General features: G+C 43.9%; 3 protein-coding genes, 1 long non-coding RNA gene and 1 pseudogene across 4 annotated transcripts; 4 read left to right on the top strand and 1 right to left on the bottom strand.

Annotated features, from left to right (window-relative positions):
• Nucleotides 1-19,052: 19,052 nt before the first annotated feature.
• Nucleotides 19,053-19,613, top strand: LOC136543454 (subtilisin-like protease SBT4.3). The gene has a single exon (XM_066535895.1). The coding sequence runs from the start codon at nucleotides 19,053-19,055 to the stop codon at nucleotides 19,611-19,613; it is 561 nt and encodes a 186-aa protein (XP_066391992.1).
• A 1,513-nt stretch (nucleotides 19,614-21,126) lies between these two features.
• On the top strand, nucleotides 21,127-31,988 carry LOC136545379 (uncharacterized). The gene is made up of 3 exons (XR_010781009.1): nucleotides 21,127-21,326; nucleotides 31,606-31,757; nucleotides 31,847-31,988. It is a non-coding gene; the product is annotated as an uncharacterized lncRNA (long non-coding RNA).
• A 5,246-nt stretch (nucleotides 31,989-37,234) lies between these two features.
• LOC136543452 (uncharacterized) lies at nucleotides 37,235-43,210 on the bottom strand (annotated as a pseudogene).
• Nucleotides 43,211-44,330: 1,120 nt separating this feature from the next.
• Nucleotides 44,331-45,555, top strand: LOC136543451 (receptor-like protein kinase FERONIA). Its single transcript, XM_066535894.1, has one exon. It carries the CDS (start codon nucleotides 44,473-44,475, stop codon nucleotides 45,553-45,555), a length of 1,083 nt encoding a protein of 360 aa, XP_066391991.1. The 5' UTR covers nucleotides 44,331-44,472.
• Nucleotides 45,556-57,081: 11,526 nt separating this feature from the next.
• Nucleotides 57,082-57,603, top strand: LOC136543450 (subtilisin-like protease SBT4.3). The gene has a single exon (XM_066535893.1). It carries the CDS (start codon nucleotides 57,082-57,084, stop codon nucleotides 57,601-57,603), a length of 522 nt encoding a protein of 173 aa, XP_066391990.1.
• The last annotated feature ends 14,486 nt before the right edge of the window (nucleotides 57,604-72,089 follow it).

Below are 72,089 nucleotides of genomic sequence, written 5' to 3'. Positions count from 1 at the left end.
TATGTTCACTAGCCTCTTTGGGTTCGCACAGTAGCCCATCGGGACTTTGAGTTCATTGAAGAAAGAAATAAGCGCACGCTTTTCTTCCTTCTTTAATGTCCATGGCGCAACAGGAAGTTTGAACTGGCCATTCTCTAGCTCCATGGGATGCAGCTCCTTCCTGATTCCCAAGTGTTGCATGTCCAAGCGTGTGGCTAGTGAATCCTTCGATGTCCCCCCGTGTCCATCAAGGTGTTAAGAGTCTTAGCGCACACGTTTTTAGTGATGTGCATGGGATCAAGACAGTGGCGTACACTTAGAAATGGCCAGTAAGGTAGTTTCTAGAAAACCGATTTTTTCTTCCAAACGCTCCCATCAGGCGCTGCTACTGCATTGTCCCCCTTCCCAAGGACAACTCCAGTTTGTTGAGTTCTCGAAGTATCGCAGGCCTGTCTTGATATTTTGGAGCTAAGTGTTTCTCAATAGTACCATTGAAATCTTTTCTGTTCCTGCGGTAAGGGTGATCCTTAGGTAGGAACCTATGGTGTCCCATATAAACTATCTTTGAGTTATTTGGCAGATTTACCGCATCGATGTCATCCAAGCACTCAACACATCTAGTATAGCCTTTTGTCTTCTCTTCGGACAATGAACCTCGACCTGGCAGGTTGGTGATTGTAGCAATAAGTACTCCCATGATCGTGACATGTTCCTTTTTGTACTCGTCCCAAACATCCGGCACACCCTTTTCAAACATCTCCACTAGTTCATCGATCACTGGTTCTAGAAACACATCGATGTCATTCTCAGGCTGTCTTGGCCCTTGGATCAGTAGTGGCATCTGGATGTACGGTCGCTTCATATAGACCTAAGGTGGAAGGTTGTATATACAGAGCGTCACTGGCCAGGTGCTATGATTGCTTCTAACCTGGTCGAAAGGATTCATCCCATCTGTGCTCAAAGCAAACCAAAGGTGCCTTACCTCTCCACCGATGTCCTTATAGAACATAGTATTGACAGTCCTCCAATCATGCCCATCGGCAGGGTGCCTCATCATTGTATCTTTCTTACGCTCTTCGCCATGCCAGCGTAACAACTTGGGTGACTTTGCACATGCAAACAGCCTATGCACCCAGGGAGCTATAAGGAAATACCAAACGACCTTTACGGGACCTCCTCTGGTCTTGGTACCCTCATCTGACGGCCCTTCCTTGTACCGTGGAGCTTCACACTTGGGGCACTTGTCCAAGTCTTTATATTTTTCTCCATGGTACAATATGCAATCATTGGAACACGCGTGGATTTTTTCAACCTCGAGGCTGATGGGGCAGATCATTTGCTTGGCCAAGTATGTCTTTTCTAGCAACTCATTTTTTTCTGGGAGCATTTTCCTTATTATACCTAAAAACTGATCGAAGCCTTTATCGCTCAATTCGTTTGTCGATTTGAACTCTAACAGCATGATGTCGGCTTCCAGTTTGCTCATTGGACAATTCCTATATAATGGTGTTTTGTCATCTTGTCTCATTTTCTCTAGCTTTCTCTGCTATCTTTCACTAAGACATCCGATCTCTACATTACGTAGCAGCTGAGAAATGCCATCGTTATCCTCGGTGTCGTTAGCTAGCGTGTTCCTAAACACATTATTAACTGTGGCCATAGGTTCCGTGTTGACACCAGGTTCCTCATCAGCATCATGGATGCCTACATCAGGCATGTCCACATCATCATCGTTTTCCTGTAGAACATTCACACCAACCTCGCCATGCATAGTCCATATCGTATAGTTTGGCATGAACCCCCTAATAATCAAGTGCGATCGTATAGACTCAATTTGATGAAAATTCCTATGATTCTTGCAATCTTTGCATGGGCAGAAGACAGGGTTAACAATTCCTAGCATGGGCTTTAGCATCGATGATAAACTGGCTTACGCCATGCATGTACCACTTGTCCGTTTGGGATAGATGCATCCACTCTCGATCCATCTCTGCACAAAAAAATATTGAGATAGTAATTACAAAGAATTAATAAGAAATTGAGCTTCATGAACAACAATTGTAGCTCGAAAGTACCATTTTTGGAAAACATTATTGTACACTAATTATTGAAAAATTGAAATTGGTAGCCCCGGCCCTGTAAATTGAAAATCGTAGTAAAAATAATTATTGCACAATATTGAAGAACAACTATTCTACTCTACTTCTAAGAACTAATTATAGCATCACATACTAACAATGATGATCTTGACCACCATGGAATAATTAGCTAGGAATTTAATGTGTTCATAGACACCAACCTTTTGGATGATGATGAATTCACCACAATTTGAGCCTTGCACAAATGTTCAATTGGAAAAGTGCTCCCTAGAATCGAGAAAGAACTAGAATGAGAATCAAGCAATGTAGCCATCAAAACAAAGCTAATTAAGCAACAAAATCAAAGGAGTGGATGTTTGTTACTAACCTTAAAGCAAAAAGATCAAGCCATTCTTCAAAATCCAAGCACTAGCTTCATGGTGAAGAGCAGCCACAACAATGGAGGGAAGGGTCCAAACACGCGCCTCTGTTCTCAGGATGGAAGAGAGGAAGGAGAGGGCGGCTGCAGCCTTTTTGTGTTGTAGGCTTATCACCATCGGTTCTTGGCTAGAACCGACAGTGATAGAGCCCAATCACTGTTGGCTCTTGGCTTAAACCGGCAGTGATAAGTGGCCGCCAAAACACTGCCGCTTCAAGCCACAAACCGGTAGTGATGTGGTCCTTCACTGCCGGTTTTAGCCCAGCCCCAATCATTTTTTCATTTTCAAGCTCATAACCGGTAGTGAAGGTACATCACTACCGGTTCTCACAAATCCGGTAGTGATGAGACCGACACTGATGTGCAAATCTAGCGTAGTGAGGGGAGGTTCCACAAGCAGGACTTCTGAGTCTAGGCATATTGCTCGCCATATCCGACAAAACCACCTTCTTGTTTATTGACCTCGAGAGCGTCTAAATGAGCACGAATCGCGGCTCCTGTCATCATCTGCGGTGCAGGGTCTTTAACTACGACATCTTTCGTAAAGTTCTTGATGTCTAGTCTGAATGGATGGTCAGGAGGGAGGAATTGTTGATGTTTGTCGAACGAATAATACTTGCCACCCTTCGTCAACCAAATGAACATCAGAGAAGCCTTGCATACCGGGCATGGGAACCTCCTGTGAACACACCAGCAGCAGAAGATCCCATATGCCGGCAAGTCATGCAGGGAGTACTGGTACCAAACATGCATCTTGAAGTTTGTCTTTGTAGCTCGGTCGTATGTCCATACCCCTTCCTCCCAAGCACGGACCAAATCATCAATCAGAGGCTCCATGTACACACCCATATTATTTCCCGGGTGTTCTAGAATTATCAACGACAAGAATATGTTCTGTCGTTGAAAGAGGATGCCAGGGGGAGATTAAGGGGGATAACGAACATGGGCCAACAGGTGTACGGGGCAGCCTCCATTCCATAAGGATTGAACCCATCTGTTGCCAGCGCAGCACGTACATTACAAGCGTCTAGAGATTCTCACGATGAATCTCATCATACCTTGTCCAGGCTTCACCATTGGATGGGTGTACCATCTTCTCAGGATTGTATCGACGTCCATTTTTGTACCATTGGATGGGTGTACCATTGGATGGGTGTACCAAGCTCAGTCATGTAAAGCCGTTGGATCCTCGGTATGAAAGGAAGGTACCGTAGGATCTTCACGGGGATTGCGAGCTGCCTCTTCTGACCATCACCAGAGTCTACCTCCAGGAACCTAGACGATTTGCACTTCACACAGTACTTTTCTTCCGCATACTCTTTCCTAAATAAGATGCACCCCTTCAGACAGGCATGTATCTGCTCGTATGGCATCTTAAGTGCACGAAGGAGTTTCTATGCCTTATACATGCTCTTTGGCAAGATGTGACCATCCGGGAGCAGGCTGTCAACAACTGTGAGCATAACATCAAAGGCGCCTCGACTCAAGCTAAACTGGGACTTCACGGCCATTAGGCGTGCAATGGCATCCAGTTGAGAAACCTTGGAATACCCATGAAGGGGTTGCTGTGCCGCAGACAACCTGTCGTAATACGCCGTTGCGGTAGCCTCTGGCTCCTCCTCCCTACGTCCTTCATCGGAGTGTGCTTCATGATAGTCATTTAACATGTCTCCTACCCCGGCATCCCCATCATATTCCTCGATGTGTTGTCTGACGACCTCGTCTCTCCCATGATCGGCTTCACCATGGTAGATCCACCTGGTATAGTCTGCCGTAAATCCATTCTTGCAATGATGTTTACCCATGACCAGCTTGGTTTGCCGACGCGTGTTTGCACATTTGCTGTAGGGACACCAAGTGACACTAGCTCCTTTAACCCTTGCAAATGCCCGTTCCAAGAAAGCATCGGTCTTGTCAATCCATTCTTCGGTCCACGAACTCTGACTAAAGCGGCCTGTGTATATCCACTCACGTTCATCCATCCTCTAGCATATCAGCGAGTAATATAAAAATCACGTTGCATCTACACGTTCCTATACTATCTAATAGGTGAAGATAGGTCCTAATCCCACCCGAGGATGTATAGATGGGGTTAGTTTCCATCTCTACTCCTATCCGAGACAGAATTTTGGCAGCACCTCCCCGCTGTTCTCCAAATACACGTCCTGGAAGGGAGATTGTGTATCCGGAGAACAACAGGGAGATACTGCCGAAACTCTATCACAGATTGGAGTAGAGCATGGAAACTAACCGCATCTACACATCCTCGGGCTGTCCAAAAAACGTGGACAATTCGAAATAGATACAGTTATAGATATGCAAAGATCTGCATATTTCTAACCGTATCTCTTTCGAACGGGAGACGCCTAGCTAGGTTACGTGATATACGAACATGATATGGAAAGAAGGGTCTTGTATGCCTCACCTTGCTGTCCTACAAAGTGACGAGTCGAGGATGTTGCAATAGCCTCTCCTGCAATAAAAGGAACGTAGTAGTGTCAAATCTAAATTTCGGCAGCACCTCCCCTGCACGGGGAGGTTTTCAAAACCTGCAACAAATACAACGGCACGATGACCGACAACCACATCCACAATAGTCATTCAAGATAATAAATTTTATAAATATTGCGAGCCAAATCTAAAAAATGTTTTGACTCAGGACAAACTTAGATCGACTTATATTTGATCAAACAAAGTGCTATTTATGTAGCAACTGGTAATTCCAACATCTCATTTGTGTTCTGAACTTCCACATGCCTCCGGGAAAGGATATATCACCTATCTAGTGTATCAGGCATGCAGTCATGCATCTCCACCAACTAGCTACATTAAATTTTTTTAACAAAAAAACTATTTAGACAACCCCCAGCAGCATGAGAAAGATGGGAAAGGAAAACACCGTACATGTGCACCATTGATCAAAGTAATTTTTCATCGTTCTCTAGTTACCAAACACTCCACAGAATGTAATTTTCTAATCTCCAAATAATTTTGTTGTTGGTTAGATAGAAAATATTACTAGCTTGATTCCCTTCGTCTGCGTGCATTTTTTTATGAAGTCAGTTGCTAAGAATAAACTAGCGGCTGCTGCGGCTGAACAGTCGTCATCGCGAAATAGAAACAGTACGTACATCAATTTCAAATACTACTAGGTTTATTTCGATGATCGAAGGAAGATTAGGCTCAGGCGCTGTCAGATGAGATGCTTGGTGGCTTTGGTTGCTTTCCTACCCAATACCCATACCAGAAAGGAGTGCTCAAGTTTTGATTTTGAATTGATTGAACTGCAGGAAGAAAAGGGAGAAGATGCATTTCCGCTCTGCTTTTGCCATGTCATCCTCCACGCTCAAAAATCACAACAGAATATGTAGGGGAAAGCTACTATACTACGGCCAGCGCCGAGAAGTACTGCGCGTTGGTGAGCACGATGAGGATGGCCAGCGCCGAGAAGTAGACCGGCACCGGCCCGAACAGGAACCACACCAACCAGTGGAGCTTCTTCATCCTCCATTGGTTATAGTAACATGAGAAAGATTCACAAGATTCATCTCTGTTCTATCCCTAATCTCCAAATAGTTATGGAAGAGAAGGAATGCAGTTATCAATCTAAAGCTAGACTAAATACTGTTAAATCCTTGGGTGCCTACAACTATATGGAGCATTTAGAAAATCTTACCGGGGCGGGCGGCGACGGTGGCGGGGCGGGGCGGGGCACTGAGGGCAGGCGGCGCCGGGGGCGGGGCAGCGATGCCGCGCCGGTGGCGGGGCACGGTGGGGCGGGGAGGCGGCGTGCGGTGCGGTGTGTGTGTGAAGGGCCGGGCGCGGCGAGGCGCGGTGGGGTGGGGGTTGGCGGCGTGAGGTGCGGTGCAGTGCGGCGTGTTGTGTGCGCGAGGGTCAGGGCCGGTGGTGCTAACCGCTGGGGGCATATGAAGGAGTATGCCGAGTGCCAAGATCTGGGGCACTCGGCATTATTTTTTTTAATTTTCATTACGGCCCGATACTATGCAGTGGGGCCGGTCGACGAATTTGCCAAGTGTCCCCTATATGACACTCGGCAACTATTCTTTTCGTCGAGTGTCGGCTACAAAACACTCGGCAAAATAAATCGATATTTCATGCTCCACCGTCCTCCTTCTTCAAAGCGTGTTCTACTTAATTTGTTACGATGTAATTTAAAAATACCTTGTCAAATTCACTCAGCAATGCATATTTGATTTTTCTACGAATATTAATCCATTACTTCAAGCAGTTATAGCTCAAATTCAATATATATCAATTAAAATTCTATAATTGCAGTTAATAAATTAAAATTATCAAACGGATCTGAAAAATTACCAAAATTTGACGTCAACCAATCTATGTTGTCTATTGCCTATACAAAAAGTTTTGAAGTCAAACCCCAATTCGCCCGTCACTTTGACTCCAAATCTTACCGGATCCTTCTAAACGGTACGATTCTTCTACGGAGATGCTTCTGTTTGTAAAGGTGACAAATTATGCAAAACCTCCTCAATTTTTTTTCACAGTCTTCATGTATGATATCAGGAGATCTTGACAAATCTCATCATTTTCAGACTTCGTTTGCTTTTTTTAGAATTTAAAAACCATTCGGCCGCACGTTCGTGGTCATGTTTCCTGAATAAAATGTTCGAAAATTCTTTTTATTTCCCGAGTAAGGCCCCAAAATGGACTCAATAACATGAATATGATTTCTCCACTCAATTTATTCCATTATTTGTATCACTTGCAGTTCAAATTTGACTTAAACCCAAAAATTCCTCTAAATGCAATAAATTACTTAAATATAGCAAACAGATGGAGAAATATACCAAATTTTAACATGTAGTACCACATGTTGTATGTGGAGAGTAGAAAAAGTTTGGATGGCTGGAGAGAAAAAAAATTTATTATTTTGCCGAGTGCCATTAAAAATACTCGGCAACAACATTACTTTGCCAAGTGTAAACAAAAAACACTCGGTAAAAATATTAGTTTGCCGAGTGTCAAGAAAAAACACATGACATACCTCGTCTTTGCCGAGTGTCTCTAATGGACACTCAGCAAAGTTCTAACGGCAGGGTGGTGCACCCAACAGCCGTCAGATGGCCGCCGCACGCTCAGCACACGTGACTCCATTTTGCCAAGTGTCCGTGTTTGCCGAGAGTTTTGTTTTATTTTGCCGAGTGTTTTATATTAGGCACTCGGCAAAGTTGGCTTTTGCCGAGTGCTATATGTTTGCTGAGTGTTTCATTAAATACACTCGGTAACTTGGATGTTTGTCGAGTGCCCGATGGAATGCACTTGGCAAACCCTCAGGCACCAAACAATTCTACTGTTTCCGGCAGTGGTGTACGTGGGTCACCTGCCCAGCTCGGAATCGGATACGTCGTCGGAGCCTGATGAAGGCTCATCTTCCTTAGAAGCTGCTCATCACGACCTGCTTAACCAGGTCCTTGACGACTGCAGGTCTGATAACATATAATCGCTTTTTAATTGGACCTGACCGGCCTATCTATACGGGCGTTTGGGGCGTTGTTTGTCATGGCGGATCACGTTCAAGGATTCTTTCTATAACAAAATAAAACCAAAGTTGAGTGTAAACCTTTGCTTTAATTTGTCTTTTTGCAGCTATGCTTCGGACAGGATCATCCGTAGTTACAAGAGAAGCTTAAATGGCTTCGCAACCAGGCTAACTGAACAACAGGCAAATAAACTAGCTGGTATGGATCCAATCCCACCACTCCCCAATTTTTTTGAAACAACAGTTTTTAAAATGCAAAAATCAACGGCACCAATCAGGTTAACTCACTGAAGAGGGAGCTAATAAACAGGTAATAAATTTCGGTGGGATATGCATATATCTGAGTATCACTAATTACAAACTCTTTTCAACCCTCCACATTAATCCTTGAAAAAAGCTAGATAGATGCTAAAAGATCTATAAAAAAAACAGGGACATCTCACCATCTGGTTCGTCGGCTCTAATCTCATCTAACAATAATAGTAATTGGATATATTCTATTATTTATTTAGAGAATTATCTACCTCTTCTATTATGAAAGTAGTATAAAGCAACTCCCTAAACATTTATCTAAACAACCCACGTCTGACATTATAATAATTTACATTACCCCCAATCTTCATCTAAATATGCACCAATGACATTATGAAAAATAATCTAAACTGATCCTTAAATTTTGCATATAAATTATCCGCCTTTGTCATTATTAACCTAAAGTAACCCAAAATCTATATATGAATTATATTACCCATTACTTTCAATATAAGAAATATCACAAAGTACTCCTACATCTATTTGGATATACATTTGCCGTTGTTAATGGTTGCACAAAACATAGTCATGCCAGCAAGAGTAACCCCAAAAGAAGAGACTTAAGCTTAGGGATGTACATGTGCAAGAACACGATGAGACATACCATTTTGAATGGAAAAAAGCACGATGAGGACATGCCCAAATAGGTTGTGGGTCCATCTAGTAGAGCTAGGCATGGTCCTAGCCTAGCATGGCCCGACGGAAAGAGCAAGTGTTGGCCTGGCCTGATGCATAGTATGGTGCTTCTGCCAGCCACCTGGCCCGTAGTGCTAGCACGAGAACGGCACAACCAATGGACCAGTCCGATCCCTCCTTAACTCTAGATATATATAAAACTAGTATAGTGCCCGTGCTAACGCTACGGCTTCATTTGAAAACAACCAAACAACGATATATATATGGTTTATGTAAATATGTTGATAATGAAGCTGGATTTCTGACATGACTATATACACGAGTTTCAATGGTAGTCTTTCTTAATTGTAGGCAGACGAGCACAAAGATTTTTTCCTATCCATACTGGCTTGATGAAGTTAACAGTGCACTTCACAGTACTCAATTTATTTGGTTTCTGTCTCTCTAAAAAATAAAATGGCCATGAGTTATATGACATTTTATGAAGATTACTTCATAAGAGCATAACTAAGCCGACTAACTATTGTACTATCAACTTACTTCATTATCAGTCTATCACATAAATCAGTGTATGACTGACCACACAGTAAAGAAAGTCTATCACATAAATCATTATATGATCTAAACACACAGTAAGGAATGTATTTGAAGTCACACCCTGAGACCCTAGCCTTTTGTCGTTAATTCTGCATTCCAAAGAATAAGAAGGAAAGAAGGATAATTAGTAGGATAACATACATAGTAATAATTCAATAGGATATTAGATTGTACGACAAGCTTGTAGAGACATTGAACTTCCGATCGGTTACGATCTTCCCTTTGACCAAGACATTGCATAATTAATTGCACAACTATGAGACTGACTGCCATTGTACCATAGCCTATATTTTACCTTGCAAAGACCACATAACTTCACACCTTGAAATGTTAACTTATTTATCTTTACTGATTTCACTCTTCTAATTATACTGTCAGAAGAAACTTTTCTTGTAAGAATTAAAGCAAGCACGGAATTGAAAAACCAAATGTGTGCATTAAGATAATTATGTTAGGATCGTGGTGTACCTTTCTGTGTAACCGTAGATCCGGGTAAGGCTCCTCGCCTTAGCGTAGTTGGGCCGCAGCAACGTAGACGCCAAGTTCGCCCTGGATGCCACCTCGCGGACGCCGGTGCTCGGCATGGTGGTGAGGAGGCGAGGTGGCGATCCAGTGGACCGGTGGAGACCCTGCAGAGGCGACGGCGGTGTGGTGGGGCATCCCATCACTGGCAGCACACTGTAGATCGGATTAGGGTTTCTATCGGTGGGATCATGGTGGCTCAGACCAACATCGTGACTCGAGCCGTGATCCCCACCTATCTTTATATGTGCTATACAACAGGGGCCCACCAACCTATTAGGGTTGGGCGCCCCCGATCAGGGCGCAGAGGCAAGGGCCCAATAGGTCGTTGGGCCTATTGGTGGAGATCAACTAACATTCTCCCCCTTGATCTTATTCCATCTTTCAATTTCATATCATTTACTTTTGTTCATTCCATTATAGATTAGCGCATAGAGCATGTCTCATCATCACGGTCCATTGCGGATAGATTTAACACCTACAACACACTACTCTGTTCTGAAATAGATACTTATCTTTGGGCCTTCTTTTGTCCAGGAATTTTAGGCTTTCCCTTAAACCCATGCTAGCTACATGTTCTCTAAACACCATGTTCTCTGAACACGTTGGGTGGTAAGCCTTTTGTAAGCGGATCCGCGAGCATCTTTTCTGTACTGATATGCTCAAGACTTATGACTTGATCTCATACTTTATCTATCACAACATAATACTCTACGTCAATGTGTTTGGCAGCACCACTTGACTTATGTTATGAGCATACTGTACTGCCAGATTATAATCGCAGTATAACTTAAGTGGTCTATAGATGTCGTCAACCACCTTCAAACCGGGTATGAACTTCTTTAGTCAGTCCACCTGCCCCGTTGCCTCATATCACGCTACAAACTGTCATACATTATGGATGATGTAGTGACGGTTTGCATTTGAGCTTTTCCATGAAATAGCTCCCCCTTTTTTCGAGAGTGAATACTATCCCGTCGTGGATTTTCTATCATCTCTCGCATAATCAGAATCTGAATTTCCCACTATGTGGAGTGAATAAGATATTCTATATGTCATCATGAGGCCTTTCGTTCCTTGCAAATAATGCAAGACTTTCTTTACTAATTTCATTGTTCTGTTCCAGAATTGCTCTAAAATCTGCCAAGTAAACCGGTAACAAATGCCAAGTCAGGGCGCGTACATACTTGAGCATATTGTAAGCTTCCGACAGCTGAAGCATATGGATCCACTTTCATTTGATTGAGCTCATATTGGTTCCTGTGGCATTGAAAATCCCCATATCTGTCGCCCTTGACTATAGGAGCAGGTGAGGGACTACATTTGTGCATACTGAATTTCTTTAAGATTCATTCTATGTATGCCTTTTGTGACAGTCCTAATACCCCTTTTCTTCTATCTCGGTGAATCTCGATCCCTAGAATGAATGAGACTTCACCAAGATCTTTCATATCAAGTTTTGAGGACAAAACTTCTTTGTCTCCTATAGTAGACTGACATCACTACTAGCAAGTAAGATATCATCCACATACAGGACAAGGAAGATAAACTTCCCATTCTTAAACTTTGCATAGACACAATTGTCCTCTACATTCTCTTTAAAACCCAAAATTCTTTATTGTCTGATCAAACTTCAAGTACCACTGTCTTGAAGCTTGTTTTAATCCATAAATGGATTTCTTTAGGCGGCATCACATTCGTTCTTTTCCTTCCATGACAAAACCTTTCGGTTGTGCCACGTAAACATTTTCCTCCAAGTTTTCGTTGAGAAATGCCGTATTTACATCCATCTGATGTAATTCTAAATCGTAATATGTCATTAATGCCATTATGATTCTGAAGGAATCCTTACATGAGACTGGAGAAAAGGTCTCATTGTAATTAATCCCTTCTCTTTGCGTAAAGCCTTTTGCCACAAGTCAGGCTTTATATCTCTATATTCCCTTGAGAGTCAAGCTTTATCTTGTAGACCTATTTACAGCCTACTGTTTTGGCTCCTTTAGGAATTATCTCTAAATCCCAAACTTTATTGGCATTCATTGATTTCATTTCATCTTCCATGGCCTCAAGCCACTTTGATGAATGATCACTTCTCATGGCTTCTTCAAATGAGGTGGGATCATCCTCCATTTGAAATTCCTCAGTGTTGTACACTTCATAATCAGCAGGAATAGCTAATTTTCTAACTCTTTGAGATCTTCTAGGGGCCTCCTCATTTGGCACATCTTCTGTTTGAGGCTGTTGTTGCTCCCCCTCATTTGTGACAATAGGTTCTATAGGATCCTGAAGAATAGGTCCCTCATCATTATTCATTGTTGCCACAGGCGAGATAACAACAGGTGCTGGCACCACAGTATCTTGCACTGTCGGTGCAGTGACAGCAGGTAGTGAGAAAAATGGCTCATGAATCATCAGAGTGGGCGCATACACCCGCTTCTCTTCAAGGTCAATTTCTCGAGCTACCATGCTCCCCCTCATCATTTCATCCTCTCGGAAGACAGCATGTCTCATTTTCACAAACTTTATATGTCTATCTAGACAGTAGAAACGAAAACCTTTTGACTTTTCTGGGTAGCCAATGAAATGGCAACTCACTATTTTGGGATCTAGTTTCCCAATGTTTGGGTTAAATACTTTAGCCTCAGCAGGGCTCCCCCACACACGCAAGTGGTTAAGTGAGGGTACTCTTCCTGTCCACAACTCATACGGTGTTTTGAGCACCGATTTACTTGGTACTCTATTGAGAATATGAATGTCGGTTTTTAACGCCTCCATTCACAGGCTCAACTGTAAGGTGGAGTAACTTATCATACTGCCCACCATATCCATCAAGGTACGATTGATTCTTTTAGCTACTCTATTCTGCTGTGGTTTGCCCGGTGTAGAATACTGGGCTACTATGCCATTCTTTTAGGGTACGCCGACCGTAGTACTCCCCCACGGTCAGACCTGACTATTTTAATCTTTAAATTGCGTTGAATTTCAACTTTTGCCTTTAAATATCTACATTTATCCAATGCTTCTGTTCTTTCTTTCATTGGATAAATGTAGCCATAACGAGAGTAATCATCTGTGAATGTTATGAATGAAACATAACCATCCATACTCTTTACAGGAAACGGACCACAGATATCTGTATCAATAATCTGTAGAATTCCTGCGCTTCGTTTGACATCTTTTCTTAACTTTCTTTACATACTTTTCTTTTATGCATTCTCTGCATTGTTCTAAATCTGAGAGCTCTAATGGAGAAAGAATATTATTCTTAACTGGTCTTTTATTCTCCCCCCTCAAAATATGGCCTAAACGATGGTGCCATAATTTCGACGACGCATCGTGAGCTCTCTTGTACCACAATTTCCAGATTAACTTTCTGTCACCAACTGCTTTATTAGCTGGGTAGCATATGTCTTTGAAGAGCCAGTGAACTGACTCTTTATTCTATCGAGGTATTCGGTGACCGTGTCACACTCTAGGATTGAGCCCACAATTACAGGCTCAATCATGTTCTTTATCATAGCCAAAAATTTCTTGTTGGCAGTGACCCTCTTCCTATGCTCAAAGTCATAGGACATCTTTTGGGATTCAAAATCTCTCCCTTTAGTTGCCCAAGCGGCATCAATCTCGTTTGTCTCCCTCACCAGTGCCACAGGATCAGTGGGACACGGTGAGGTGACTACCCAGTCGAACTCAAACAAGATGAAGGCCAGGTCAAAACTTTTCTTAACACAAAAATAATACCATTTGCATGCCTTGATTCCAACGTTGGTCAAAATTAAAACATACAACTGTTCGTATACACTAATTCTACATCACCGTTGGGCAGAAATAGAATTAATGTATAAATCATTAACTTTTACAACTGTTCTCATACACTAATTCTACATCACCGTTGGACAGAAGTAAAATTAATGCATAAATCATTAAAATTATGATATTGTTATTAACAACATTGGTCAGAAAATATCAACATCATAATCAAGTCAAAATCTCTTTTGCTCCAATTAAATATCACGTTGGTTCAAAATAACTGGAGAATAAACATTTCTTTAGCAGCGGAAAAACTTTCATTTTCTCCAATTAAATATCATGTTGGTACAAATTAACTGGAGAATAAACAATTTCTTTAGCAGCGGAAAAATAATTCAATTTAATGAATTTTGCCCACAGGACAAACTACTTTTTCTATTTTCTTTGAGCTATTTTTCATTTTCTAGAAATAAACAATTACTGGAAAATAAAAAAGGAAAAAACTGATCTTGATTCATTCACTGTTTTCGGCCCAACCGGCAAAGCGACCCACGGCCCACGCCCGCTCGCGCGCTGTCCCACGCGCTCCCCCGCGCCCAGGCCGCAACCTAGGCCTGGGCCGGGCATTCGGCCTCGCGCTCCCCCGCGCCCAGGACGCAACATGTGGAGATGTCTGGGTTTCAGGCATCCGACATCTCAACTCGTTCAAAACCTTCTCAATTTTTTACCACAGCCTACACATGCGATAACATGACATCTCGCCAAGTTTCATGATTTTGGGACTTCGTATGGATTTTATATAATTTTAAAACACTTTTCCGGCAAGTCGGTCGTCATGTTACGCGAAGAAGATGCGCGAAATTTAATGCGAGTTCGTGGATAGGGACTCAACATGCACCAATTAACATGAATAACATTTTTCGAAACACTACATTGCAATATTCCATGCACCTGCAGTTCAAATTTGACATATTCGAAAAAAATCAAAGAATCGAAATAAATTAAGGAAATATACAAAAAAAAGTCAAAATTGGCCCAAATTTTAAAATTGAGTTCAAAACAATGTATTGTAGCACCACAAAAAAACTGGGCTAAAAAAACCAAAAAAAATCTTTGCCGAGGGCCTAGCCTTGCCCTCGGCAAAGGGCTTCTTTGCCGAGGGCCTCGCCTCGGGCCCTCGGCAAAGATGATTTATAAAAAAAAATTTGGCTGAAAAACTGGTTCCAAAAAAAAATCTTTATCGAGGGCCTGGTCTAGGGCCCTCGGCAAAGACTTTTTAAAAAAAATTGCCGAAAAACTGGTTTCATAGAAAAAAAAACCTTTGCCGAGGGCGTAACGGGTGGCCCTCGGCAAAGCTTGACGGGAATGGCCGCCGTGACCCAACGGGCCTAATTTGCCGAGGGCCGCGGCCCTCGGCAAAGATTTGATTTGCCGTGGGCCTGTCTTTGCCGAGGGCCGGACCCTCGGCAAAGGCCTCTTTGCCGAGGGCCGTTCTTTGCCGAGGGCTCCTGTGGCTGGCCCTCGGCAAAGAGTGTCTTTGCTGAGTGCCCGAGATTTGGCCCTCGGCAAAGCACGCGTTTCCAGTAGTGACACTCTACAACATGACTATCATTTTTTGAATGGCAACATTTCATTATTTCATGCACCTGCAGTTCAAATTTACTTTTTCGAAAAAAATGCAAGTAAACAAAATTAATTCAAGAAATATAGCAAAAAGTTATAAAAAGGTCCCAAATTTTAACATGTGCTTGTAAACAATAGATAAGATCTACAAAAAAAAATTGAAATCAAAATTCAAGAAAAACAAAAATACTTTGCCAAGTGCCAGGCCGCAGCACTCGGCAAAGGGCCTTTTTGCCGAGTGTCAGGTTAAGCGCTCGGTAAACATTTTTTTTTAAAGATGGTAACGGCGTGGACGGGTAGCGGGCAACTGACGGGCATTTTGCCGAGTGCGCTCTTTGCCGAGTGTTGCGCTCGGCAAAGAGTGCCTTTGCCGAGTGGCGTGCTTTGCCGAGCGCCGGGCACGCTGCGGCACTCGGCAAAGCCACTCTTTGCCGAGTGCATTTCTTTGCCCAGTGCAACACTCGGCAAAGATTGGCTTTGCCGAGTGCCCTATTTTCGGCACTCGGCAAAGCATGCGGCACTCGACAAATTTTGCTTCTCCCGTAGTGCATCGGGTCGTTCCGCGCCTCGTCACGTCCGCATCAGCCGGCAACTCCGGGCTCAGCGGCGGCCGTGTCTGCAACGTCGCGCCGTGGATGCTGTCCGTCGCTGCCAGCAGCATCGACCGCCGGTTCGTCAACAGGGTCGTGCTAGGAAATGGCAAGACCATAGTGGTTAGCGTTCGAACCGAGCAGCAGTCTATAACATCCGAGTTTCCAAACCATGCATGCATGGCTGATGGCTCAACCACTAACACGTACACGAATTACTTTTCACGCAGGGATCATCTGTAAACACCTTCCCGCCGGTGAACAATGTGACACTGGCATTCCCCGTCGATGGGTAATACGAGGACAATGAACACTGCTATGTTGTTTGCGAGACACACATTTATACAACAAATATATACAGACCAGCACTCACGGTTTCTTTGATTTGAACTGCAGTTCTTGTGCTCCAGATGATCTCGTCGGAGATTCATACAAAGGGAAGATCCTACTCTGCCCAGTCGAGGGCAGCTTTCGAACCAATATATCTGCAGGTCCACTCTTGGCTGGCGTAGCAGGAGTCATTGCTGCGGGCATAGCACCAGATGCCGCTTTCATCTATCCATTACCCGCGCTCGTGGTATCTGAGAGCCAGTTCGATGAAATCTTAGCCTATGCCAACAGCACGAGGTGAGTTCTTTGGCCGCGCCATAGCTTGTTCTCTGATGAACTGCATGCTAGCAGTACCCACACATGACACATTGGCCTTATTAATTCTTTGGCCTGATTTTCAGCAACCGTGTGGGTACCATAGAAAGAACAGACACGACCGGGAATGGACAAGCTCCAATTGCCGCCTCGTTCTCTTCTCCTGGCCCAAACCTGGTCACTCCTGAGATCCTCGAGGTCATTCCATCAGCTCGTAATCTTTATGAAGTAACTAGTTGCATACTTGCATTAGCCCGTGTGCATTAATAATAATTTGTGAGCGCAGAGGGGCAGCGGAAACGTCAAAATTAGCAAGCTAATTACTTACAAACATTTCACCGAACACCTTCTATGCATATTAGAAAACAGACACATAGGATCAATTCTTCAAACATATTGTTGTTCAAACTTCACAGTAAGAAATATACATGCAAGGATCAGCTCACTAACACAAGCCTCATATGCCAACTCAACATACACCATAAACTTGGACAAAATGGCACCAATAGCAAGCAAGGTAGGAACCAATCAATAAGTATGGCAAGATAAATACTGATCATAAGTAGACACCAAGATTTACGTAGACACCCCTTGCGAAAAAAACTACGGGCGGCGACGCAATCCATTATGAAGATGAAGATACAAGAAGTGGGAGCCAACAAGATTGGTGGAGGCTCCGATCCAAATCACAACCGATTTCACTCTCTAATGGATGGATTTGGTAGATTAAAGCCTCACCCCTCAAATCTCCTCTCCCTTGACCCCCAAAGGGGAAGAACAAACACCACACAGAAAGAGGATCTCTGTAGCCATTTTAGGCTGAGGTGGGCAATTCCACTTTGTGGAAGGCCCCTCAAAGTTGCAGATTACCATAATTAAATCCCTAGACATCTAACCCAAAATATAAGCAACATTTGGCATAACGTAGTTTGGTCAAATGAGCCTCAGGATTGTGTCAATGGGAGCTGCAACATAATTTAAAGAGAGATATTGTTACAAATTTTCATGGATAGACTTAGATCCCATGGCAAACCAAAAATACATATCCCATACCTTTGATCTGTCTATATGCTATATTGTTCATTTCCTAACACGAGAGTAGTATGTGGTATGTGGTATCCATGATCCATCTACAGCCTGATCTATCAGCACCGGGAGTGGACATCATAGCCGTTTGGTCTCCACTGTCGCCGTCATCGGACGATCCCAAAGATCAAAGGAGGGTCCAGTACAGTATTAACACGGGCACACACTACGTAGAAAACCTTTTTTAGGCGCGGCTGGTAACCCTCTGTAGGGGCGGTTTTGCCAGCCGCCCCTATGAAAGGGTGGCTACAAATCGCTGATTTGTTGGGGCGGCTGGATATTGAGCTGCCCTTACAAATCAATTTTCAGAAAAAACAAAAAAAGGGGCAAAAAAATAGTAATTTTTTTTAATCCGAGGAGGTCTCCACCGGCAGCCACACGCTTAAACTTTTCTACCACTGCACCTCACGATCACTTGTGTCTACATTTCATTTTGGTTCCCCACGTATTATACAAAACTGAGCATAAATTGATTATTTGAGGCCCTAAACTAATTTCAATCAAAAAGTTGTCAACAACAAAGTTTTATAACTTTTCGAGATCTACAACTTTCATTTTGGTAGTTTCTCCATCCGAGGTCACTTATAAAATTTGAATTTCAAATTTAAGAAATTCGAACGTAGTTTTCCATGATAAGATGATTTTAAATGAGAAAGTTATCAACTACAAAGTTTCATAACTTTTCAAGATCTACAACTTTCATTTTTACTGTTTGTCCATCCGAGGTCGTTTAAAAAATTCAAATTTTAAATTTTTAGAAATTCAAACGTAGTTTTCCTTGACAAGATGATTTCAAATCAAAAAGTTGTCAACTACAAAGTTTCATAACTTTTCGAGATCTACAACTTTCATTTTAGTTGTTTCTCCATCCGAGGTCATTTACAAAATTTGAATTTTAGTGCTTAATTTTTAATACTCGGCGTCTATTTGTAGAAGCACTTCTATATTGAGCCGCCCCTACAAATCCAATTTGTAGGGGCGGCTGGATATAGAACCGCCCCTACAAATCGGACCATTTGTAGGGGCGGCTGATAACACCGGCCGCCCCTACAAATCCATTTGGAAGGGCGGTTCATTTGGCAACTATTTGTAGAGGCGGCTCAATATAGAGCCGCCCCTACAAAGAAAGGAAGGCGTTGCTACAAATCGTTTTTGTAGTAGTGACATCCATGTCGTGCCCACAAGCACGCGGTGCCGCAGCCTATGTCAAGTCCGTCCACCGCGACTGGTCTACGGCGATGATCATTTCGGCTCTCATCACTACAGCCACTCCGATGAACACGCCGGGCAATGCCGGAACAAACGACCTCAAGTACGGTGCCAGGCAGCTCAACCCAACCAAGGCACGTGACCCCGGGCTCATGTACGACGTGTCAGAAGGCGACTACATCGCCATGCTGTGCACGCAGGGGTACAACGCCACGCAGCTCGCGCTCATCATCGGCTCCAACACCACAGCCTGCTCCAATGGCTCCACATCGACAGCGGCCGCCTCCGCCGGTGATCTCAACTATCCGAGCATGGCTGCACGAGTGGATCCTTGGAAGAACTTCACCTTGGTCGTCCCACGGACCATCACTAACGTCGGAGCTTCAGGTGTGGCCGCCGTGTATGACATGAAGGTAATTTTTACCGATCCAGCGGATAACCTCGCAGTTGCCGTGGCGCCGAGCAGGCTGGAGTTCAACACGCAGACGCCGAAGGCCTCGTTTACTGTGACGGTGTCCGGCGTGGTGCCCGCGGCTGGCCAGGTCATCTCGGCAGCCGTCGTGTGGTCTAACAATGAGTACCAAGTGAGGAGCCCAGTGGTGGTGTACACAGACTCTGATGATTGATGAAGATGACAGGTTTAGACAGTGAAAGAGTCGTCCAACAAATGGCAGAGATGTCTAAGGGTTTAAGAGAATAAATTCTACTTGTTTCATGGAATTTGATTACAAATTCCTGCTGTTCATGAGTAAGCAGTGAAAAAATCATGTGAAAGCGTCATCAAAAGATGCACACCTGTGATAAATTTGATGTTCTTCTCGTTGAGAAAGTGAACTATTCAACTTTCTGGATAAGTTGGCATATGAGGATTATATTTTTCTCATTGCTCAATTAATATAAGAATTACATATCTAAACTTCGCATGATGCTTTGCTAAACTTTCTCTCTTTTTTTGAACGCAACCTCTAGTTGTAAACATTGTTCTCTGATAATACAGATTTGTCCTTCAGCAAGAATCATGAATAGAACTTTTTTTTGCGATAAAATCATGAATAGAGCTTGAAACATCATATTGCAGCCCGGTTGATGTTGCATTGTTCTTTAGTGTTTCCAATGTTTATTTTTTATGTCACAACTCACAACCAGTCTAGCAAAAAATATTAAATTTTACACACCTATAACTTTGAAATTCTCTTTTACTATATGTCAGGTGCGTAAATTTTACACACCTATAACTTACTATATGATTGTTTCAGGTAACATATTCAATGTGCAAGATACTTTTCTTTTGTGTTGCATATGTTGTTGTCCGATGTTGTACATATTTCTTTTGGATGTTGTAGGCAAAAAGATCGAGCATAAACATATGGAACTCCCATATTAATGTAGTAGATATTGCCCTTCGATGTTGCAGAAAAATGTGTAACATGATGCATATTCAGCTCCCACATTAATGTTGCAGATGTTTCTTGATGCTTTAGATATGGGGTTTTTATGTTGCAACCGCTCACCAGTCACCTGAAATATCCTTAAATTTTAGGCATCTAAAATATATCAACCACCAAATTTTACGAGACTCTCGATCTCACGGTCCTCAAATACAAAGGACTTTTAAATATCGCAAGTCAAACCTTTTCTAAGTTTAACTAAGGTTTTAGAGAAGAGTAGTAACATCTACCACAAAAAAATGGAAAATTATGAAAATACATTTCATAATATACCTAATGAAGCTCATTGGTATTATAAATGTTATTATTCCTTTTTACAAATTCAGTCAAACATAGAATGGATTGACTTAGCAACTAAAGGTTCATTCTATTTTAGAATGGAGGGAGTAAGACCGTGCACTCCCTATACACTAGGAGAAAGGTCTATGTGTGGGGATTCTTTGGTGGCAACATGCGTCAGTTCACTACCAGAACAGACTTTAAAACGATGTCCCAATTTGGCATTAGCCTCGACATTCTTTGCCCTCGGGACTAAAGGTTCCTTTAGTCCCGGTTGGTAAGGTTCCTGCCCAACGGTCGTCCGCGGGGCAGGGATCTTTAGTCCCGGCTGGTATTACCAACCGGGACTAAAGGTAAACATTTAGTCCCGGTTGGTAATACCAGCCGGGACTAAAGCTTTTAGTCCCGGTTTGGGTGATGTCCCGGGAATAAAGATTAATCTTTAGTCCCGGTTTGGCCCCCTAACCGGGACTAATTATCCCGGCCTATAGACCAGCTCATTTCTTCCTCCCCGAGCCCGAGCCATTCCATTCCAACTCACTGCCTCTGTTCTTCAGCTTGCTATTGTTTTGCTCTCTCCCCCTCCATTGGTGTTGCTCTTCGATTTTGGAGGTAACAAACTTAATCGTCTTATGTTTTATCAGTAGCTTATCTCATTTTGCGATGTAGATGCATGTGTAACTTTATATGTTGGACTGTATTATGATTTTATGTCATTTTTAGCTCAAAATCACATGATGATTTGCATATATGTTTGGATAAATAAAAGTTAAATTAGTTCATCAAAATCACTTGATAGTTTAGTATTGCTAGTATATGTAGTACATTTCATGGTTTAGTTAGATAAATAAATATTTTTTATTTTTTTTAATATATTACTTTAGAAATGAGAAATTTACAATAGTTTGCAAAAATAAGTATAGAAAGTAACTTGATACGGTGGATTTGATTATGATTTCTATGTCATTTTTAGCTCAAAATCACATGATGATTTACAATAGTAAAATCACTTGATAGTTTGGTATTTTACTATTATACATAGTACATATTTTATGGTTTAGTTAGATAAATAAATAATTTTAGTTTTGTTTAAATATATTATTTTAGAAAATGTGAAATTTACACTAGTTTGCAAAAATAAGTATAGAAAGTAGATGACAACTGGTACCGGATCCTTGGCCTCTCGTTCGGTTGCGAAACGACTGAGGCCAGAACTCCCTCTCATTATCTGCGGTAAGTGTAAGCAGAAGATTGTGATGGAGTACCGAGTCAAGAGACAGGGACCCAACAAGGGTCGTGCTTTCTACAAGTGCCCGGATCGTGATGTGAGTTTCTTACGCATTTGATTATTATGGCTAATTGACCTGCTTTTCTTGAATATTTTTGACTAAATATTTTTTGGCTTTAATTTCAGTGGGAGGACAATGGATGCGATGGTTGGTACTGGGAGAAAGATTATGCTACATACGTGCAGAATTCGGGTGCGCTTGAGGTAGCGGCTGCTGATGATGAGGCAGTGAGCCAACAGGAGAAGCTTATTGATATTCAACAGACGAATGATTTATCTGTTTTAGTTGCGTACGGTCACAAAATAATTATGTTACTGAAGTGCATTGTAGTTTTAGTTTGTTTAGTGATAGTTGGGATTGCTTACGTTGTAGCCAGGCTTAGTTAATTAATCAACCGTGTGTGTGTCATCTATGTTGTGTAATAAAATACTTAATTATGTTCAAGGTTTTCATAATTTGTCGTATAATGCAGATTATGTCACGCCATTGGATGTACAATGCCGATCGCCGCTCCCAAGACTTTATTGAGGGAATGCACTATTTCTTAGGTGTGGCCGAGGCAAATAAGCGGGATGGTTTCATGTGCTGTCCATGTGCCCTATGTAAGAATTTAAAGGAATATTCAAGCTCAATGAGTCTTCATTCACATTTGCTTAAGTCAGGTTTCATGTCAGACTATATATGTTGGACTAAGCATAGAGAAAGCGGGGTCATGATGGAAGAAGGTGAAGGAGAAGATTTAGATATTGATGACATTATTGCTTAGTATGGTGCCTTTGATGATACTACAATGGGGGAGATGAAGAAGAGGTAGCGGCAGAAGATGATCTCGGTGATGCTCTTGGCGATGCCATTCGTGATGCACAACAAGAATGCGAAATTGAAAAAGAGAAAGTCAAGTTCGAGCGCATGCTTGAGGATCATAGGAAGTTGCTATACCCGACGGCCAAAGAGGAGCAAAAAAAGCTAGGTACAACACTGGAATTGCTACAGTGGAAGGCAAAAAATGGTGTATCCGACAAGGCATTTGGGAATTTATTGAACCTCATAAAGAAGATGCTTCCGAAGCCAAATGAATTGCCCACCACTACGTACGAAGCAAAAAAGATTGTCTGCCCTTTGGGATTAAAAATCCAGAAGATACATGCATGTCCTAATGACTGCATCCTCTACCATGGCAATGAATACGAGAATTTGGATGAATGCTCGGTATGTAAAGCATCGCGGTATAAGATCAGTCGTGATGATCCTAGTGACATCGAGGGTGAACAACGTCCTAGAAAGAAAATCCCTGCCAAGGTTATGTGGTATGCTCCAATAATACCACGCTTAAAACGTTTGTTCAGAAATAAAGACCATGCAAAGTTGTTGCGGTGGCATAAAGAAGACCGTAAGGTAGACAATATGCTGAGACACCCAGCTGATGGGTTCCAGTGGAGAGCGATAGACAGGAAATTTCCAGAGTTTGCAAATGAGGCTAGAAACTTAAGGTTCGCCTTAAGTACAGATGGTATGAATCCTTTTGGGGAGCAGAGCACTAGTCATAGCACTTGGCCAGTTACTCTATGTATCTATAACCTTCCTCCATGGTTATGCATGAAGCGGAAGTTCATTATGATGCCGATCCTCATCCAAGGTCCGAGGCAACCTGGCAACGACATTAATGTCTATCTGAAGCCATTAGTTGAAGAACTTCTAGTTTTATGGAACAAACCAGGTGTACGTGTCTGGGATGAGTACAAACAAGAACACTTTGACCTACGAGCAATGTTGTTCGTAACAATCAATGATTGGCCTGCTTTAAGTAATCTTTCAGGTCAGACAAACAAAGGATATAATGCATGCACACATTGTTTTGATGACCTTGACAGTATATATTTGAAAAGATGTCGAAAGGTCGTGTACCTTGGCCATCGTCGATTCCTTCCTATGAATCACCAAGTAAGAAAGAAAGGGAAGCATTTTAAAGGTAAGCCAGACCACTAGAAGAAGCCTCATAACCGAACCGGGGAAGATGTACTCGCAATGGTCAAGGATGTGAAAGTAGTATTTGGAAAGGGACAAGGCAGCGAATCTGTTCCCAAAGATGCTAAGAGACACGCACCCATGTGGAAGAAGAAGTCCATCTTTTGGGAGCTACCCTATTGGCAAGTCCTAGAGGTCCGCAATGCAATCGACGTGATGCACCTGACAAAGAATCTTTATGTGAACCTGTTAGGATTTATGGGTGTGTACGAGAAGCCAAAGGATTCACTTGAAGCACGCCAGGACTTGCAGGGCATGAAAGAACAAGACAACCTTCATCCAGAGAAGATAGATGATGGACGTCATTACTTAAGTCCTGCTAGCTACACGCTTAGCAAAGAAGAGAGGGACAACATGTTCGAATGTCTAAGCAGCATCAAGGTCCCATCGAGATTCTCCTCTAATATAAAGGGTATAATAAATGTGCCAGAGAAGAAATTCCTAAACTTAAAGTCCCACGACTGCCATGTGCTTATGACGCAATTGCTTCCAGTTGCTTTAAGAGGAATTCTACCTCCACATGTACGTCTAGCCACCGTGAAGCTATATGCATTCCTCAATGCAATTTCTCAGAAGGCAATCAATCCAGTGGAACTAGTTACTCTACAGAATGTTGTGGTTCAATGTCTTGTCAGCTTTGAGTTGGTGTTCCCTCCATCCTTCTTTAATATCATGACACACCTCCTAGTTCATTTGGTGAAGGAGATTAGTATTCTTGGACCTGTGTTCTTACATAACATATTTCCCTTCGAGAGGTTTATGGGAGTCTTGAAGAAATATGTGAAAGTCCGTTCTAAGCCTAAAGGAAGCATCGCCCAGGGCTATGGAACAGAGGAGGTCATTGAGTTCTGTATTGACTTTATTCCTGACCTTGCCCCGATTGGCGTTCCCGAATCATGACACGAGGGGAGACTCAGTGGTAAAGGAACTTTAGGGAAGAAAACATATATTGGCATGGAAGACGATTATTTCAATAAAGCACACTACACAGTTCTTCAGAACTCGTCATTGGTGCATCCGTACATCAAGATACATAAGGAGTTCTTATGATCCAAGTTTCCAGGGAAGACTGAAGCTTGGATTAGGCGTCAGTACATGGAAAGTTTTAGTGGTTGGTTACGAAAAGAATGTCAAGGCGATGATAATATTGATGAGCAACTATATTTGTTGGCTAGGCAACCATCGTGGCATATCATCACATACCAAGGGTATGAGATAAATGGGAATACATTTTGCATAGTTTCCCAAGATAAAAGGAGCACCAATCAAAATAGTGGTGTTCGCATAGATGGCACAGATCCAAATGGAAATATACAAACATATTATGGCCGCATAGAAGAGATATGGGAACTAGACTACGCACCTAATTTTAAAGTCCCTTTGTTCCAGTGCCAATGGGTGAAGCTGACCGGAGGAGGGGTAACAGTCGACAAAGAGTATGGAATGACAACAGTGGACCTCAACAATATTGGGTACAAAGACGAACCATTCGTCCTTGCTGCCGATGTGAGTCAGGTGTTCTATGTGAAAGACATGTCTACAAAATCAAAGAGAGGAAAAAACGAAGACATCAACTCAATGATCAATGAGCCAAAGCACCACATAGTTCTTTCTGGGAAAATAAATATAGTGGGAATTAAAGACAAGTCAGACATGTCAGAAGATTATGAAAGAAATGTTCGAATTCCACCCTTCATAGTGAAGAAAGATCCAAGCATCATGTTAAATGATGAAGATACTCTATGGTTATGACAAGATCATAATCAAGGGTCATACGTCAAGAAGAAATTCACTGTTGTGCCCACATGATTCAAATTTCACAAGTGTGTGACATAGTTTTAGAAAGTCTATATGAGATTCAAGAATTTGTGACTAGTGTTTGATAAAACTTTCTCAAATGGGAAAATAAGCTATGTAACAATTGTAGATCTTGCTGAGATGATCAAACTTGGTATTCAGAGTTTTTTCATCTGAGGTCATTTAGTGTCTCATTTGAGCAAGTTTGACCAAGTCAAATTTGGTCAAATGAAAAAACAACACTTTGACTCTAGTATTATGAACTCTAAATGACTTCAAATTGAAAAGTTTTGAATACCAAGTTTGTTAAACTCATCAAGATCTACAATTGTTGTTTTGGTCAACTTTCCATTTGAGATAGTTTGGATGGTTCAAATTTGTGATTTTTAAATTTCGATGCCTACAAACTAGTTTTCGGAACCCTAGATTGTCTCAAATTGAAAAGTTTTGAATACCAAGTTTGTTCATCTCATTAAGATATACAATTATTGTTTTGGTCAACTTTCCATTTGAGAAAGTTTAGATGGTTCAAATTTGTGATTTTTAAATTTCGACGCCTACAAACTAGTTTTTGGAACCCTAGATTGTCTCAAATTGAAAAGTTTTGAATACCAAGTTTGTTCAGCTCATCAAGATATACAATCCTTATATAGGCCATTTTTCATTTCAAAAAGTTTGAACAAAATGTAGTTCAAATTTCACAAGTATGTGACATAGTTTTAGAAAGTCTATATAAGATTCAAGAATTTATGACTAGTGTTTGATAAAATTTTCTCAAATGAGAAAATGAGCTATGTAACAATTGTAGATCTTGCTGAGATGATCAAACTTGGTATTCAGAGTTTTTTCATCTGAGGTCATTTAGTGTCTCATTTGAGCAAGTTTGACCAAGTCAAATTTGGTCAAATGAAAAAACAACACTTTGACTCTAGTATTATGAACTCTAAATGACTGCAAATTGAAAAGTGTTGAATACCAAGTTTGTTAAACTCATCAAGATCTATAATTGTTGTTTTGGTCAACTTTCCATTTGAGATAGTTTGGACGGTTCAAATTTGTGATTTTTAAATTTCGACACCTATAAACTAGTTTTTGGAACCCTAGATTGTCTCAAATTGAAAAGTTTTGAATACCAAGTTTGTTCAGCTCATCAAGATATACAATTATTGTTTTGGTCAACTTTCCATTTAAGAAAGTTTAGACGGTTCAAATTTGTGATTTTTAAATTTTGACGCCTACAAACTAGTTTTTGGAACCCTAGATTGTCTCAAATTGAAAAGTTTTGAATACCAAGTTTGTTCAGCTCATCAAGATCTACAATCCTTATATAAGCCATTTTTTATTTGAAAAAATTGTAGAACAAAAATACTATATTTTTTTATTTTTATAGGTTAAACAAAAATTTCCTGTCATTTGTGTCAAAAACCGAGAAAAAATTGAAACATTGACGTTACAATAATGTGATAATAAATTTCCAATCGAATAATATTAGTTTTATTATTTTTAAGTTACAAAAATATTTTTGCATTAACAAAATACTTAGTATTAGTAACATTTATTTTCTATATTCATAAAAGAAATTAAAAACTTTAGGTTACAAAATTTTCCTATTTACAATAAATAATTAGTTAATCAATAGTATTTTTTAAAATAAATATTGCAAAGTATTGAAGTTGCTATAGAATTAATTGATTAACCTAGTATTAAACAAGGAGAACAAAATCAGAATCCTAGGCCTTTCCAGTTACTCTGGCGGGCTGCCAAAATTTTCAGGCCTTCAGTCCCGGCCCAGCCCAGGAACCGGGACTAAAGGGTGGGCGGAGTTGCCCGCACAAAAATACTTTTAGTCCCAGCTGGTAACACCAACCAAGGAGCTTTAGTCCCGGTTGGTGTTACCAGCCAGGACTAAAGGGTCCTGGCCTATATATATCGAACGGTTCCTGCCTGTTCATCTTCTACTTTTCGATCTACACGTCGATCTCGTCTCTGCCGCGCCCGGCCGTGTCGAGCTCGTCTCTGCCGTGCCGCCGTCGTCGTCTACCCCCGCCCGGCCGCGCCAATCCGCCCGCATCGCTTCCCGCCCAGCCTCGTCGTCGAGCCCCGCCCGGCGGCCGTCGAGCTCTCGTCTGCCGCGTCGTGCCGTCGTCGTCTCGCTCGGCCGCGCGATCTCGCCGTCTCCGAGTCGTACGCCTCGCGCGAGGTGCTCAGCTTGGCCCCGTGGCCGGCCAGCATGCCCTGCCCGGCCCGCCATCCGCCCCAGCTAGTTTTTTAGATAGTTTATATAGATAGTTTTTTAGATAGTTTTTGATATATATGTTAGATTAAAATGTATTAAAATTTAATTAGTAGTTTATTCTTAGTTTTTAGTTAGTTTTTTAGATAGTTTTTGATATATGTTAATTAGATTTAAATGTATTAAAATTTAATTAGTACTTTATTTAGATAGTTTTTTTAGATAGTTTTTTATTATAGCTTTTGATATATTTAGTAATTATTATTCCATCTCTCTATATATGTGTTAGATTTAATTTTGTTTTAGTAATTGACACATGCATATTTTATTAGTAATTCTATCTCTATATCACATGCATATTTTATTTTAGTAATTCTATCTATATATCACTTGGATATTTTATTAGTAATTCTATCTATATCACATGCATATCTAGAGAGAGATTCTATATGTATACATATGTACTTATTTCCATGTGTTGAGAGAGAGAGAAAATTGTATCTAGAGAGACATTCTATGTGTTATCACATGCATATCTAGAGATATATACATATGTACTTATTTCTATGTGTTGAGAGAGAGAGAAAAATTGTATCATTCTATGTGTATATATACATGTACTTATTTCCATGTTTTTGGATCGAAAGTGTTTTTTATTCAATTCCAAAGCCTATACCTTATTATTGTTTATCCTTATGAAATATTATGTGTTATTATATTTAACTGGATTTAGTAATTCTATATGTGTTATCACATGTACTTATGTTATGTGCCATAGTAATTCTATCTATGTGTTATCTTGAAGATACAAATGGCTGCTCTGGATGATAACTTGAATGATGACATAATGGCGGATATTATCAACGCCATCACCAATGTGGATGTAGATGACACGAGTCAGTACTTTGTTGATTATGAGGATATCCTGAATATCCTAGTGGTTGAAGATCAACAAATTGTCGCGCGAGAAAATACTAGCGAGGTATATTCGATTATCTATCATCTCTTATAGATGCATGCGTACGTATATTTGTTGTTAATCGTTGTGTTTCTACTCATGTAGCCGGTCTCTGGATCTACATCAACCACCGGCAAGAGTAGGAAAGTTCAAGGGCCAAAAAAGCCATTAGAGGGCCGTTTCATAATATCAGAATTCGACACCGACACCGGCAAACCATTGGGACCACATGCTCAGACATATGTCAATCAATGTGGGTTCATTGTAAGGGATAGGATCCCAGTTAGTGCTCGTGAATGGAAGCAGAAGATATCCGCTCCTAATGTTAGTTTTGTATCTGATCGTGACAAGAACCTAGCTTGGAGAGATATCACTTAGCATTTCACATTACAAGCAGATGATGCTTTGAAGGAACTAGTGAGGGATTGGACAATGAAGAAGATGGCAACATTGTTCCAGAGTTGGAAGAAGACATTGTATAAAAAGTTTATCTTGAAGAATGAAACGCCGGATTTCAATGCTAAGGCGTTTGTCAAGTTGGAGTCCCATTGGGATGACTTCGTACAATACAAGACATCTCAAGAGAGTGAGGAACGTGTGATGAGGAATCGGCAGAATGCCCGACAGAAGCAATACCATCATCGCATGGGATCAGGTGGTTATAGGAGTGCTATTCCCAAGTGGCAGAACCTAGAAGCAGAGATTACTGCCAAGGGAATCATACCTGAAACAATATAGAAGAACTGGCCTCAACGCGCGAAGAATTGGTTCTACGCTCATGGGGGAAGCCTAGACCCAGACACTGGCAAGCTAATTTTCGGCCAAAAATTGAGAGAGCAACACAGAGACTAGCTTGTGCTAGGGAAGAAGCTGATAGTGGTGTTTTCAAGCCCAACAGAGAGAAGGATGAATTGACATATGCCCTAGAGAATCCCGAACACGGTGGTCGAACAAGAGGCTATGGGGTGGTTCCATGGCTGCAAGCATTCCCAGCAGACAATGATACCTACAGAAGCCACCAGAGAAAGAAGGATGAGGAGGCAAACCGAATTCGTGTATTGGAGCAATTTGTTAATGAGTCACGACAAGCATTGCTTGAATCACGTGAATGAGAAAAATCTCTTAAGGCAAGAATGCAGGAGGAGATCAAGAGGCAAGTGCAGCTAGCAATGAGTCAAATGCAATCACAATCAACGTCGGGAGTCACCATTAGCCCCGTTGGTCAGATGAAAAGCAGTTGTGCTTCCACGGAGCTGCCAGTTATTCAAGATGATGCTGGGCTGCGCTTCCCTATTGATGACATTACCGAGCCTCTAACAACATGTGAGCTGCACATTCTAGATGGTAATAATGCATCAATCATGGTGGCTGTCGGGGTTGTATCTCCAATAGACCGAACAAAGACACCAAGAATCCATGGGTCAGTTATTCAACCTGGATATGCTAGCATCTCGGTCGATAGAGTGCTCAAAGGTTACAGCAATGTTCCTCTTGACATTGAAGGCGGTGACGGGGAGAAGACACTAGGAGAAGCAGAGAAGACATTTATTCAATGGCGCAAATGCTTCATCATCATTCCTGGGACGCCACCGCTTCCCCTACCTCACCCTAGGTACGAATGAAAGTGAATGAAATATTATTTTCCATTAATTTTATATTGGCTTCAAAAATAATTGACTCACAACTTGTTTTTGTAGCAGGGTCTCCCCCAGCCTTGCCCAATCATTCATTTCCCATCTCATCATAGTGTCGCGGGGGGCGAGACGACTTCATCCCCACGGCGATCTCCAACTCCTACACCGGCCCCATCTCCTCCACAATGATCTCCAACTCCTACACCGGCCCGACCGCCTCCACAACGATCTCCAACACCTCCACGCCGGTCTCCAACACCGGCCTCATCGCCTCCACGCCGGTCTCCAACACCACCCCCACCCCACCCCCTCCACAGCGACGCACTACAGAGACGTCTAAGGTCCCGGTGGCAAAGAAGACCCCGAAAAAAAGAGTTATTTCTCAAGAAATACTTCCTGAAAAGACTGATGAGCAAATAGCAGCTGAAGAAGACAAAAAAGTGAAAGATTTTTTATAGATATCCAAAAGCAGAGACAAGCGAAGCTTAAGGAGAAGCCGTACTTTTACATACCACGAGATCTGCTGAGGCAGAAGGTCGAAGCTCACAAGAAAAAGATGCTTAAAGTTCGTAAGCCTCCACCACTATCAGACTATGACCGCTCCCTCATGAAGTCACATGATGCAGATAAGAAAAGGAAAAGAGCATCAGGGAAGGATGTCCCACAGCTCGGACAATAGAAGAAACCAATGCAAAATCTTGTTGTTACTAATGAATATGGTTCGAACATAGAAGTCTATCGACCAGACAACTCTGGAGAAGTGTCGGTTCAAGACCTTAATGCTTTTTTTGAACTAACTGGTTTAACCTTGGATCAATTGATGGGCAAAGCTCCAATCCAGAACCTGGAAGTTGATACCTGGAAGACTTATAAATTTGGCAAAAGTCTGTACAACCCTGTGGCTCTGAATGAATTGGGTACGCAAATGTACTTGCTCAACAAGTGGTACATGCAGGCGTGTGGCAGGGGTGAGGAGTGGATCTTTGTCAGATTTAGAGACCATCATTACTTCCGTGGCGATGACATCTTACATATTAGTTTCGAAGAATTGCATCAACTATACCACATGGACGCTCTGGACAAATCAATCATTAGCTCCTTTTGTTTGTAAGTGATTCGTACTTTTATTTAATAAACTCACTTCCATGCGTACGTGTATATAATTATCCTCACATGTAACTTATATTTATATATAGATTCCAGATGTCAGAGCTCCAAAGAATACAAGACACCAGTGTTGGCTTCATTGATCCTTATATCGTATTCAAAACCGATATTATTGCCAAGGAGCAGTGGGTATCTGAAGCATAGAAGAATATCATGAGGTTCTTCGTGAAGCAGCACTGACAAGACAACAATACTTTTCCCGTACAACTTTGAGTAAGTGTTAATAATAATGTAGTCTACACATTTTATGTAATATCAATACAACTTATATGCATGTACGTGTGTGTATAAACCAATGCAGGTTTCACTGGATACTCATTGTCATTGAGTTAAACTCAAGTCGGTTAGTAATCTTGGACTCGTTGAGAAAAGAGCGGGCACTATACCAAGATATGATAGACATTATCCAGGGGTAATTTCGATCTCTCGCGCACAACTATTATTGAATAGACTTTGCCATAATTTATTAACGATCGTACATTATTGGTCGCACAGGGTTTGGAAAGAGTTTATTCGGCAACACCGCAAGGATTGCAAGGCACCACTTAATGTAGTTGAAATACCAGTAAGTTGTACTATATATACTTCCCCACGTGTTTAATTACTATATCGTACTTCAATTTACGTGTGAGATGATGAGAATAATCTTCTTCTCGTACAGTGGTGTTTGCGGCAGCAACCAGGTAATAACTTGTGTGGATACTACGTTTGTGAATTTATCACTGCACACATAAGAAGAACTCCTGAAGATGTCCTCAGAGTACGTATATATCAATTTTTTATTTATTTTTAAATGAATATATATATATATGTATTAATACTTTTCCTTTTATTTCAAATGCAAGACTGAATGGTTGAAACAAAGGGTCATGCAAAAAGATCATCTGAAAGCAGTTCAAGAGTCAATAGCAAGATTTCTTCTAGAAAAAAGTGCTAAATCCCAACGGCGAGTTCTACTTTGATCCTAAGGAATAAATGATGTAAATTAAATGTTTATTGATATCATTATTTTCGAGAACAAGATTATGAAAGTGTTGTATATATACATATATATCTATAATATATATAGTTTCATACTTTATTCGAATATAATAATGCTCGAGATGAGAATTAGATGTAATTATATGCGTGCGTGTATTTATATTAGCAGCGTAGAATACGTACATAAAAACATATTATATATTAAACAAATATGTGTAACTGAACTGAAAACAAATTAACCAAAAAAAGAAAAAGAAAAGGAACCTTTAGTCCCGGTTGGGGTTACCAACCGGGACTAAAGGGTGCGGCCACGTTTGCTCGGCTGAAGGGCCTTTAGTCCCGGTTGGTAACACCAACCGGGACTAAAGGTCCCTCTTTAGTCCCGGCTCGAAGACCCAGGACTGAAGGTTCCACCTTTAGTCCTGAGATCGTTGTCCCGGCGCGGTAACCGGGACTAAAGGCCGTTACCGCCCGGGACAACAAGGCCATCCTGTAGTAGTGGTTATATACATATGTCTTCAACTTCAATGCATGGTGTGGGGTCCACACCCATGTAGTAATGGTGGGCGGGAGAAAGTGTCTTACTATAGATCTATTATTTAGTTTTTTAAGAAAAGAAGCCTCCAAGTTAATCCTCAAAGGCCTAGTATAAATATTGATAAACTAACCAGTAGCCCCGACCCTGTAAATTGAAAATAATAGTAAAAAACAATTATTGCACAATATTAAAGAACAATTATTCTACTCTAATTCTAAGAACTAAGTATAGCATCACATACTAACAATGATGATCTTGGCCACCATGGAATAATTAGCTAGGAATTTAATGTGTTCATAGACACCAACCTTTTGGATGATGGATTCACCACAATTTGAGCCTTGCACAAATGTCCAATTAGAAAAGTGCTCTCTAGAATGGAGAAAGAACTAGAATGAGAATCAAGCAATGTAGCCATCAAAACGAAGCTAATTAAGCAACAAAGTCAAAGGAGTGGATGTTTGTTACTAACCTTAAAGCAAAAAGATCAAGCCATTCTTCAAAATCCAAGCACTAGCTTCATGGTGAAGAGCAGCCACAACAATGGAGGAAAGGGTCTAAACACGCGCCTCTGTTCTCGGGATGGAAGAGAGGAGGAAGGAGAGGACGGTTGCAGCCTTTTTGTGTTGTAGGCTTATCACCATTGGTTCTTGGCTAGAACTGACAGTGATAGAGCCCAATCACTGTCGGCTCTTGGCTTAAACCGGCAGTGATAAGTGGCCGCCAAAACACTACCGGTTCAAGCCACAAACCGGCAGTGATGTGGTCCTTCACTGCCAGTTTTAGCCCAGCCCCAATCATTTTTTCATTTTCAAGTTCATAACCAGCAGTGAAGGTACATCACTACCGGTTCTCACAAATCCAGCAGTGATGAGGCCGGCACTGATGTGCAAATCTGGCGTAGTGAGGGGAGGTTCCACAAGCAAGACTTCTGAGTCCAGGCATATTGATCGCCATATCCCACAAAACCACCTTCTTGTTTATTGACCTCGAGAACGTCTAACTGAGCACGAACCGCAGCTCCTGTCATCATCTGCGGTGCAGGGTCTTTAACTACGACATCTTTCATAAAGTTCTTGATGTCTAGTCTGAATGGATGGTCAGGAGGGAGGAATTGTCGATGTTTGTCGAACGAAGAATACTTGCCACCCTTCGTCAACCAAATGAACATCAGAGAAGCCTTGCATACCAGGCATGGGAACCTCCCGTGAACACACCAGCAGTAGAAAATCCCATATGTCGGCAAGTCTTGCAGGGAGTACTGGTACCAAACATGCATCTTGAAGTTTGTCTTTGTAGCTCGGTCGTATGTCCATACCCCTTCCTCCCAAGCACGGACCAAATCATCAATCAGAGGCTCCATGTACACACTCATATTATTCCCCGGGTGTTCTGGAATTATCAACGACAAGAATATGTTCTGTCGTTGAAAGAGGATGCCAGGGGGAGATTGAGGGGGATAACGAACATGGGCCAATAGGTGTACGGGGCAGTCTCCATTCCATAAGGATTGAACCCATCTGTTGCCAGCGCAACACGTACATTACGAGCCTCTAGAGCTTTCTCACGATGAATCTCATCAAACCTTGTCCAGGCTTCACCATCGGATGGGTGTACCATCTTCTCAGGATTGTATCGATGTCCGTTTTTGTGCCATGTCATCTGTTTCGCGGATTCCTGAGTCATGTAAAGCTGTTGGATCCTCGGTATGAAAGGAAGCTACCGTATGATCTTCACGGGGATTGCGAGCTACATCTTCTGACCATCACCAGAGTCTACCTCTAGGAACCTATATGATTCGCACTTCACACAGTACTTTTCTTCCGCATACTCTTTCCTAAATAAGATGCACCCCTTCGGACAAGCATGTATCTGCTCGTATGGCATCTAAAGTGCACAAAGGAGTTTTCTGTGCCTCATACATGCTCTTTGGCAAGATGTGACCATCCGGGAGTAGGCTGCCAACAACTGTGAGCATAACATCGAAGGCGTCTCGACTCAAGCTAAACTGGGACTTCACGGCCATTAGGCGTGCAATGGCATCTAGTTAAGAAACCTTGGAATACCTGTGAAGGGGTTGCTGTGCCGTAGACAACCTATCGTAATACGCCTTTGCGGTAGCCTCTGGCTCCTCCTCCCTACGTCCTTCATCGAAGTGTGCTTCATGATAGTCATTTAATATGTCTCCTACCCCGGCATCCCCATCATATTCCTCGATGTGTTGTCTGACGACCTCGTCTCTCCCACGATCGGCTTCACCATGGTAGATCCACCTAGTATAGTCTGCCGTAAATCCATTCTTGCAAAGATGTTTACCCATGACCAGCTTGGTTTGCCGACGTGTGTTTGCACATTTGCTGCACGGACACCAAGTGACACTAGCTCCTTTAACCCTTGCAAATGCCCGTTCCAAGAAAGCATCGGTCTTGTCAATCCATTCTTCGGTCCACGAACTCTGACTAAAGCGGCATGTGTACATCCACTCACGGTCATCCATCCTCTAGCATATCAGCGAGTAATATAAAAAATCACGTTGCATCTACACGTTCCTATACTATCTAATAGGTGAAGATAGGTCCTAATCCCACCAGAGGATATATAGATGGGGTTAGTTTCCATCTCTACTCCTATCCGAGACAGAATTTCGGCAGCACCTCCCCGCTGTTCTCCAAATACACGTCCTGGAAGGGAGATTATGTATCCGGAGAACAACAGGGAGATGCTGCCGAAACTCTATCACGGATCGGAGTAGAGCATGGAAACTAACCGCATCTACACATCCTCGGGCTGTCCAAAAAATGTGGACAATTCGAAACAGATATGGTTATAAATATGCAAAGATCAGCATATTTCCAACCGTATCTCTTTCGAACGGGAGGCGCCTAGCTAGGTTACGTGATATACGAACATGATATGGAAAGAAGGGTCTTGTATGCCTCACCTTGCTGTCCTACAAAGTGACGAGTCAAGGACGTTGCAATAGCCTCTCCTGCAATAAAAGGAACGTAGTAGTGTCAAATCTAAATTTCGGCTGCGCCTCCCCTGCACGGGGAGGTTTTCAAAACCTGCAACAAATACAACGGCACGATGGCCGACAACCACATCCACAATAGTCATTCAAGATAATAAATTTTATAAATATTGCGAGCCAAATCTAAAAAATGTTTTGACTCAGGACAAACTTAGATGGACTTATATTTGATCAAACAAAGTGCTATTTATGTAGCAACTGGTAATTCCAACATCTCATTTGTGTTCTGAACTTCCACATGCCTCCGGGAAAGGATATATCACCTATCTAGTGTATCAGGCATGCAGCCATGCATCTCCACCAACTAGCTACATTAATTTTTTTAACAAAAAAACTATTCAGACAACCCCCAGCAGCATGAGAAAGATGGGAAAGGAAAACACCGTACATGTGCACCATTGATCAAAGTAATTTTTCATCGTTCTCTAGTTACCAAACACTCCACAGAATGTAATTTTCTATTCTCCAAATAATTTTGTTGTTGGTTAGATAGAAAATATTGCTAGCTTGATTCCCTGCGTCTGCGTGCATTTTTTTTTATGAAGTCAGTTGCTAAGAATAAACTAGCGGCTGCTGCGGCTGAACAGTCGTCACCGCGAAATAGAAACAGTACGTACATCAATTTCAAATACTACTAGGTTTATTTCGATGATCGAAGGAAGATTAGGCTCAGGCGCTGTCAGATGAGATGCTTGGTGGCTTTGGTTGCTTTCCTACCCAATACCCATACCAGAAAGGAGTGCTCAAGTTTTGATTTTGAATTGATTGAACTGCAGGAAGAAAAGGGAGAAGATGCATTTCCGCTCCGCTTTTGCCATGTCATCCTCCACGCTCAAAAATCACAACAGAATATGTAGGGGAAAGCTACTATACTATGGCCAGCGCCGAGAAGTACTGCGCGTTGGTGAGCACGATGAGGATGGCCAGCGCCGAGAAGTAGACCGGCACCGACCCGAACAGGAACCGCACCAACCAGTGGAGCTTCTTCATCCTCCACTGGTTATAGTAACATGAGAAAGATTCACAAGATTCGTCTCTGTTCTATCCCTAATCTCCAAATAGTTATGGAAGCGAAGGAATGCAGTTATCAATCCAAAGCTAGGCTAAATATTGTTAAATCCTTGGGTGCCTACAATTATATGGAGCATTTAGAAAATCTTACCGGGGCGGGCGGCGCCGGTGGCGGGGTGGGGCGCCGGATGCGGGACGCGCCGGGGGAGGGGCGGGGCACCGAGGGCGGGCGGCGCTGGGGGCGGGGCAGCGATGCCGCGCTGGTGGCGGGGTGGGGCGGGGAGGCGGCGTGCGGTGCGGCGTGTGTGTGAAGGGCCGGGCGCGGCGAGGCGCGGTGGGGTGGGGGTTGGCGGCGTGAGGTGCGGTGCGGTGCGGCGTGTTGTGTGCGCGAGGGTCAGGGCCGGTGGTGCTAACCGCTGGGGGCATATGAAGGAGTATGCCGAGTGTCAAGATCTGGGGCACTCGGCATTATTTTTTTTAATTTTCATTACGGCCCGATACTATGCAGTGGGGCCGGTCGACGAATTTGCCAAGTGTCCCCTATATGACACTCGGCAACTATTCTTTTCGTCGAGTGTCGGCTACAAAACACTCGGCAAAATAAATCGATATTTCATGCTCCACCGTCCTCCTTCTTCAAAGCGTGTTCTACTTAATTTGTTACGATGTAATTTAAAAATACCTTGTCAAATTCACTCAGCAATGCATATTTGATTTTTCTACGAATATTAATCCATTACTTCAAGCAGTTATAGCTCAAATTCAATATATATCAATTAAAATTCTATAATTGCAGTTAATAAATTAAAATTATCAAACGGATCTGAAAAATTACCAAAATTTGACGTCAACCAATCTATGTTGTCTATTGCCTATACAAAAAGTTTTGAAGTCAAACCCCAATTCGACCGTCACTTTGACTCCAAATCTTACCGGATCCTTCTAAACGGTACGATTCTTCTACGGAGATGCTTCTGTTTGTAAAGGTGACAAATTATGCAAAACCTCCTCAATTTTTTTTCACAGTCTCCATGTATGATAACAGGAGATCTTGACAAATCTCATCATTTTCAGACTTCGTTTGCTTTTTTTAGAATTTAAAAACCATTCGGCCGCACGTTCGTGGTCATGTTTCCTGAATAAAATGTTCGAAAATTCTTTTTATTTCCCGAGTAAGGCCCCAAAATGGACTCAATAACATGAATATGATTTCTCCACTCAATTTATTCCATTATTTGTATCACTTGCAGTTCAAATTTGACTTAAACCAAAAAATTCCTCTAAATGCAATAAATTACTTAAATATAGCAAACAGATGGAGAAATATACCAAATTTTAACATGTAGTACCACATGTTGTATGTGGAGAGTAGAAAAAGTTTGGATGGCTGGAGAGAAAAAAAATTTATTATTTTGCCGACTGCCATTAAAAATACTCGGCAACAACATTACTTTGCCAAGTGTAAACAAAAAACACTCGGTAAAAATATTAGTTTGCCGAGTGTCAAGAAAAAACACATGGCATACCTTGTCTTTGCCGAGTGTCTCTAATGGACACTCAGCAAAGTTCTAACGGCAGGGTAATTGGTTTACCGCGGCGGGCACTCGGTAATTGGTTTACCGCGGCGGGCTACCTTACCTGCCCGCCGCAGGAAATAGTTATTTACCGCGGCGGGCGGTATGAATCGCCCGCCGCGGTTAATACGGTTTACCATGGCGGGCTCTTTAAACTGCCCGCTGCGGTAAAGACTTGATTTACCGAGGCGGGCGATTTATGTTGCCCGCCGCGGTAAAGCCTGTGAAATCTGGATGTGATTTGAATTTGAATTTGAATTTGAATTTAATTATATGCCTGCTGTATTTTTTTTAATTCAGGAAATAATTTACCGAGGCGGGCAAATAATAATGCCCGCCACGGCTAACGAACATAACCGCGGCGGGCGGTGTACCGTGTCCGCCGCGGTAAAATAATTTACCGCGGTGGGCGGTTCAACGTGACCGCCGTGATAAAAGTATATTTACCGCGGCGGGCACATTACACCGCCCGCCGTGGTAAATCAGTTAACCGCGGCGGGTAAAGCCGCCCGCCGCGGTTAAGCCACGATTTACCGTGGCCTCTAGGCCGCGGCGGACGGCTTTGCCCGCCGCAGAAAATCAAAAACGCCCGCCTCCATTAAAGTTTGTGTAGTAGTGACCCTCACCAAAACCGGTATCATTTGGATTCACATTCATATATCCATATCCACATTCACATTTAGATTTAAGGTAGAGAAACTCACAGGAGTGACAGCAGGATCATTTGGTGGAGTGAATATCATCGGTGGCGGAACATAGCCTGAGTGAGCTCCAAGACCTTGAATATACTGAAACATCTGCTCCATCCTCCGTCGATCCTCCTCAGCCCTCGCCTCAGCCTCCTCCCGTCGCCTCCTCTCTTCCGCCACCTCGGCCTACAATATTTCACCCCAATGATACAACGCAAAGCAAAGGTATGTAAAAATCAATGAATGGCGAATAAAACAGAAATAACCTTGAGTGCCTGCACCGTGTGCTGTGTACAGTCCGGCCGTGTGCGTATGGCCGGGCTCGAGCTCGTGCTCCTTGCTTGAATCTGGGAGAGAGACCTAGTACGGGTCGGGTCGATTGCGCCGTCGCCAATCCAGTACCGACCGTGCTTATTCCCTCCTCCCAACCTCATGACGACTTCTCCATCAAGGTCCTCGGAGGTGGGATCGTACTCTGGCCCATGGACCTCCCTTGCCATCGCTGTGTACTCAGTGAGGCGGGTGTGGATGGACGAGTTGCTATACGCCTCGGGCGGGTCCTCCGGGTTGTAGTGGACGTCGGACGTCGCCTTGCCCTTGTGGGCCATTGCCCACGCCTCGAACTGGGAGACGGGCACGCCACCATGTGACGCCGACTGCGAAAGAAACAGCAGGATGATTAGAAATTTGCATAGTTGATCTTTAGAATAAAGAAATGGATTCAGCGTACCCATTTAGCTGCGTAGGCCGGGAGGCAAAGGTTGCCTTGATGGTGTGGTGCACCAGGCATCATCAAACGCCGCTCCCGGCAAGCGTTGTGCGTCTCCCACCACTCAGGGCTGCACCACCTGTCCACCATTGCCTCCCAGCAGTCTTCGTGCCCAGTGCACCACCACGGAACCACCTACACGACATCAAGTATATGTAGATGAAATTAAGCTTATTTAATCTTAGAAAAAATCAGTATCAATCTTATATATTTACCTTCATGTATTGTTCCTTGGTAAGCGTCTCCTTTCTTGCCTCTTTTTTCGTGACCTTCCTAAACTCGAAGGTCACGTTGTATGTCACGACGGCCTGGAGGCGCGCCTCGTAGTGCATGTCACCCACGAGTTTGTGACAAGCTTTGTTAGCCGCCGCCATCGCTGCCACCTCCCATCCCGGCTCGCATCTGAAGAAATCCTGTATGTAGACGCAATGTATCCTATCATTATTTGAAGAATGTCCAATGAATGCGATGAATTGAGCAGTGTAGTGAGACGAAGACTTACCCACAGCTCCATAATCACCCGCTCTGCCTTGTGGCCGTAGATCCTGCCATCCCGATCATATGCATCTACGCAGACGGCGTAGTGGGCAAACGTCCAGGCCGGCTACCGCACTCCGGCAAAGTCAACAAAGCCAGGGAAGTGTGTCTTGCACAAAAGACCAAGAACGCCATTGGGATGGCGTCCGTGACCACCTGCACCCACAATCACGAAACCCCTGCCCAAGTGATCAAGAAAAATTATTAGTTTCAACATAACAAATGAGAAAATAGTGACAGCATGTAAAGTTACTTACTTTGAACCACCGGGTCGAACCATCGGGCGTCTCTCAAGAGGTATGGGTCGCTTCGGGAGTTGCGAGGGACCTCGCTGATAGAGTTTAGCCGTGCCAGAGGAAGAGGAGCCCCCTGCCGCCGCACCACAGGAAGAGAAACCCCCCCGCCGCCTCCTCAGCCTCGTCCTCCTCGTCGTCCTCCTCCTCCTCCACCTCCTCCTCGTCCTCCACCGCCTCCTCGTGCTCCTCGGGCACCTCCTCCTCGTCCTCCACCGCCTCCTCATGCTCCTCGGGCACCTCCTCCTCCTCGGACTCCTCCACCTCCTCCTCCTGCCTCTGTGGCGGAGGAGCCTAACGACCCCTGCGTTTCCTTGGCGGTGGTGGAGGAGCTACCTCCTCCACCCTCTTGTATTTCGACTTTACATTCCTTAAACCCCTTAAGAGACCCCTGCCGCCTGGCATCTTTGTTCAATCACCTGCAATTACAAAGAGATACAAAATGAATAAAACATAATTAGAAAGAGATGTAAAATAAATAAGACATAGTGCAAAATGAACAAAACATAATTAGAAGGTAACATAATATTATATGTCTTAGAAATAATCATCATGATCGGTATTAGCTGGATCATAAGTCTCATCATCACTATCATGCATGTCTACTTCCATGTTGATATCATGACCATCCGGAGGAGCAATGTTGTCATCACTGTCTTGCATACTGGGCATGGGAACTTGCCGTGAACACACCAGCCACAGAATATTCCATATGCCAGGAAGTCATGCAGGGAGTAGTGGTACCAAACATGCATCTTGAAGCTTCTCTTTGTAGCTCGGTCGTATGTCCATACCCCTTCGTCCCAAGCATTGAGCAATTCATCAATCACAGGCTCCATGAACACACCCATACTATTCCCCGGGTGTTCAGGAATTATCAACGACAAGAATATATTCTGCCGTTGAAAGATGACGCCGGGGGGGAGATTGAGCGGGATAACGAACACAGGCCAACAAGTGTATGGGGCAGCCATCATTCCATAAGGATTGAACCCATCTGTTGCCAGCGCAACACGGACATTACGGGCCTCTAGAGCTTTCTCACGATGAATGTCATCAAAATGTTTCCATGATTCACCATCGGAAGGATGTACCATCTTATCTGGATTGTATCGACGTCCATTTTTGTGCCATGTCATCTGTTTCGCGGACTCCTCGGTCATGTATAGCCGTTGGATCCTCGGTACGAACGGAAGGTACCGTAGGATTTTTACGGGGATGTCAAGCTGCCTCTTGAGAGCATCACCATAGTCTACCTCAAGGAACCTAGAGGATTTACACTTTGGACAGTGCTTAGCCTCCGCGTGTTCGTTCCTAAATAAGATGCACCCCTTTGGACAAGCATGTATCTGCTCATATGGCATCTTAAGTACACGGAGGAGTCTCCGCGACTCGTACATGTTCCTTGGTAGAATGTGACCTTCCGGAAGCAAAGTGCTAAAAACTGTCAGCATAGCATCGAAGGCGTCTCGACTCAAGTGGCACTGGGACTTGAAAGCCATAAGGCGTCCAATGGCATCTAGTTGAGAGACCTTTGTCTGGCCGTGCAGGGGTTTCTGTGCCGCAGACAACATGTCGTAATACGCCTTTGCGGTTGCCTCTGGCTCCTCATCCCTACGTCCTTCACCGAAGTATGCTTCATGATAGTCACCTAACATGTCTCCTACCCCGCCATCAGCATCAAGATCCTCGATGCGTTGTCTCACGACCTCGTCTCTCCTACGTCCTTCACCATGGAGGGTCCACCAGGTATAGTCTGCCATAAATCCATACTTGCCAAGATGTTTACCCATGTCCACCTTTGTTTGTTTACGCCTGTTCTCACACTCGCTGCAGGGACACCAAACTTTATCCGTTTCTTTAACCTCCCGAAATGCTGCTTCCAAGAAAGCATTGGTCTTCTTCATCCATTCATCAGTCCAGTCTCCATAACCCCTTCGGCCAGTGTACATCCACTCACGGTCATCCATCCTTTACCATATACGCGAGTAATATAAGAATCCATTGCATCTACACGAGGATCCTACTATCTAATAGGTGAAGATAGGTCCTAATCCCACCCGAGAATGCGTAGATGAGGTTAGTTTCCATGCTCTACTCCTATCCGAGATAGAATTTCGGCAGCACCTCCCCGCTCTTCTCCAAATACACGTCCCGGCAAGGAGATTGTGTATCCGGAGAAAAACAGGGAGATGATGCCGAAACTGTCTCGGATCGGAGTAGACCATGAAAACTAACCCCATCTACGCATCCTCGGGCTGTCCAAAAAATGTGGACAATTCGAAACACATACGGTTATAGATATGCAAAGATCTGCATACTTCCAACCGTATCCCTTTCGAACGGGAGACACCTAACTTGGTTATGTGATCTACGAAATTGATACGGAAAGAGGGGTTATACCTTGGGTGGCAGTGGCGAGGAATACGATCGGGGTCGCCGAGGTACTCCGGCTCGGCTCCAACGGGCTCTTCTCTGCAAAAAAAAGAACATACGGGCTTAATTGAAATCCTACTGTAAAACTTGCTGTGATGCTATTTGCACTGCAAAACTAGACTAAAAAATCAGAAATGAGCTAGAGGAATGGACAAGACTGGTTGCTGTGGAGATAGGAACGATGTTTACACACTTTACTTTATCTGAGATAAGAAGTGCCACTGATAATTTCTCAGAAGCAAAGAAACTTGGAGAAGGAGCTCATTTTAGTGGGCACTATAAATAAATCCATATTTAAGATTTGTTACTTATTTCATCGGCACTTCATGATATTCAACTCAATGTCTCAGTGATGTGTAGGTAAAGCAGCTAAAATAGTCTCAGTGCAATGACACGCTGCACAGATGCAGGCAGAGAATCCTAGAAGATGAACACATAGAAAAGGAAGTAAGTAATTTCTCCTTTCCTAAGCAACACAGGTGTCAGACTTTACATATCCACCTTGAGTCAGTTCATCGCTGTCCATCTTATCGACATTCACTAATCCTTTTCTCTCAAAGGAACTACTGAAGTTGGATTTCTTCTCTATTCTTATGGCAGGATCTGCATATGCCTTTTCAGTGAACCAAAACTGCTCTCCCGACCACCCTGCAATTTGCCAGATTCTTTCTTGCCCAAAACCCCAAAGAGAAAGGACCAATGTTCTGCTAGCTGGAGATGTTCCTAGAGCCACCTATCTTATCTTATAGCTAAACTGTTGTAAAGAAAGAGAGCCTTGTGAGACACCAACAACCAAATGGCACACCCAACCTTGTCAGCTATCCTCAGATGCCTCACACTGGTATGGATCTTGGCACTTGCCATGGCGGCTGACAACAATACCATCGGCTCTGGCCAGATACGCTTGGATTGTGGAGCACCAAGCCCACCGAGCACAGATGCTGATGGCCGGAGTTGGGACAGCGACACCAATTCCAAGTTCGCGCCTTCACTGAAAGGAATTGCAGCCACTGCCTCATCTCAGGACCCTTCACTACCATCCCCTACGCCTTACATGACTGCTCGCATCTTCACCTCAAACTACACCTATTCCTTTCCTGTTAGTTCTGGCTGCATGTTCGTGCGTCTCTACTTCTATCCTACCAATTACTATGGCAACCATGCTGCTGCAGATGCTTACTTTGGTGTCACAGCCGGCAATCTGACCCTTTTATATGACTTCAATGCCTCCCAAACTGCTGCGGCAGTTACTCCAGTTAGTGTTGCCTTCTTTGTTCGTGAATACTTCATAAACGTTACTGAAGGCAGTCTAAACCTCACTTTCTCCCCATCCACACACCACAATGGCTCTCACGCATTCATCAACGGGATCGAAATCGTGCCCACACCTGACCTCTTCACAACACCAATACCAACACTAGCCAATGGGGGAAACCCGGATCCATTCCCTATTCTTGCTGGAACAGGGTTCCAAACAATGTACCGGCTTAATGTTGGAGGCCAGGCCATCCCACCACAAGAAGATGTTGACTTCTACCGTTCATGGGGAGATGACAGTGCTTACATATATGCTTCTGGTTATGGTGTGACTTTTGGGAAAGACAAGAATCTTACAATCACGTATACACCCAGTGTACCAAACTATGCTGCACCAGTTAATGTCTATGCATCTGCTCGCTCTATGGGGCCAATTGCCCAGGTTAACCTGAACTACAATCTTACATGGATTTTTCCCGTTGATGCTGGGTTCTACTACCTCCTAAGGTTCCATTTCTGTGAGATCCAGTATCCGATAACAAAGGTGAATCAGAGGTCATTCTTCATCTACATCAACAACCAGACAGCACAACAGGAAATGGATGTTCAAGTTGGAAGCTGAGTTGACTAAATTTGCCATTTACTTTTGTATGACTATATGAATAAATTGCTGATTTATTTTTCTTTCCCAGTGGTTACATGGCGGCTGATCTGTTGTTTCAGGCATGACCAAAGATGTGGTAGCTAGAGATGGAAAGTCTCCGGAAGATGTAGATGTGGTAGCTAGAGATGTAGATTACCTAGGTACTGCGCAGGTGGCCGGGCGCCGAAGCCTGCGTCGTCGGCGCGCGGGGGAGGGCGCCGGGTGCGGGACGCCGGGGGGCAGCCGCGGGAGCCTGCATCGTCGGCGCGCGGGGACGGGCGCCGGGTGCGGCCGAGACGAGTCCAGGCGGCGGGCCGCCGGCGGGAGCGGCCGGCGTGGGCGGGCGGGCGCGTGCGGGGCGGCGCGCAGGCGTGGCGTTGCGGGCGGGGTGGCGTGCGGGGCGGTGACGGGGGCGGCCGGTGGACCAAACTTTGCCGGTGGAAGCGAGAGACGGCGCAGGGGATGAACCACACTCCTTTGTAGGCGGGGTGGCTTCGGGGCGGTGACGGGGGCAGCGCGGGAGAAGGCGCGGCGGCGCGAGGATGACGGGCAGGGCGGGGGGGCGGCGTTGGCAGCGGCGGTGAGGGAGCGAGGGGACGGGAGTGTGCGTGCGTGCGTGCGTGAGTGTCGGCGGTGCCAGTTAAGTCCTCGTTGAGGCCTTTGCCGAGTGTCCGCGATCTGACACTCGGCAAAGCCGGGATTTTTTTAAAAAAACCATTAAAAATCTTTGCCGAGAGTTAAGTCTATCAGGCACTCGGCAAATACTATACTTTGCCGAGTGCTAACCCTAGGACACTCGGCAAAGATATTTTTAAAAAAAACTTTTCTATTTCCTTTCCCTTTTCCTTTACCTGTTTTTTTTCCAAATTTGTTCCAATACACTTTGAAAATACCTTGTCAAATTCACTCAACAATGCAAATTTGATGCTTCAGCGAAAAATAGACCATGATTTCATGTAGTTATAGCTCAAATTCCATTTATATAATTGCAATTACAAATTAATAATTATCAAATGGATCCAAAAAATCACTAAAATTTAACACGACATGATCTTTGATGTCTATTGGCTATACAAAAAGTTTCGGAGTCAAACCATAACTCGACCGTTACTTTCACTCCAAATCTTACCAGACCATACTCAACAATCATGAAACTTCTTCGGAGATGTTTCGGTTTGTAAGCAATGTACGTGACAACTTATGCGACACCTTCTTAAATTTTTACCACAGCCTCCACATATGATATCATGACATCTTATCAAATTTCATGATTTTCGGACTTCCTTTGGTTTTTATAGAATTTAAAAACCATTCAACCACACGCTCGGGGTCGTGTTTCCGAAATAAGATGTTCGAAACCCCTTATAATCTTATAGGTAAGGCCTCAAACTGGGTTGAATAACATGAATATCAATTTTATACTCATTTTTTCCAAATATTTGAATCACTTGCAGTTCAAATTTAACTTAATTCAAAAAATTGCTTGAAATGCAATTAATTAGTTAAATATAGCAAATAAATTCAAAAATACACCAAACTTAAGCATGGAGTACCACATGTGGTGTGTGGAGAGGTGAAAAATTTTGAAGTGCAGGAGCCAAAAAAAATTATACTTTGCCGAGTGTCTGCTTTTGACACTCGGCAAAGAGCCTCTTTGCCGAGTGTTACCTTTGTACACTCGGCAAAGAGCTGGCGGCGGCAGGCTGGTTTAACGGCGGGCCAAAATTTGCCGAGTGTGAGACGTTGACACTCGGCAAAGATAGTCTTTGCCGAGTGTTACCTCTGAGCACTCGGCAAAGAGGACGTCTTTGCCGAGTGTTACATCTGAGCACTCGGCAAAGAGGAGCTTTGCCGAGGGTCGTGTCTTTGTCGAGTGTTCAAGTTTGGGCACTCGGCAAAGACATCCTTTGCCGAGTGCCCGATATAAAAAACTCGGCAAAGTTCTTGGCACTCGGCAAAGCTTGCGATTCCGGTAGTGAGACTTAAGCTTAGGGATGTACATGTGCAAGAACACGATGAGACATACCATTTTGAATGGAAAAAAGCACGATGAGGACATGCCCAAATAGGTTGGGTCCATCTAGTAGAGCTAGGCATGGTCCTAAAGCCCAGACCTAGCCTAGCATGGCCCGACGGAAAGAGCAAGTGTTGGCCTGGCCTGATGCATAGTATGGTGCTTCTGCCAGCCACCTGGCCCGTAGTGCTAGCACGAGAACGGCACAACCAATGGACCGGTCTCTGATCCCTCCTTAACTCTAGATATATATAAAACTAGTACAGTGCCCGTGCTAACGCTACGGCTTCATTTAAAAACAACCAAACAACTATATATATATGGTTTATCTAAATATGTTGATAATGAAGCTGGATTTCTGACATGACTATATACACGAGTTTCAATGGTAGTCTTTCTTAATTGTAGGCAGACGAGCACAAAGATTTTTTCCTATCCATACTGGCTTGATGAAGTTAACAGTGCACTTCACAGTACTCAATTTATTTGGTTTCTGTCTCTCTAAAAAATAAAATGGCCATGAGTTATATGACATTTTATGAAGATTACTTCATAAGAGCAGAACTAAGCCGACTAACTATTGTACTATCAACTTACTTCGTTATCAGTCTATCACATAAATCAGTGTATGACTGACTACACAGTAAAGAAAGTCTATCACATAAATCATTATATGATCTAAACACATAGTAAAGAATGTATTTGAAGTCACACACTGAGACCTTAGCCTTTTGTTGTTAATTCTGCATTCCAAAGAATAAAAAGGAAAGAAGGATAATTAGTAGGATAACATACAGAGTAATAATTCAATAGGATATTAGATTGTACGACAAGCTTGTAGAGACATTGAACTTCTGATCGGTTACGATCTTCCCTTTGACCAAGACATTGCATAATTAATTGCACAACTATGAGACTGACTGCCATTGTACCATAGCCTATATTTTACCTTGCAAAGACCACATAACTTCACACCTTGAAATGTTAACTTATTTATCTTTACTGATTTCACTCTTCTAATTATACTGTCAGAAGAAACTTTTCTTGTAAGAATTAAAGCAAGCACGGAATTGAAAAACCAAATGTGTGCATTAAGATAATTACTCCTGATGTCAAACCAAATAAGAAAACCAAGTGTGTGCTTTCAATAACCTCGGAACTAACCTAGACCATGGAACACGTCGCCCTAAGCATCTTTCAGCGTCTTCCCTTGCTCTGTAGTGATGTTCTCTGCAAAGCCTGCGAGAGAAAAATGCTTACCTTTTAAAATCAATTTCTGAATGAACAATATGGCAGTTAGAAAGCTCTATGTTTTTATAGATGGCCTACAGAGCAGTAATACAATGAACTTAAAAACGTGGATCAATGGGTACAGGGCACGCTCATCTCAATTTGACATAGTGGAAACTTGGGAAGTAACCTTATATTTTCATCAATTCCACAAGATATTGTAGAAAGTGCCACCCTTCTCAATCTCGTTCTTTTTGTTATCCTGAGAAATCAATTTGAAACTGAATCAACATAATCATGAGAAACCCAAGACGGTTATTGATATAAGAAAAAATAGATGCATATACCATTCTACCCTACAGCGGTTACAGCTTTAAGAACTGCATTCAAACATAGTTCCGTGTCAAAAATAAAAGGCATCGTATCCCCACCCCGCCAAGCTGATTTCAGTGCCTGAGTTTAAAAGTAAAAGTAGCAGGGTCAAGCCAAGAAAAATAAATGAATATATTCCTGCTCAATTTTATTGGGGGCACTATATGATGTAAGATGGGTCATTAGGTCCATGATAAATAGGTTACATCCATATGAGTGGTCTCATTGCTGGCCCTTTCACCATGATAGCAACACAAATGTAACACTTGGAGGCATACGCCTTCAAAAGCAAACTCATCAACTAAAAAAGTTTCAACAGAAGTACAGGTACTCGTCCTTGTTCACCTAGCTGTTTGGAGAAAGTAATAACAAGTTCTGGTTAGGAAAAGAGGGGCAAAATAGAAGGGGAAAGCTAAACAAGCAAGCCAGCTGAAGTTTCATATTCACTTGGAAAGAAATTAGCACTGTTGGACTAATCTGGCCGCTCCGCTTACCTCAGTGATTAAGTAGAAATTTTCTTCAACCAGCTTCTCGAAGTTCTCCACACCTCTTTACTGAGGCACGACTCCATCACCGTCACCTGAATATGCCAAATACAACATGCAATCAACGCCAACATGTATTTCTCACAAAAGATCTTCGTTTCAAATCATGGATACTGACCTTGGGCCACAGAGGTTTTTGATACAACGGGTTCTTCACTGGACTCCCTTTGCTCCACCGAGAAAGGCACTGGTGAAAAATCAACCCAATTGAAGGCACTGGTGAAAAATCAACCCGATTACCTCAAGAGGGCCTCCAGCTTGTCCATGGCACCCGTCACCGCCTGCAGCCCAATCGTGTCGGGCAGTGGATCCGCAACGGCGCTGGTTGCCGCCGCCACCGACGGCTTTGCGGTATCCGCCTCCGCGCACCCAACCTTACCACCAGCAAGACCGTAATAACAACAAAAATCAGATCAAAACCACAGACCTGAAGGAGCCACATGCACGGGGATGTAGGGAGATCAGAACCTTGGCGCGCTTCGGAGGCTGCTACGACGCGACATCGTCACCCGCTCCTAGACCCCCCGCCGCGTTCTCCGCGGGCGCCCTTTTCCTCTTCGTCCCCTGCCCCCGGTCGCTTCGCTGCGGCGATCCGCCTCGTCTCAACCATCATCACAGAGTTGGCGGCGCGTGAGATCCCGGCAGGCGCGCACGGATCCTGCCTGCTTGCCTCACGCCTGGACTCGCGGGCGGCGGTGGGGCGCATCCTGGGCGCATGCGTGCTCTCTCCCCCGAGGAGCGTTGATGATTCTTTTTATGCTGCGCGGGGGGTGGAGCGGGCGATGTGGAGGCGGAGGAGTGCGCCGCCGCGCGGAGGGCCGGCCACGGCCGACGGCCGGTCGCACCAGCACTACGTCGTTGCCCTGCTCGGTCGAGCCCGGCCGCCAGGTTAGGAGAGAGAGGGTGAGAGAGAGAGAGGAAGGGGAGGAGGGGGCGCCGCCTGTGCGCCAGGCCGCCGCCGCTGTGATGGGGCAGGAGGAGGGAGTCGCTCGACGCGGTAGGGCAGGGAGAGGGGAGAGGGGGAGTCGCACGTGGCTGCGTGGGGCGGCGGGGCGGAGCGGAGAGGGGGAGTTGCGGGCGTGGGATGGGACGGGTGCCGCGGTCGCGCGTCACTATTTTTCGTCTTTTGTGCTGGTTGCGTGGGCGGTCGCTGGGGCAAGGCACATCCAAACAAGCAGGACCGTCGGATGTGGTTGAGTAGGGAGAGAGAATAGGTGAGAGTTAATCCGGTGCGCATGTTTTTAATGTGATCTTTATCTGTGTACGTTTTGTGGGGTGGACGTAGTTTTGGTTGTGACGGTAGATGTGGGATTTGTTTGGTGGCTGTAGGATAATTTGAAGTGGTGTATTATAGGGGTAGAGATAGAGATAGAGATATGAATCACCACCCTCCACTGATGGCCGGGACAACAACCCACCATGATTCACCATGCTCTACTACTGCTACCACCCCATCCGCTCTCCGCCTCCATGACCACCCCACCTCCATCCGCCCAGCTCGGTAGCTCCCTCCCACCCTAGGTCACCGGCCACCGCTCCCGGCCTCTCTCAACGGAGGCGGGCGCGGTACAGGTAGAAACGACTTGGGAGCAATGATGGCATGCATGGCACGACGACAACGACGGTGGTGGCACAAAGCATGCAGCAACGACGCATGAGTCCTATAATAGCTAGGCTAGCACGGGCCCATTGGGCTACCGTGTTTGTTATGCTGACACGACACAACTAGGAGGTAGTAAGGTCATGCCTTGGCCGAGAAGTCAACACGACGGGCCAACAAGGCAAACACGAAAAAGTTATAGTGTCTAATGGTGAACATTTAATAGTACTAGTGCCCTGCTACATCTATATATATAGGAGGCAAAGATCATATGGGGGTGTTTGGTAGAGCTCCACGCAGCTCTAGATCCTGAATAACTGATTCGCTCCTAATTTTTCAAGCCAAATGCCTTAGCTCTATGAACTCTAGAAATGGATGATCTCAATTACTCAATTCTTGACTTGTTGGCTTTACAATTCAGACATGGAGGGAGTCGTGTCAGTCTTCCCAAGCAAAACCCACGAGCTCCAAACCACAAGATCGTGGGACTTTTTGGGCATGCCTCAACCACCGCAAGAAGAGCTGGCCTTGGAAGGAGACATCATCATCGGTATACTCGACACTGGCATATGGCTGGACTCCCCGTCATTCTCCGACGAGGGCTTTGACCCGCTGCCTAGCAGGTGGAAGGGCGCCTGTGTCAAAACTTCACATGCAACAAGTATGGAATGGAAGATGTCATTTTCTTTATATTAGCAGAGAAAACCATGATTTAGTGCGACCTTAACACCTACTGATGAAGCACATGTGATGTCGTGCAGCCAAGTTATCGGCGCTCGGTTGTATCATTATTATGCATGGGGGGACCACTGACTTGTCGCCGGTGGACGAGCTGGGCCACGGGAGCCACACGGCATCCACCGCGGCCGGCCGGGCCGTGGGCAACGCCAGCTTCGGCTGGCTGGCTGCCGGTGTGGCCCGCGGAGCGGTTCCAGGCGCCAGGCTCGCCATCTACAAGGTGTGCTGGGACGGGGGGTCCTGCCGGGAGACGGACATGCTGGCGGCGTTCGACGACGCCATCGCCGACGTAGTCGACGTCATCTCCATCTCCATCGGGTACAGGTTCCCCGTCAAATACTTCAACAGCGCGCAGGCCATCGGCTCGTTCCACGCCATGAGGCGCGGCGTGGTCACTTCCGCATCGGCCGGCAACTCCGGGCTCAGCGGCGGCCGCGTCTGCAAAGTCGCGCCGTGAATGCTGTCCGTCGCCGCCAGCAGCATCGACCGCCGGTTCGTCGACAGGGTCGTGCTGGGGAACGGCAAGACCATTGTGGTGCATGGGTGCTCGAACGACAGAAACGTCGTCTCTGATAACATTCGAAATTAACCCTGACTACATGGCTCTGGTATACTTTTCACGCAGGCATCATCCATAAACACCTTTCCTCCGGTTAACAATGTGACAATCGCAATCCCCATCAATGGGTAATTAATTAATACGAGGACATACAAGGAATTTCATTATATTAATGGATATATAGACTCTTGTTGTCTAGCATTAACGGTTTTGCTTCTTTCGAACTGCAGTTCTTGTGATCCATATTATCTCGTTGGAGATTCATACAAAGGGAAGATCCTCCTCTGCCCGCTCGAGGGTGGCTTTCGAACCAATATATCAGCTGGTCGGCTGTTGGCCGGTGCAGCAGGAGCCATTGCTGCTGGCGCAGCACCAGATGCCGCCTTCATCTATCCATTACCCACGCTTGTGGTATCTGAGAACCAGTTCGATGAGATCATGGCCTATGCCAACAGCACTAGGTGAGTACTTCACTATTGACCATTGCTTATTAATTCGCTGATGAACTGCTATGCACGTTCTCGAAAAAAAAAAATGCCTGGCGTTAAATATTTGGTCTGATTTTCATCAACCCAGTGGGTACCTGTCACGACGGACAAGCTCCAATGTCCGCCTCATTCTCTTCTCCTGGCCCAAACATTGTCACTCCTGATATCCTCAAGGTCATTCAATCAGCTCATAGTCTTTTGGAGTAATGCATGAATAATTAATTTAACAGATCGACATAATCTATCTGCACCGGGAGTGGACATCATAGCCTTGGTCTCTACTGTCACCGCCGTCGGACGATCCCAATGATCAAAGGAGGGTCCACTGGCACATCCATGGCGTGCCCACATGCAAGCGGCGCCGCAGCCTATGTCAAATCTGTCCACCGCGACTGGTCTCCGGCGATGATCATGTCAGCTCTCATCACTACACACTAGTACAGAACAGATCTTTGATCCTCGGCCAAAATGGGCTCTAGTCCCGGCATTTTTTGCGCTCGGGACTAGAGAGACCTTTAGTCCCGGTTGGTGGCTCCAACCGGGACTAAAGGTCCCAGCCCAACGGCTACTGCGCTAGACAGAGGTGGCAGGGACCTTTAGTCTCGGTTGTAACCACCAACCGGGACTAAAGGTAGACTTTTACTCCCGGTTGGTGGCTCCAACCGGGAGTAAAGGTCTACTCCCGGGCCGTGGCTGCGCCGGGGGTTGGAAAGTTACCTTTAGTCCCGGTTGGAGCCACCAACCGGGACTAAAGGTCCCCTTTATATCCCGGCCGTCTCCTTCTTCCTCCCCGAGCCCGAGCTCAGCACATTTTGAAGCTCGCTGCACTAGTGTTCTTGCTTCCTCCCTCCATTGTTTCTCCATCCATTATTTGATTCCTCCGTCGATTTCTTCGATTCCTCCGTCGATTCTTCAGTTGTAAAGGTTACCAATCTCATACTCTCATTTTTCATCATTGGCTTATCTCATATTGTTCACTATATATATATTGTTTTTATGGTGTTTTTTTTATTTGTAAACAATTTGAGCTCAAAATAACTTATAGTTTGCATATTTGGATGAAGAAAGGTTAAAGTAGGTATTTAAAATTAGTATTCATTTTTTATTTCTAGCATGCATAGCACACTTCATTGTTTAGACATATAGATAATTTTATAGTTTGTTAATTTTATTTATTTATAAAATAAGAAAATTACAGTGTATTAAAAAATGAGTATAGAGAGTAGATGACAACTGCTTCCGGTTCCTTGGCCTCTCATGGGTTTCCAAAGCGACTTATGCCGGGCCTCCCTCTCATTCCATGCGGCAAGTGTCGTGATGAGACGAAGATTGTGATGGAGTACCGAGTGAAGAAGGAGGGTCCCAACAAGGGTCGTATCTTCTACAAGTGTCCGGATCGCAATGTGAGTTATTTTATCGTATTTTATTATTATGGTTAGTTTATACCTATTTTCATGATGGTTGTGATTAAAGTTCTAATTTTTTGTTTTAATTTCAGTGGGATAGCAGTGGACGATGTTCAGGCTTCTACTGGGAGGAAGAGTATGTTGAACTCGTGCAAAAATATCTTGCACAACAGGCAGATACGGCGGCTAATGAGGCAGTGATCCAGCCAAAGAAGCCCAAAGATGTTGCACAATCGGGGGATCTGTCTGTTTTAGTTGAGATTGGTCGCGAAATCCTTGTGCTCCTGAAATGTATTTTAGCTTTAGTTCTTTTAGTGGTAGTTGGGATTGTCTACATTGTAGCGATGCTTTCATAACTTTGTACCTTTTGTGGTGGCACGCATGTTGTATAAATAATTAATTATGATCTAGGTTTTAATATGGTATTTATGTCATGTAATGCAGATGAGCCGGTATTAGATGTACAATGCTGATCGCCGCTCCCAAGAGTTCATTAACGGCGTGCATTCTTTGTTACGTGCGGCCGAGGCAAACAAACGCGACGGTTTCATGTGCTGCCAATGTGCCATATGTTAGAATACGGTGGAATATCCTTGCTCAAGGACTCTTCATTCACACTTGTTCGAGTCGGGTTTCATGCCAAACTATATTTGTTGGACGAAGCACGGAGAAAACCGGCATTGTAATGGAAGAAGGTGAAGAAGAACAATGGGACGACAATGATATTATTCCCGATGGTGCGTGCTTCAATGATACTGTAATGGGAGAAGCTGAAGAAGAGGTAGCCGCAGAAGATGAGCCTGCTGATGATCTTTGTCAGGTCATTCGTGACGCACAAAGAGAATGTGAAAGTGAAAAGGAGAAGATCACAAGAAATTGCTGTACCCAACTTGTGATGCAGGGCAGAAAAAGTTGGGAACCACACTAGAATTGCTGCAATGGAAGGCAAAGAATGGTGTATCTGACAAGGGATTTGGAGAGTTACTAAAAATCTAAAAGAAGATGCTTCTGAAGGACAATGAATTGCCCGCCACTACCTACGAAGCAAAACAAGTTGTCTGTCCTATGGGGCTAGAAATCGAGAAGATACATGCATGTCCTAATGACTGCATCCTCTACCATGGCAAAGAGTACGAGAAATTGGATGCATGCCCGGTATGCCATGCATCGCGGTATAAGATCAGGCGAGATGACCCTGGTGATGTTGAAGGCGAACGTCCGCGGCAAACCAAAAATACATATCCCATACCTTTGATCTGTCTATATGCTATATTGTTCATTTCCTAACACGAGAGTAGTATGTGGTATGTGGTATCCATGATCCATCTACAGCCTGATCTATCTGCACCGGGAGTGGACATCATAGCCGTTTGGTCTCCACTGTCGCCGCCATCGGACGATCCCAAAGATCAAAGGAGGGTCCAGTACAGTATTAACACGGGCACACACTACGTAGAAAATCTTTTTAGGGGCGGCTGGTAACCCTCTGTAGGGGCGGTTTTGTCAGCCGCCCCTATGAAAGGGTGGCTACAAATCGCTGATTTGTAGGGGTGGCTGGATATTGAGCTGCCCCTACAAATCAATTTAAAAAAAAAAGAAAAAATGGGCAAAAAATAGCAATTTTTTTTAATCCAAGGAGGTCTCCACCGGCAGCCACACGCTTAAACTTTTCTACCACTGCACCTCACGATCACTTGTGTCTACATTTCATTTTGGTTTCCCACATATTATACAAAACTGAGCATATATTGATTATTTGAGACCCTAAACTAATTCAAATCAAAAAGTTGTCAACAACAAAGTTTTATAACTTTTCGAGATCTACAACTTTTATTTTGGTAGTTTCTCCATCCGAGGTCACTTATAAAATTTGAATTTCAAATTTAAGAAATTCGAACGTAGTTTTTCATGATAAGATGATTTTAAATGAGAAAGTTATCAACTACAAAGTTTCATAACTTTTCAAGATCTACAACTTTTATTTTTACTGTTTGTCCATCCGAGGTCGTTTAAAAAATTCAAATTTTAAATTTTTAGAAATTCAAACGTAGTTTTCCTTGACAAGATGATTTTAAATCAAAAAATTGTCAACTACAAAGTTTCATAACTTTTCGAGATCTACAACTTTCATTTTAGTTGTTTCTCCATCCGAGGTCGTTTCCAAAATTTGAATTTTAGTGCTTAATTTTTAATACTCGGCGTCTATTTGTAGAGGCCCTTCTATATTGAGCCGCCCCTATAAATCCGATTTGTAGGGGCGGCTGGATATAGAGCCGCCCCTATAAATCGGGCCATTTGTAGGGGCGGCTGATAACACCGGCCGCCCCTACAAATCTATTTGTAAGGACGGTTCATTTGGCAACCATTTGTATGGGCGGCTCAATATAGAGCCGCCCCTATAAAGAAAGGAAGGCGTTGCTACAAATCGTTTTTGTAGTAGTGACATCCATGTCGTGCCCACAAGCACGCGGTGCCGCAGCCTATGTCAAGTCCGTCCACCGCGACTGGTCTACGGCGATGATCATTTCGGCTCTCATCACTACAGCCACTCCGATGAACACGCCGGGCAATGCCGGAACAAACGACCTCAAGTACGGTTCCGGGCAGCTCAACCCAACCAAGGCACGTGATCCCGGGCTCGTGTATGACGCGTCAGAAGGCGACTACATCGCCATGCTGTGCACGCAGGGGTACAACGCCATGCAGCTCGCGCTCATCATCGGCTCCAACACCACAGCCTGCTCCAATGGCGCCACATCGACAGCGGCCGTCTCCGCCGGTGATCTCAACTATCCGAGCATGGCTACACGAGTGGATCCTTGGAAGAACTTCACCTTGGTCATCCCACGGACCATCACTAACGTCGGAGCTTCAGGTGTGGCCGCCGTGTATGACATGAAGGTAATTTTTACCGATCCAGCGGATAACCTCGCAGTTCCCGTGGCGCCGAGCAGGCTGGAGTTCAACACGCAGACGCCGAAGGCCTCGTTTACTGTGACGGTGTCTGGCGTGGTGCCGCGGCTGGCCAGGTCATCTCGGCAGCCGTCGTGTGGTCTAACAATGAGCACCAAGTGAGGAGCCCTGTGGTGGTGTACACAGACTCTGATGATTGATGAAGATGACAGGTTTAGACAGTGAAGGAGTTGTCCAACAAATGGCAGAGATGTCTAAGGGTTTAAGAGAATAAATTCTACTTGTTTCATGGAATTTGATTACAAATTCCTGCTGTTCATGAGTAAGCAGTGAAAAAATCATGTGAAAGCGTCATCAAAAGATGCACACCTGTGATAAATTTGATGCAGTGCCGATCCTACGATTTCGAGGGCCCTCTGGCGAACTTGTCGCGACGGCCTCTCTCAACAAATGTTTCTTAGGTAACATTCTAAAATTCTAACACCTGACCTAAATTACAAGAAAAACATAACTATATGAGTACAAAGTACTAGACAAAATTGAACAAGGAAAAAAAACCTAGGGCCCAGACAATTTGGATATGAACTTATTCAGAACCAAGATTCACAAATCACAAAAAGGGCAGAAGGCAATAACCAAGATCAGATGTCGTTGTCTTCGTCGAGCCCTGCTTCAGCTGCCTGGTCGCCGCTGTCGTCTGGCTTCTGGAAGACTAGAACTCGAGCATCGGTTGTCTCGGTGATCTGCGCTGGTGATCGCGTGGTGAACTGGTGATCAGCGCTGCGTCTCTCGCAGTCTCCCGTCTCGTCAGAAATCCGGAAGTCGCGACTCGCGATCGCTATGTGCGCGTGTGCGCGTGTTGGCGGTTCGGCTCCTTGCCTCCCGGAAAGAAAGTGGTCGACGACTCCTTTTGTTGATGGGCCGCTACATCTTCTCATTAATCTTAAATCCTAATGGACTATAACTAAAGGGTACGGAGTATTATATACTTAGGCTTGGGCCCCCATCCCGCGAGGGCCCTTGGCCATCGCACCTCCTGCCCACCCCTTAGGGCCGGCACTGATTTGATGTTCTTCTAGTTGAGAAAGTGAACTATTCAACTTTCTGGATAAGTTGGCATATGAGGATTATATTTTTCTCATTGCTCAATTAATATAAGAATTACATATCTAAACTTCGCATGACGCTTTGCTAAACTTTCTCTCTTTTTTTGAACGCAACCTCTAGTTGTAAACATTGTTCTCTGATAATACAGATTTGTCCTTCAGCAAGAATCATGAATAGAACTTTTTTTTGCGATAAAATCATGAATAGAGCTTGAAACATCATATTGCAGCCCCCACGTTGATGTTGCATTGTTCTTTAGTGTTTCCAATGTTTATTTTTTATGTCACAACTCACAACCAGTCTAGCAAAAAATATTAAATTTTACACACCTATAACATTGAAATTCTCTTTTACTATATGTCAGGTGCGTAAATTTTACACACCTATAACTTACTATATGATTGTTTCAGGTAACATATTCAATGTGCAAGATACTTTTCTTTTGTGTTGCATATGTTGTTGTCCGATGTTGTACATATTTCTTTTGGATGTTGTAGGCAAAAAGATCGAGCATAAACATATGGAACTCCCATATTAATGTAGTAGATATTGCCCTTCGATGTTGCAGAAAAATGTGTAACATGATGCATATTCAGCTCCCACATTAATGTTGCAGATGTTTCTTGATGCTTTAGATATGGGGTTTTATGTTGCAACCGCTCACCAGTCACCTGAAATATCCTTAAATTTTAGGCATCTGAAATATATCAACCACCAAATTTTACGAGACTCTCGATCTCACGGTCCTCAAATACAAAGGACTTTTAAATATCGCAACTCAAACCTTTTCTAAGTTTAACTAAGGTTTTAGAGAAGAGTAGTAACATCTACCACAAAAAAATGGAAAATTATGAAAATACATTTCATAATCCTTTTTACAAATTCAATCAAACATAGAATGGATTGACTTAGCAACTAAAGGTTCATTCTATTTTAGAATGGAGGGAGTAAGACCGTGCACTCCCTATACACTAGGAGAAAGGTCTATGTGTGGGGATTCTTTGGTGGCAACATGCGTCAGTTATATACATGTCTTCAACTTCAATGCATGGTGTGGGGTCCACACCCATGTAGTAATGGTGGGCGGGAGAAAGTGGCTTACTATAGATCTATTATTTAGTTTTTAAGAAAAGAAGCCTCCAAGTTAATCCTCAAAGGCCTAGTATAAATATTGATAAATTAACCAGTAGCCCCGACCCTGTAAATTGAAAATAATAGTAAAAAATAATTATTGCACAATATTGAAGAACAACTATATATTCTACTCTACTTCTAAGAACTAAGTATAGCATCACATACTAACAATGATGATCTTGACCACCATGGAATAATTAGCTAGGAATTTAATGTGTTCATAGACACCAACCTTTTGGATGATGGATTCACCACAATTTGAGCCTTGCACAAATGTCCAATTGAAAAAGTGCTCTCTAGAATGGAGAAAGAACTAGAATGAGAATCAAGCAATGTAGCCATCAAAACGAAGCTAATTAAGCAACAAAATCAAAGGAGTGGATGTTTGTTACTAACCTTAAAGCAAAAAGATTAAGCCATTCTTCAAAATCCAAGCACTAGCTTCATGGTGAAGAGCAGCCGCAACAATGGAGGAAAGGGTCTAAACACGCGCCTCTGTTCTCGGGATGAAAGAGAGGAGGAAGGAGAGGACGGCTGCAGCCTTTTTGTGTTGTAGGCTTATCACCGTCGGTTCTTGGTTAGAACCGACAGTGATAGAGCCCAATCACTGTCGGCTCTTGGCTTAAACCGGCAGTGATAAGTGGCCGCCAAAACACTGTCGATTCAACCCACAAACCGGCAATGATGTGGTCCTTCACTGCCAGTTTTAGCCCAGCCCCAATCATTTTTTCATTTTTAAGCTCATAACCAGCAGTGAAGGTACATCACTACCGGTTCTCACAAATCCAGCAGTGATGAGGCCGGCACTGATGTGCAAATCTAGCGTAGTGAGGGGAGGTTCCACAAGCAAGACTTCTGAGTCCATGCATATTGCTCGCCATATCCCACAAAACCACCTTCTTGTTTATTGACCTCGAGAGCGTCTAACTGAGCACGAACCGTGGCTCCTGTCATCATCTACGGTGCAGGGTCTTTAACTACGACATCTTTCATAAAGTTCTTGATGTCTAGTCTGAATGGATGGTCAGGAGGGAGGAATTGTCGATGTTTGTCGAACGAAGAATACTTGCCACCCTTTGTCAACCAAATGAACATCAGAGAAGCCTTGCATACCGGGCATGGGAACCTCCCGTGAACACACCAGCAGCAGAAAATCCCATATGTCGGCAAGTCATGCAGGGAGTACTGGTACCAAACATGCATCTTGAAGTTTGTCTTTGTAGCTCGGTCATATGTCCATACCCCTTCCTCCCATCACGGACCAAATCATCAATCAGAGGCTCCATGTACACACTCATATTATTCCCCGGGTGTTCTGGAATTATCAACGACAAGAATATGTTCTATCGTTGAAAGAGGATGCCAGGGGGGAGATTGAGGGGGATAACGAACATGGGCCAACAGGTGTACGGGGCAGTCTCCATTCCATAAGGATTGAACCCACTGTTGCCAGCGCAACATGTACATTACGAGCCTCTAGAGCTTTCTCACGATGAATCTCATCAAACCTTGTCCAGGCTTCACCATCGGATGGTGTACCATCTTCTCAGGATTGTATCGACGTCCGTTTTTGTGCCATGTCATCTGTTTCGTGGATTCCTGAGTCATGTAAAGCTGTTGGATCCTCGGTATGAAAGGAAGCTACCATAGGATCTTCACGGGGATTGCGAGCTACCTCTTCTGACCATCACCAGAGTCTACCTCTAGGAACCTATATGATTCGCACTTCACACAGTACTTTTCTTCCGCATACTCTTTCCTAAATAAGATGCACCCCTTCGGACAAGCATGTATCTGCTCGTATGGCATCTAAAGTGCACAAAGGAGTTTTCTGTGCCTCATACATGCTCTTTGGCAAGATGTGACCATCCGGGAGCAGGCTGCCAACAACTGTGAGCATAACATCGAAGGCGTCTCGACTCAAGCTAAACTGGGGACTTCACGGCCATTAGGCGTGCAATGGCATCTAGTTAAGAAACCTTGGAATACCTGTGAAGGGGTTGCTGTGCCGTAGACAACCTATCATAATACGCCTTTGCGGTAGCCTCTGGCTCCTCCTCCCTACGTCCTTCATCGAAGTGTGCTTCATGATAGTCATTTAATATGTCTCATACCCCGGCATCCCCATCATATTCCTCGATGTGTTGTCTGACGACCTCGTCTCTCCCACGATCGGCTTCACCATGGTAGATCCACCTAGTATAGTCTGCCGTAAATCCATTCTTGCAAAGATGTTTACCCATGACCAGCTTGGTTTGCCGACGTGTGTTTGCACATTTGTTGCACGGACATCAAGTGACACTAGCTCCTTTAACCCTTGCAAATGCCCGTTCCAAGAAAGTATCGGTCTTGTCAATCCATTCTTCTGTCCACGAACTCTGACTAAAGCGGCATGTGTACATCCACTCACGGTCATCCATCCTCTAGCATATCAGCGAGTAATATAAAAAAATCACGTTGCATCTACACGTTCATATACTATCTAATAGGTGAAGATAGGTCCTAATCCACCAGAGGATATATAGATGGGGTTAGTTTCCATCTCTACTCCTATCCGAGACAGAATTTCGGCAGCACCTCCCCGCTGTTCTCCAAATACACGTCCTGGAAGGGAGATTATGTATCCGGAGAACAACAGGGAGATGCTGCCGAAACTCTATCACGGATCGGAGTAGAGCATGGAAACTAACCGCATCTACACATCCTCGGGCTGTCCAAAAAATGTGGACAATTCGAAACAGATACGGTTATAAATATGCAAAGATCAGCATATTTCCAACCGTATCTCTTTCGAACGGGAGGCGCCCTAGCTAGGTTACGTGATATACGAACATGATATGGAAAGAAGGGTCTTGTATGCCTCACCTTGCTGTCCTACAAAGTGACGAGTCAAGGATGTTGCAATAGCCTCTCCTGCAATAAAAGGAACGTAGTAGTGTCAAATCTAATTTCGGCTGCGCCTCCCCTGCACGGGGAGGTTTTCAAAACCTGCAACAAATACAACGGCACGATGGCCGACAACCACATCCACAATAGTCATTCAAGATAATAAATTTTATAAATATTGCGAGCCAAATCTAAAAAATGTTTTGACTCAGGACAAACTTAGATGGACTTATATTTGATCAACAAAGTGCTATTTATGTAGCAACTGGTAATTCCAACATCTCATTTGTGTTCTGAACTTCCACATGCCTCCGGGAAAGGATATATCACCTATCTAGTGTATCAGGCATGCAGCCATGCATCTCACACCAACTAGCTACATAATTTTTTTAACAAAAAAACTATTCAGACAACCCCCAGCAGCATGAGAAAGATGGGAAAGGAAAACACCGTACATGTGCACCATTGATCAAAGTAATTTTTCATCGTTCTCTAGTTACCAAACACTCCACAGAATGTAATTTTCTATTCTCCAAATAATTTTGTTGTTGGTTAGATAGAAAATATTGCTAGCTTGATTCCCTGCGTCTGCGTGCATTTTTTTTATGAAGTCAGTTGCTAAGAATAAACTAGCGGCTGCTGCGGCTGAACAGTCGTCACCCGCGAAATAGAAACAGTACGTACATCAATTTCAAATACTACTAGGTTTATTTCGATGATCGAAGGAAGATTAGGCTCAGGCGCTGTCAGATGAGATGCTTGGTGGCTTTGGTTGCTTTCCTACCCAATACCCATACCAGAAAGGAGTGCTCAAGTTTTGATTTTGAATTGATTGAACTGCAGGAAGAAAAGGGAGAAGATGCATTTCCGCTCCGCTTTTGCCTTGTCATCCTCCACGCTCAAAAATCACAACAGAATATGTAGGGGAAAGCTACTATACTATGGCCAGCGCCGAGAAGTACTGCACGTTGGTGAGCACGATGAGGATGGCCAGCACCGAGAAGTAGACTTCTACTGGGAGAAAGAGTATATTGAACTCGTGCAAAAATATGGTATTTTATCGTATTTTATGATTATGTTTAGTTTATACCTATTTTTATGATGGTTGTGATTAAAGTTCTAATTTTTTGTTTTAATTTCAGTGGGATGGCAGTGGACGATGTTCAGGCTTCTACTGGAGGAAGAGTATGTTGAACTCGTGCAAAAATATCTTGCACAACAGGCAGATACGGCGGCTAATGAGGCAGTGATCCAGCCAAAGAAGCCTAAAGATGTTGCACAATCGGGGGATCTGTCTGTTTTAGTTGAGATTGGTCGCGAAATCCTTGTGCTCCTAAAATGTATTTTAGCTTTAGTTCTTTTAGTGGTAGTTGGGATTGTCTACATTGTAGCGATGCTTTCATAACTTTATACCTTTTGTGGTGGCACGCATGTTGTATAAATAATTAATTATGATCTAGGTTTTAATATGGTATTTATGTCATGTAATGCAGATGAGCTGGTATTGGATGTACAATGCTGATCGCCGCTCCCAAGAGTTCATTACGGTTGCATTCTTTGTTACGTGCGGCCGAAGCAAACAAACGCGACGGTTTCATGTGCTGCCCATGTGCCATATGTTATAATACGGTGGAATATCCTTGCTCAAGGACTCTTCATTCACACTTGTTCAAGTCAGGTTTCATGCCGAACTATATTTGTTGGACGAAGCACGGAGAAACCGGCGTTGTAATGGAAGAAGGTGAAGAAGAACAATGGGACGACAATGATATTATTCCCGATGGTGCGTGCTTCAATGATACTGCAATGGGAGAAGCTGAAGAAGAGGTAGCCGCAGAAGATGAGCCTGCTGATGATCTTTGTCAGGTCATTCGTGACGCACAAAGAGAATGTGAAAGTGAAAAGGAGAAGATCAAGTTCGAGCGGATACTAGAAGATCACAAAAATTGCTGTACCCAACTTGTGATGCAGGGCAGAAAAAAGTTGGGAACCACACTAGAATTGTTGCAATGGAGGCAAAGAATGGTGTATCTAACAAGGGATTTGGAGAGTTACTAAAAATCTAAAAGAAGATGCTTCCTGAAGGACAATGAAATTGCCTGCCACTACCTACGAAGCAAAACAAGTTATCTGTCCTATGGGGCTAGAAATCGAGAAAGATACATGCATGTTCTAATGACTGCATCCTCTACCGTGGCAAAGAGTACGAGAAATTGGATGCATGCCCGGTATGCCATGCATCGCGGTATAAGATCAGGCGAGATGACCCTGGTGATGTTGAGGGCGAACGTCCGCAGGAAGAAAATCCATGCCAAGGTTATGTGGTATGCTCCTATAATACCACGCTTGAAACGTCTGTTCAGAAACAAAGAACATGCAAAATTGTTGCGATGGCACAAAGAAGACCGTAAGGTAGACAATATGTTGAGACACCCTGCTGATGGGTCCTAGTGGAGAGCAATCGACAGAGAATTCCCGGAGTTTGCAAATGATGCAAGAAACTTAAGGTTTGCTTTAAGTACAGATGGTATCAATCCTTTGGAGAGCAGAACAGTAGTCATAGCACTTGGCCTATTACTCTAAGTATCTACAACCTTCCTCCTTGGTTATGCATGAAGCGGAAGTTCATTATGATGCCTGTGCTCATCCAAGGCCCGAAGCAACCTGGCAATGACATCGATGTGTACCTGAGACCACTTATTGACGAACTTCTCATTTTGTGGAATAAAGAAGGTGTACTGTGTGTGGGATGAGTACAAACAGGAACACTTTGATCTGCGAGCATTGTTGTTCGTAACAATCAATGATTGGCCTGCTCTAAGTAATCTTTCAGGACAGTCAAACAAGGGATATAATGCATGCACACACTGCTTCGGTGATATTAGAGGTGTATTCTTGAAAAAATGTCGAAAGGTCGTGTACCTTGGCCATCGTCGATTTCTTCCTGCAAATCACCCCGTAAGAAAGAAAGGCAAGCATTTTAAAGGGAAGGCAGACCACCTGACCAAGCCTCGCAACCGAACCGGTGAGGATGTACTCGATATGGTCAATGATGTGAAAGTCGTCTTTGGAAAAGGACATGGCAGCCAACCTGTTCCTGAACGACGCTAACGGTCACTGCACCCATGTGGAAGAAGAAGTCCATATTTTGGGAGCTACCCTATTGGCAAGTCCTAGAGGTCCGTAGCTCGATCGACGTGATGCACCTGACGAAGAATCTTGTGTGAACCTGCTAGGCTTCATGGGTGTGTATGGAAAGCCTAAGGACACAATTTGAAGCACGACAGGACCTGCGTTGTTTGAGAGAAAGAGACAACCTGCATCCAGAGAAGACAGATGATGGACGCCATTACTTACGTCCTGCTAGCTACACTCTAAGCAAAGAGGAGAAGGAAATCATGTTTGAATGCTTAAACAACATCAAGGTACCATCTGGATTCTCCTCGAATATAAAGGGTATTATAAATGTGCTAGAGAAGAAATTCTGTAACTTAAAGTCCCATGACTGTCACGTTCTCATGACGCAATTACTTCCAGTTGCATTAAGAGGAATTCTACCTCCAAATGTACGTCTAGCCACCGTGAAGCTATGTGCATTCCTCAATGCAATTTCTCAGAAGGCAATTGATCCAACTGATCTAGCTAAACTACAGAATGATGTGGTTCAATGTCTCGTCAGCTTTGAGTTGGTGTTCCCTCCTTCCTTCTTTGATATCATGACACACCTCCTAGTTCACCTAGTCAAGGAGATTTTCATTCTCGGTCCTGTGTTCCTACACAACATGTTCCCCTTAGAGAGATTCATGGGAGTCCTGAAGAAATATGTTCACAACCGTGCTCGCCCAGAAGGAAGCATCGCCAAGGGCTATGGAACAGAAGAGGTCATTGAGTTCTGTGTTGACTTTATTCCCGACCTTGACTCGATTGGTGTTCCTGAATCGAGACATGAGGGGAGACTAAGCGGAAAGGGGACACTAGGGAGGAAAACATATATTGGTACGGAGGATGATTATTTCAATAAAGCGCACTACACAGTTCTACAGAACTCCTCTTTGGTAGATCCGTATATTGAGACACACAAGGATCTCTTACGATCCGAGTTTCCAGGGAAGACTGAAGCTTGGATTACGCGTAAGCACATGGAAACTTTTGGCTGGTTGGTTGCGAAAAAAATGTCAAGGTGATGAGAGCATCCATGAGCAACTGTATTTATTGGCTATGCAACCATCATGGCATATCAGTCACATACAAAGGGTACGAGATAAATGGGAACATATTCTACATAGTAGCCCAAGATAAAAGGAGTACCAACCAAAACAGTGGTGTCCGCATAGATGCCACAGACCCGAATGGGAATAAGCAGACATATTATGGCCGCATAGATGAAATATGGGAACTAGAATATGCACCTACTTTGAAGATCCCATTGTTCAAGTGCCAATGGGTCAAGGTGACCGGAGGCGGGGTAACAGTAGACAACGAGTATGGAATGACAACAGTAGACCTTAGTAATATTGGGTACAAAGACGAACCATTCGTCCTTGCCAAGGATGTGAATCAGGTGTTCTATGTCAATGATATGTCTACCAAACCAAAAAGAGGGAAAAACGATAATGACTCAACCAAAGAGCCAAAGCGCCACATAGTTCTTTCAGGGAAAAGAGTCATCGTGGGAATTGAGGACAAGTCGGACATGTCAGAAGATTATGAAAAGGATGACCGAATTCCGCCCTTCAAAGTGAACAAAGACCCTAGCATCTTGGTAAATGATGAGGGACACTCCATGGTTACGACGCGATCATAACCAAGGGACATACGTAAAGAAGAAGTTCACTGCTGTGCCCACTTGATGATATAGTGATTTAATGTAGTGTGTGTTTGAGATATTATGTAATAATTGTAAATTTCAGATGTTTATTATGTCGTGTTTCAAATTAAATCAATGTTTGATTTGGTGGGATTTCTCTCTCGAAAAGTTAAATTAGGATATTGAGTGATGAAAAATTAAAATATTAACGTTAAAATGATGTGAAAACAAATTTCCTGTCCAAAACCAATAGTTTAATAATTTAATTAAACACTACATTTTTGCATTAACGAAATAATAAATATTAGTTACATTATGTTTTATAATTATAACAAAAAATAAAAAAAGTTAGGTTATAGATTTTTCCTATGTGCAATAAAGAAAAAGAAAATCCATATTTTTAACAAAATAATTTTATGTCCTTTTATTTAATTTACTATGTATTTAACAAGACTATTGCATTTCTATTAAAAAAGTTTGATCAAAACAGGCGGGTATCGAAACTGCAGCCCACCTTTACTCCCGGGTGGGAAGCCCACCCGGGAGTAAAGGTGGGCTGCAGTTTCGTGGCCCGCCAAAAAAACCTTTACTTCCCGGTGCGTATTACCAACCGGGAGTAAAGGTAAACCTTTGCTCCCAGTGCGTGTTACCCAACCGGGAGTAAAGGTATATACCTTTACTCCCGGTTGGTAACACGCACCCGGAGTAAAGGACCTTTACTCCCGGTGGGGGGCTGGCACCGGGAGTAAAGGGGTGTGGCATATATATGCCAGTGCCCAAACCCCTCGTCGCCCCATCTGTCTCTTCCTTGCTTTGTCGATCTTCGCCGCCGCGCGCGCCATCGCCGATTCCTCTCCCCCGCTGCGCCACGCCACCCGGCCAGCCACACCGAGGACGCCGCCGCCACCCCGCCTGACGCCAGTCGTCGCCACCGCCTCGCGCGCGTCCACGGTCCTCGCGCGCGCTTCGCCGCGCCGCTGCCGCCGCGGCCCCGTCGATCTGCCTCCGCATTCAGTGAGGTGAGTTTCTCTCGGCTTTCTCTCTCCTATTGCCTAGGGTTTCGCCATTCAGTGGCCAGTCGCAGTATGGGCATGGCAGGGTCGCATGGCCGTGGCGAGGATGATGGCGCGGTGCTTGGCTTGCTCGTGGCTATGGAGTTTTCACGGCCGGGAATGGGGGGATGGCCGACGCGCGGTGGCGTGCGAGCTGAAGGAGAGCAGAGGAAAACGAGTAGAGGAATTGAAACGGTGATGTTGTGCAATTTTTTTTATTTTTTTGCAAAACATGTAATTGAGAAATTGCCTGGCCATTTTGTGGCGTTTTATTATGCATTATACCTTGACTGGACCGGCCATCCCAAAATTGTATGCCTATTTTCATGTCATCTTATTATGCATTTTACTTTGACGGTTGTTCATAAAATGTTCTCAAATAGTAAATCAAGGCAATTGAATTGCTTTTCAAAGTAGAGTTTGCAATGCTATATATTGACGTTTGTACTGTGTTTTGCAAAAAGAAAAAAACATGTGGACATGCATGCATGATATATAATATACTCCTTTTGATCACAGATATAAAATTGTATTTTGGCCTGGTTGACAAAATTTAAACTTTGACTATCTCACATTATATTTTGAGATTGTGGCATTTGGTCTAAAAAAGGACTGTACATATTATGAAACTATTATTTCCCATGATGAACCTATTAATAATAAGTTTACACCTTCAATCTATCAAACTATTTCTATATTATCAAGTACAACCGCAAACATGGACCGATGGAAGCCAAATTGACCAATGTGTGATGTTGGAGACGGAGCACCGGTTTACGGTGTTTTAGTCATTTTAATGCCTATCCATTTATGTTTCAGATAAAACTAGGTCTTGCTCTAATTTTGGACCTACAGTGTAAGAAATGTTGCTTCTTGAGACAGTGCTGTGCTTCATATGAGTTTTGGATATCTATGCTTGAGTTCACACTGAACAAAAGAATGCTTATTGAGCAAGTCAAGTACTTGGTGCACTGTATATGGAGAATGCTAAATTAAGAATGTTTTTTGATTGACTTCTTCACATATGAATTTTTTGTTCACATGTATGAAAGGATGTCCACATGAAAAATGTGCGCTAATCTCATGTATTCCATTCTAATGCAGAACTATTGGAGCTGCTAGGAGTAGAGACCACAATAGAAGGGATATCAAGGCCCCAACATCGCCGCCGACCTCGGTCCCCACGACGCCCTCCACCTCTACGCCGATCGCACCGACCACCTCCCTCGTCGTCGGCCCTCCACCGCGCGCAGCCCACGCGCCACCCTCCACCGCGCACCGATGACCTCGCGGCGCCAGCTGCTGCCCGCCCTGGCCAGACGCGCGGGCCACACCCTCCAACGCCGACCACCGCCCTGGCCCACTCTGCGCCGACGTCGAGACCACGCCGCTCGTCTTGCCGTACGTCCTTGTCCTCGATCGCGATCCATATGTTTTCGTCATTTGTATTCATATGCATGTATATATACGTCGTGGAGCACCGCCGCCCTCGTTCGCCCATGCGTTTCTATGTATACGGCGGAGCACCGCCGCCCCTCGTTCGCCCTAGGGTTTAGGGTTTATACGGCAGAGCACCGCGCCCTCGTTCACCCTAGGGTTTAGGGTTTATACGGCAGAGCACCGCCGCCCTCATTCACCCATGTATACAAACATATATACGACGGAGCAGAGCACCGCCACTCTCGTCACACTGCCCTCATTCTCGCGGCCTAGTCGATCAACATTCGTATTATCATTATCGTTAACGCTAAACAATCACACTAGGGCGAATTGCGTCGGTGACTAGGGCGAACCGCGTTGTTGATGTCACCGACGTGGTTCGCCCTAGTCACCGACGCAATTCGCCCTCGGCCGTTTATGTATAGCCCTAATTCGCCCTAGTACCGACGTAGTTCGCCCTAGTGTGGCGAATTGCGTCCGTGACCGAGGGGCAAGATTTAATAATGCATATTGTTCGTAGATTTTACGCATGTAAGCAAAGATTTGACGTACTATATATTGGTTTTGTTTTTTGAAGCTAGATGGCCGACCCGAGAAACATGGATGAGGAGGAGTTGATGATGAATTTGATCAACACTGGCACTCAAGTTGCCGGCGATGATGGTGCTAAAAATAACGTGCAAGAGGATGCAGATGACGGGAGTCAGTACTTAGCTCTTGAACAAAATGAGCAACAAGATATTGGCCAAGTATATATTTTTTATTATTAGCTATATATATTATCATATGTCTTATGTGTGCTCATGACATTAAAAATAATGTTTATGTTTTGTAGCCCTCTGGATCGACATCAACAACTACAACGAAGAGTAAAAATGTTCGAGGTCCCAAAAAGCCATTGGAGGGCCGCTTCATCATCTCGGAGTTCAATGTGGATACAGGCGAACCGGGGGGGCCAAATAAAATGAAATTCGTGCACCACTGTGGTTACCTTGTAAGGGACCGGCTCCCGATCAGTACTCAGCGAATGGAAGAAGAAGACCAATGCTCCTCATATCAGTTTTGTCTCCGATCGTGACAAGACGTTAATTTGGAATGATGTCTTGGAACATTTCACGCTCCAAACAGATGGTTATGATGATATAATAGATGGTGATGAATTGAAGGAGCGAGTTAGGGATTGGGCAATGAAGAAGATGGCCACCCAGTTTCAGACTTGGAAGAAACACCTATACACGACGTATGTCAAGAAGAACATAGCACCAGATTTCACTGTCCCAGACCCGATCTCAAAGCAGAGGCCCTATTGGGATGAGTTTGTACAGTACAAGACGTCGGAAGAGGGTGTGAGTCGGGTGATAAAGAACCAACGTAATGCCCAACAGAAGACATACCACCATAACTTGGGATCAGGTGGCTACCCGACTGCCATTAAGAAGTGGAACAAAATGGAAGCAGACCTTCTTGCCAAGGGTATCACACCAGAATCACTCGAGTGGGGAGAGCGTGCAAAGAATTGGTTTTTCGCTCATGGGGGAACACTGGACCAGGAGACAGGGAAGTGCGTTTATGGCGCAAGACTGCAAGAAGCAGCAGAAAGATTGTTTTATGCTCAGAGAGCTACTGCTAGTGGTGCGTTCAGGCCCAACAGAGAGAAGGATGAACTGACATACGCCATCGGGACTATTGAACACGGTGGCCGAACTAGAGGCAAAGGAAGTGTCTCGTGGGAGCATGGATTCCCTCAGGACAGACCTTCCTACAGAAGCCGCCAGAGAAAGAAGGAAGAAGAGGCACAGCGGCTCCAGAGGTTGGAGGAAGCGGTGCGTGAAGCACAGGAGCGGGAAAAAAACCTTGAAGCGAGAATGCAGGAGGAAATCAGAAGGCAAGTGCAAATAGCAGTGAGTGCAAGCAAGCAGGCATCAGAGCCAGGAATCAACATTAGCCCCCCTGCTCAGTTGAAAAGCAGCTGCGCTTCCACGGAGATACCAAATCAAGGGGACACAGGACTGCGCTTCCCTGTGGATGACGTCACTGAACCTTGTACATCGTGTGAGCTACACATTCCGAAGGGGAATTCCACAATCAAGGTGGCTATCGGTCTTGTTAATCCTATCGACCGAACCAAGACACCAAGGATTCATGGGAATATAATCCAAGAAGGATATGCTACCATCTCGGTAGATAAAGCTGAAAAAGGTTTTAGTGATTTGCCTCTTGAC

This window comes from Miscanthus floridulus, chromosome 3 (genome assembly GCF_019320115.1).
Source record: "Miscanthus floridulus cultivar M001 chromosome 3, ASM1932011v1, whole genome shotgun sequence".
In the NCBI taxonomy this organism is placed as follows: Eukaryota; Viridiplantae; Streptophyta; class Magnoliopsida; order Poales; family Poaceae; genus Miscanthus; species Miscanthus floridulus.
Note: the sequence above shows the minus strand (reverse complement) of the source record. Positions and strands in the feature narration are given on the sequence as shown.

What these genes read in the sequence shown, in the direction of transcription:
- LOC136543450 (XM_066535893.1), top strand. Translation starts at nt 57,082, where the DNA reads ATGAACACGCCGGGCAATGCCGGAACAAACGACCTCAAGTACGGTTCC.
- LOC136543451 (XM_066535894.1), top strand. Translation starts at nt 44,473, where the DNA reads ATGGCACACCCAACCTTGTCAGCTATCCTCAGATGCCTCACACTGGTA.
- LOC136543454 (XM_066535895.1), top strand. Translation starts at nt 19,053, where the DNA reads ATGAACACGCCGGGCAATGCCGGAACAAACGACCTCAAGTACGGTGCC.